This window comes from Notamacropus eugenii, chromosome 2, assembly GCF_028372415.1.
Source record: "Notamacropus eugenii isolate mMacEug1 chromosome 2, mMacEug1.pri_v2, whole genome shotgun sequence".
Classification (NCBI taxonomy): Eukaryota; Metazoa; Chordata; class Mammalia; order Diprotodontia; family Macropodidae; genus Notamacropus; species Notamacropus eugenii.
In genome coordinates, this window is record NC_092873.1 from 478,179,339 (window position 1) to 478,247,968 (window position 68,630).

General features: G+C 39.4%; 1 protein-coding gene across 1 annotated transcript; it reads right to left on the minus strand.

Annotated features, from left to right (window-relative positions):
• Nucleotides 1-14,784: 14,784 nt before the first annotated feature.
• TBX19 (T-box transcription factor 19) lies at nt 14,785-50,485 on the minus strand. Its single transcript, XM_072638186.1, has 8 exons — nt 50,289-50,485; nt 30,689-30,953; nt 27,218-27,352; nt 23,879-23,940; nt 21,684-21,745; nt 19,378-19,566; nt 17,353-17,488; nt 14,785-15,022 (listed from the first exon to the last, which is right to left on the minus strand). Exons 1-8 carry the CDS (start codon nt 50,483-50,485, stop codon nt 14,785-14,787), a joined length of 1,284 nt encoding a protein of 427 aa, XP_072494287.1.
• Nucleotides 50,486-68,630: the final 18,145 nt, after the last annotated feature.

Below are 68,630 nucleotides of genomic sequence, written 5' to 3' on the forward strand. Positions count from 1 at the left end.
TCCCAAGGTAAGAACTACAAAACCGAACAGACCAATACCCACCTGCCCCACCAAGGGATCCACAGCATACTTTGGCAGGGTGGATGACAAACCGATGGCCAGAGCTGGCATCCGGGACTGGCTAGATATATATTTTCCATGTGAGTTTCTGCTCATTTGCTCCCAGCATAGGCCCCAAGGATGGGAGTTCCAAAGTTAAATAGTTTAATTTTCCTGTAGCATGAGTGATCCAGCAACAAAATATGCCTTAAGCCTGGGGGAAGATGAAGCTGACCTGTACTTTGTTGAACTGAATAGATTCTTTTAAACTAAAAGTTTATGTGTGGTTTAAACAGAGCGGCATATCACCCCCTTTCAGGCGGGGCCTGATTCAAGTCAGTATGGTGTTTAAGCTTCAGATTAGAATAAAATGTGACATTCATAGACCTATTATTAAATGGTTTGCTTAACCATATCATCGAAAGAACACTGAGAAAAGATACAGCATTGATTCATTTGGGACCAGCTTTCTTGTCTGTGTTGACCATGCTGATCCACTGGTCGGAAACCCGTGGAAGAAGAGTCACTCCTCATGGAATGGATATTTGTCTCCAAAGTCAATTAAATCTCAAAGATGGCTTCAGTCCTGGATAAGAAGAAACTGGCCCAGCCTACCATAGTCTCATAGTTGCTATGACCAGACTTGGTTTCTATGAAACTCTAAGCAAAATATTATTCACACCCTTAGTTGGCATGGATTCACCCCTAGGATGATGTTTCATGACTTACAAGACTCTAACATCCTTAGACTGCACAAAGGGACCCTTAGTCCATCCCCATGCTCAAGGGTGCAAAGGGTGTCATCATCTTCCTCTTGTTCCACTCTCATCCCATGAATAAACGCACAAAGTTATTCCTTCCACAGTTCTAATAATCTAATAATCAGCCCATGAAGCTGACAAAATAAGTTGTTATTTCAGTCAATGCAATATACCCTTCAGGAAGGCTGAGATCTTTCCAGATGGATACTTTTTATCCTTATGTTTTACTGTATGACTGACTCACTACTTATAATAGTGATATGACATATGGATTTACACCATCTCTGGGCTCTGTCTTCAAGCTCAAAGTATCTGCAACAGCTTTTGGCAAAGAAAAGCCCAGGAATATCCTGTGCTTGATCCAGGTTTTTATCTGAGTTAACATGCATCTGAATGGGAGACAGGAAGGAGGATATCATTTTAAGAAATATAGGAAACCTACAATAGATGGTTCTTCTGTGATCCTTCCAGTTCACCATCTATGCTCCTAAGGTCTCTTCCCTCTGTTGATTATTTCCCGTTTATCCTCCATATAGCTTTTTCCTACAATATTGTTTGCATCTCATCTCTCCCATTGGATTATAAGCTCCTTAAGATCAGGGGTCATCTTCTGCTTTTCTCTGTATGCCCAGCAGTTATCCCCTTTGTCGGCACATAGGAGACACTTAACAAATGTTTACCAATTGCCTGACATGCTAACTTTACTACCCAATAAAGGCACTCCCTGTCTATTTTCCAACACTAGATGCATTTTTCAAGCTCTCCTCCTTTAGCTCTGAGATTTCACGTACCCTTTGGGAACATTAGCTCCAAACATCCTCTGCTGCATTATAGTGGATTCCCTGTCTCCAAAATCTATGACAAATGTAGCAGGCTCTAGGGCAACTGAGAGAGGTCATCCCCTTTGCTTCTCTAGCTTTTCTTTTTTTGCTAGGGAATCAGGATTAAGTGACTTGTCCAGGGTCACACAAATAATAAGTCTAGCTTTTCTTTGATAGGGATGAGGCCAGGACCTGAACCTGTGATATTCTCAGTATAGGTAACTCTCTCCCCTAATGCAGCTTGGTACCTTCTCTGCATCTTAGAGTCTAAAAGAGTTGTCAGGTCACTGGGAAGAAGTGACCTGTCCAAGATGACACAGTTAGTAGGTGACAGAGACAAGACCTGAACCCAGCTCTTCCTGGCTTAGAGGCAGGCTCTGTATTCACCATGCTACTTTCTTTCTTTAAGGAATAACTAATAAAAACAATTACCAAATGCTTGGCAAACAAAAGAAAATGGAAGCTGAGCACAGAGGGAAAAGCAGAAGAGCTAGGTCACAGTCCTGACTCAAGCTCATGTGAGCTGGGGGCCCTGGGCCATGTACCTCAGGTCCCCACTGCTCAACCCCTCCCACTCTCTGCCTTTTGGCACAAGACTTTTTTTAGGTTCTTAATAAATTAAAAATATAAAACTTATGGAAATGATCGTAGAAAACTGAAAACAAATAAGTTAATTTAAAAGAAAGGATTTGGGATCACAGATTGCTCAAGAATAATTGGCAGACACAAGACTTTGCCTTTTGTGGTCTGTTGCTCCATTTTCTGTATAAGACAGGATATCCACTTTCCTAAACTATGCATCCTGGAAGTAGGTAACAATATAGCACATCATCCTTGAAAACTGTGTTATACCAAAAAACGATCACCCTACGTGGACCAAAGGGGGAAAAACCAAGCAATCCATCACTAGCTCCATACTCAAAACCTTTTGTCCTTAAAAGAAAGGATCCTTGGCTTGTGCTCCCTTAACATAGCCCTTGAGAACCCAGGGTCACTTTCGTGACTTTTTTTTTTTTTTTTTTTTTTGCTTCATTTAAAATTTCTACGTTTTAATCACAATTGGAAGAGACCTCAGATGTCATCTAGCCCAACCCACTCTTGGACCAGAATTCCCTTTACAAGATGGCAGTTTTCGCATGAAGATCTCCATTGGGAGTGTCTTAGGTCACTGATGTTAAATTCAAAATGAAATGGGGGGAGTGGGAACACTAATCCACATATAAGAATCCCTGCAGGCTGCGTATTGACTTAGTTTTGAAAGGTAATATCATCCATGCTTTATTTTATTTTCGCTTATTTTGTTAAACATTTCCCAATTATATTTTAATCTGATTCAGGCTGCAGTCAGGAGGCTATGGGCTATAGGTGGTATGTTTAATACTTCTGTCCTAGATCATACTGGCAGCTATGAGGTTTAGGGTTTCCACGCAATGAGGAGGAATACTATCATTGAGTAAAGCAATGGGGCAGCTAGGTAGTACAGTGGATAAAGCACTAGTGCAGGAGTCAGGAGGACCTGAGTTCAAATCTCACCTCAGACACTTAACACTCACTAGCTGTGTGAACTTGGGCAAGTCACTTAACCCCAATTGCCTCATCCTGGGTCATCTCCAGTCATCCTAATGAATGTCTGATCACTGAATTCAGATGGCTCTGGAGGAGAAGTGAGGCTGGTGACCTGCACAGACCTCCCTCACTCAAAACAAAGTCAAGTGCAAGTCATGTCATTATTTCTCTGATGGCATGGTCTTCTTCAGCACTGAAGGACGAACACACACACACACACAGAGACCTCTGTCATAGCATGTTTTCATTCATACAAGTGAAGGCCTAAAATAAAGCTTCCTGGGGGAAAGAATAAGGGTAACAGAGACAAGGATACAGCCACAGAGATCACCCTCAGAACATCAGAAGTGGTCTTCAGAACAGAGCAAGAAGGGGAAGTGAGTTAGCAATGGTCAGCCCTTGGTTTTAGCTTACCTGACTTCACTACGCTTTTGGACATCCTCCTAATTAAGGTGTAGGGAGGCTGGGGAATAATCACCTCCACAGAAGGACAGCTCCTTTTTTTAACTTTTATTTTAAGTTTCATTGCTGAGTTTTATTTTTCCATTATAAGCATTTACAGATTCATTCCACTTCATGGGAGATCTCTTGTAACAAGTAAAACAACTGTAAAACAAGATTAATAATACAGTGATCTTATCTTAAAGTGCATGCAATATTTCACATTTGTAAGATACACACATATACACCCAATTTTTTATTTTTTAACAGAAATCTATTCTGTCTTCCTCCCCTCTCCTCTTCCCCAAGCTCCATCGGGGGAAAAGAAAAAAATAAACCTAATCCCTTTGTAACAAATAACAAGGATCTACTAAACAGAACAAATTCTCCAAATGGCTGTATACAAAAACATCTATGTTTCATTTTGTACCCTAAACTCATCGCCTCTCTGTCACAAATAGCATGTTTCATTGAAGGTCCTCTGGAATCATGAATAGTCACATTGATCATTTTTATCCCAATAATTCTCAAAGTTGTTTGTTTTTATAGTGTTGCTGTCATTGTATAAATCATTTTCTTTGTTCCATTTCCTTTTTTATCCACTCATAAAAAGTTTTTTAAATTGTTTTTTATAATATTGATGTTATAATATAAATTGTTCTTCTGGAATGCTCACCTCCCTCTCCCTCCATTCATCTAAGTCTTCTCATGTCTCTTGAAATCATCTATTTCCTTATTTCTTACAACCCAGTAGTTCTCTATCACATTCATTATATCCCATTTTGGACATGCCCAAATTTTGCAGGGGTGGGGAGGAGGTTGCCACTACAAAAAGCTGCTATTAGTAATTTTGTGCATAAAGGTTGTTTTACTCTTTCTATACTCTCATATACAGCTGTGATATAGCTGGAGAAAAAGGTAGGTATTATTTAATAATTTTTTGTGTATAATTGCAAACTGTTTTCTAGGAGGGTTGCATCAGGGGTGTGCTGAAGCCAGCTCAAACCAGCTCTCTAAGAGAGTCAAGTGTTTAATTTTCAGTGGGAGTATTCACACCTTGGAAATTAGCATATACTACAAATAGACCTGATTTATTCTTTTACTGATCATCTAGACCTAAGAAAGTGATGTAGAACATGTTAATAATGTAGATTTAACACAAAAGTATGTTATATCTACATTCTTTTTTAACTTTTTTTGGTTAAACATTTACCAGTACATCTCTGGTTGAACTCATCCACAGATCCCCCAATAGTATATCAACATGCCTGTTTTCCCATAGTCCTTCCAACATGTATGTTTTTTCTTTTTTGTCATCTTTGATACTCTGATGGGTATGAGGTGATATCTCAAAACTGTTTTAATTTGTATTTCTCTAATTAGTAGTTATTTGGAACCCTGGGTTTCTCCCCTTGATAACTGTCTGTCCCTATCTTTAAACCATTTATCAGTTCAGGAATGTCTCTTTTTCTTCTAAAGTTAATCAGTTTTTTATATATCTTAGAGATAAGGCCTTTATCAGAAAATCATTGCAAAGCTTTATTTTTTTCCCTGTTGCTTCCCTTTTAATCTTAGTTTTCTTAGATTTGTTTGTGCAAAAACCTTTTTAATTTATATGATCAAAATTATCTAGTTTTATCTTCTGTGGTGCTCTGTGGTCCTCTGTGGTCACAAACCTTTCTTCTATCCATAGATTTGGTAGGTAAGCTTTTTTATCTTTCCCTAATTTATTTATGATGGGACATTATCTCACTTGAAGTTAAAAAAACAGCTTGTAAAGTAGACACTACAGGGTTTTGGGGGGTAGGGACCTGTAATTTCATGACTATAAGTAGATTCTAATAATGAAAGACCCTCTACCAATGCAGATTGGCCAGTGTTCTGCAGCTTTCAGGGTTCATAATGTTGCCTGGGGTGTTAGTTAAGTGACTTCTTTATGCCAACAAAATTACTAAGATTGGAGACAAAAGTCATACCCAGGTGTCATGGATTTTATAATGGGGGTGGGGGAGAGGTTCATATTCAGGAGCATCTAGTGGGTTTCCTTCCTCTCCTATCAGAGGCAGGGAGACTCAAGGGACTGGCTGGGGAGGGTTGAGGTTTATTGGTAAAGGACATAGAGGTTTCTTGAAAGGACACAAGTAGGGATACAAAGAAAGAGCAGGCATCAGGTTTAATTCCAGAGGAGGGGCAGCCTACAGTGTGAGCCACCTGCAGATCCCACCCACCCTCAGCTTTGAGGTATCCCTTCTTTGAGACTCCTGTTTTTCTCAATATAATAACAACAAAATCCCTCCCCAGAGAAAGTCACCTTTGATTAACCCTCTGCTTTCTTTGCCAATCTCAGCTCCTTTGGGGCATTAGTTCCTACACTTTTAAGACTGTACCACACTTTGATGTTCATTCCCATCATTTCCCCTTACTTTCATATTCTATACATTTTCTTTAAATTGGATGGGGGGAAGTATGGTGAAGAGACTAGAGAACAGTACTCAAAGTCCAGAGGACCCAAGTTCATATGCTAACGCATACAGGTTGTGTACTCCTGGACAAGCCCCTTACCTCTATCCCTTCACAATCTGGTACCTTCCTGCCTTTTTAATATTCTTAAACCTTGCTCCCTTCCACAAACCTTATAATCCAGTGACATGTCTCCTTGCTCTTCCTCACAAAAGACTCTGTCTCCCAATTCCCCTCAGTGTCACTGGCTATTCCCCATGCCTAGAATTCTCTCCTTCCTCCTCTCTGCCTCTGACTTCACTGACTTCTTTCAAGTCTCAGCCAAAATCCCATCTTTTTCAAGGAGTCCTTGCCCATCTCTCTTAATACTAGTGCTTTCCCTTTATAATTATATCCAATTTATCCTGTTCATATCTTGTCTGTACATAAAAATTGTTAAAGTATTGAATGAAAAGCCATATGCTCAAATAATCCATAGGCTTGGTATGATTAGTGAACTGGGATGGTGAAGGATGGGATGGGATGGAATATGATAAAATGGGGTAAGATGGGATGGGATGGAAAGGGATATGAAGGGATGGTATGGGAAGGGATGGGAAAGGATGGAGGGATGGGATGGGATGTAATGAGATACCTGTCCCAAAGGCAGGGTGTCTAGACCCATATCATAAAATAAGGAATTTTTTTAATCTTAACAATGAAAGTTGCTGTGTCCTTGACTAATGCTTACTTTGAAGTTTTGCATGAAACCAAACTGATGTGATCAATAAAAGTAAGAAAATGCTGTGCTGTGAATTTTTTTTGTGAAGTGTCATGGGCCCAAAAAGTCAGTCCCTCCCAGGCTGGAGGGACTGTAAAAATTAGACTGTCAGGGACTAACTGTATTTGTTAAGCACAATGACTTCCTTAAATGCACCACAGTTGGAGCTCTGATAAATGTTTGATGATAATAATGACTTGATGGGCCCACCATTTCAATATAAGGAAACAATCTATCCTGAAGTCCAAGCAGCCCCTATATAAACAGAATAGCTCTTATAAAAAGTCTACCTTGTATGAACTTGGCACTAATAAGATCTTAATGGTCTCTAATGGTAACACTGAGGAACATTGGTGGAACACTCCTCCTGCCTCAAGGCACTCAAGAAAATCATTAAATTGTAGAGTTAGAGCCAGAAGGAACCTGAGACTTTAACTCCCTTTATTTTACATGTCAAGAGATTTGCCCAGAGGGCGGAGCCAAGATGGTGGAGTAGAAAGACACACATACACTAGCTCTTAATTCACAGACCATAAAATACCTGTAAAGAAGGACTCTCAACAAATTCTAGAGCAACAGAAGCCACAGATCAATGGAGTGAAGGGGATTTCTAACCCAGAGCAACCTGAAAGACTGATGGGAAAGGTCTATCACACTGGACACGGAGCAGAGCCCAGCCCAGCCTTGGCAGCACAGCACCAGGAGGAGCAGGACCAGAGCAGGCTTCGGGGACAGAATTTCCAGTGGCAGCGCAGATCCCTCAACCCACAGGTGCTAAAGGTCAGTGAGAGGGTTTTTTTGGCTGACCAAGAAAGGAATAGGGTGTCCCCAGAACTCAGGCTTCCTCAGGTTGCAGCAGTGGAGACAGCAACAGACCAGGGCTCACAAGACAGGCAGCAGCCTGCATCTATATTGAAGGCCTCATCTCAAAGCCCCTGAGGGAACTGAGCCCTGTGTGGCAGCCCTGCCCCCTCCTGAGCAGCTGATCTTAATCTAATATTGAATAGTGGCCCTGCCCCCACCTAAAGCCCCTAGGGGATTGGAACAGCTCATCTGAATCTCAGCCCCCAGTGCTGGCTTGGCAGAACTGGAGGTGAGGTGGTTATGGAGAGGAAACTCACAAGTCAAGTAACTGTCTGGGAAAATGCCCAAAAGAGGAAAAAAAATAAGACCATAGAAGGTTACTTTCTTGGGGAACAGGTGTCTCCCTCCATCCTTTCAGATGAGGAAGAACAAGGCATACTGTCAGAGGAAGTCAAGGCCTCTGCCTCCAGGGCCTCCAAAGGGAACTTAAATTGGGCTCAGGAAACAGAAGAGCTTGAAAAGAGAGTTAGCAGCTTGCTAAAGGAGAACCAAAAAAATGCTGAGGAAAATAACACCTTTAAAAAGAGGCTAACTCACTTGGAAAAAGAAGTCCAAAAAAACCAATGAGGAGAAGGAGGCTTTAAAAAGCAGAATTAGCCAAATGGAGGAGATGGTTCAAAAGCTCACTGAACAAAATAATTCATTGAAAGAGAGAATTGAGTTCAGAGAAATGAATGACTATGAAATAAACCAAGCAGTTAAAAAACAAAATTAAAAGTTTGAAAAAATAGAAGATAATGTGAAACATCTCATTGGAAAAACAACTGACCTGGAAAATAGATCCAGGAGAGACAATTTAAAAATTGTGGGACTACCTGAAAGCCATGATCAAAAAAGAGCCTAGACATTATCTTCCATGAAATTATCAAGGAAAACTGCCCTGATATTCTAGAACCAGAGGGTAAAACAAATATTGAAAGAATCCACCAATCACCTCCTGAAAGAGACCCAAACAGAGAAACTCCTAGGAATATTGTGGCCAAATTTCAGAGTTCCCAGATCAAGGAGAAAATACTGCAAGCAGCTAGAAAGAAACATTTTGAGCATTGTGGAAATACAATCAGGATAACACAGGATCTGGCAGCTTCAGCATTAAGGGATTGAAGGGCTTGGAATAGGATATTCCAGAAGTCAAAGGAACTGGGATTAAAACCAAGAATCACCTACCCAACAAAACTGAGTATAATACTTCAAGAGAATAAATGATCATTCAAAGATATAGAGGACTATGAAGCATTCATATTGAGGAAAAGACCAGAACTGTGTATAAAATTTGACTTTCCAATACACGACTCAAGAGAAGCATGAAAAGGTAAACAGGAAATAGAAATCATAAAAGACTTTCTAAAGCTGAACCATTTACATTCCTACATGGAAAGAAAATATTTACCACTCTTGAATCTTTTCTCAGTATTTGGGTAGGTGGAGGGATTGTACATACACATACACAAACACACACATACACATATATAGACAGAGAGTACAGGTTGTGTTGAATCAGAAGAGATGATATCCACACAAAAAATAAAATAAAATAAATTAAGGGCTAAGGGAGGAAAATACTGGTAGGAAAAAGGGAGAAATGAAATGGGGCAGGCTATAACTCATAAAAGAGATAAGAAAAATCTTGTTCAATGGAAGAGAAAAGGGAGAAGGGGAGAGGGGAAAAGTGAAGATACTCTCTCCACATATGGCTGAAGGAGGGAATAACATGCTCACTAAATTTGATATAAAAATCTATATCACACCACAGGAAAGTAGGGGAGGAGGTGACAAGTGGGGTGAGGGGAATGATAGAAGGGAGGGCAAATGGAAGAAGGGAGTAAGTAGAAATAAACACTTTTGGGAAGGGACAAGGTCAAATGAGGGAATAAAAAATAAGGGGGGATAGAGTAGGATAGAGGGCAATATAATTAGTATTACACAACATTATTATTATGGAAGTCTTTTGCAAAATGACATATAATTAGTCTGTATTGAATTGCTTGCCTTCTCCGTGGGGATGGGTAGGGAGGGAGGGAGGGAGAGAAGTTGGAATTCAAAGTATTAGTAATGAATGTTGAGAATTTTTATTGCATACAACCAGGAAATAAGAAATACAGGGAATGGGGTATAGAAATTTATCTTGCCCTACAAAAAAGAGAGAAGATGGGAATAAGGGAGGGGTGGGATGGGATAGAAGGGAGGGTACATTGAGGGAAGGAGGAATCAGAATGCAAGGTATTAGGAAGCAGGGGGAGGGGAGTGATGGGGAGAAAAATTGGACATGCTACAAAGTGATATAAAAGCAATTAGTATTAAAACAACTGACTGAATTAATTACTGAGAATAAATCAAAGACATCTTTAGTTTGGGGAAAAGAATTTTAGTCTAAATTCCCTAGAGGCAGGTGGCCTCGGGTAAAATTTGGCATTGATGGAAAAGTTAAGGTTTTAACGGTAAATTTGATTTTATGATTACTATTTAATCAGGAACTAGAACATGTATAGAAAGGCACGTAAGCCACTTAAGACTTGCTTCAAAAGATGTTCCTTAGCCAAAATGAAATTATAGTCATATTTGAAACCTGGTTATTGGAACTTACTATTTTAAGGTGCTATGGGACTACTAAGTGGCTGTTCTTCTGAATCTAACTCCAGATATGGATAGCAAGAAAGGCGGTCTGAGCCTCCAATCCATGATGCCAGTAAGCCTGTGAGATGCTGGTATGAACTGAAAAAGATGATCTCATAGGAAGGTTGGGAGAGCATCTGTTCAGCCTGGGCTTAGGTAGGATTCTCCTGACTCAATTTCCCTACTGACACCAGGCAGACTTTAAGCCTGACTGAATGCAAGGTGACAGTCTACTCCTACCTGGAATTGACATGAAGTTGGGGAGATATTGTTTCCTACTGCAATGTCCCTACTCTTAATGGCAATTTCCTATACTCAAAAGGTTTGTAAGCTTAAACCAGATCTATTAAATTATAGATTATTGGTAGGGGAACATCTGAGGTTAAGTCTAAAATTAAACTATTAGGCTTAGGACTTTAGACCAACAACAATAAGTTAGGGTCCTTTAATTCTTAGTAATACTGTGGAGACAATTAGGTCAAAGGCTTGTGAAGTTAGCATACATAAATATTATTTGTGTCTCAGTTGGTTAATGTTTAAAAAAATTATTTTGTGGTCTATATTGTAAATGCTTTAAAAAGAAGTATCACCTGGGAAAAGCTGGAATTGTTTTATGTGATATGAACTGTGTTAAAAATGAAAAATAAAATAAAATTTAAAAAAAAAGAGAGAGCTCAAAACCACACAGTTAGCAAGTGGCAGAACTGGGAATCCAGCCCAGGTACCTGAGCTCTAAATCTAATAGTCCTTCCCACCATCCCACACTGCATCCCAAAGAAAAATTGCCTGGGTATTCAGCTATTCAGATACGCATTAGCATTCAAAAACAGTGCTGTAAATAGAGTAGGCATTTAATAAATGTTCAATGGAATTTAATTGAAATGAAAAAACAGGACAAGTTTCTACAAGGGACCCAGAGCTGGGTGATACAGCTTAATAAAAACAACAAAAACTTGAAAGAATGGTATTACTTCAAGACTAGTTAAGTTCTTAACAAACAATTCAAAAATAAGAAAAAGTATAAATTGCCAGGCATCCAAGCAGGACTCTCAGGCATCGCTACCCCATCAGAGGACCCAAATGTCCACAAACTAAAGTCTGAATTGAAAAGTAACTTCTTTTTAGTCCCCTTGAAATGGATCACAACCATATTAAGGATGGAGTATTTTGGCCCTACTCATGAACATAGAGGGAACAGGTTTAGCTACTATTGGTATATCTTGGGTGTGTATGCAGCACTAGTAATTCATCACAAAACTATCACTAGGAATCCTAGAACCTGGGGAGCCAATTCAGCTGAAAGAGAAGGAGATGAACCATCCCTCAGAGAGGCTAGTCTGCAGCACAGCAAGGACTAGGGAAGAACATCTGCAGGTCTTGGGATTGTCCAATCACAGGTACATCTGTGGGAATAAAGAGTGTGACCCATCCTTTCCCCCATCCTTCATTAATCAGTGACCCCAATTCATTTCCCTGTCCAAGAGACCACCTCCCCTCAACACCTCCCCCAACACACACACACACACACACACACACACACACTCACACACACACACACACACATCCTTTATGAGGGAAAGGGCTGTGAAACATGAGACACATGGACATTTCCACCAGCAGCAGCACCTGGCAAAAGCCCCAGCTGTCCAGTCTTAGGTATATCTCTACTTCATCAGACATAAGGGTTTATGGGTTTTCTTTTCAGGTATTTATTTTTCAGTACTTGTGAGGGAGAAGACTTGTGTGTTTCCATGCTTAGAGAACATGTGGTAGGGCCATTGATTCCCATTTCAGGAGGAAGGGAAGAACACAGCAACTCCTATTATCGTTGAGGCACCTGGGCAAGTACAACACCATGTGACTAATGAAGGCACAGGTTGACTTTCTTTAGCATGTGATTATATAAGGAAAGTGTATATAAGACTAGGGACTATGGACAGATTTGTACAGGGGACATGTCATATTTTGGACACCAATAATTCTTCAATAAATATGTGTTTGCTGTGGCATACCTGCTATCTTCTTTTGTGCCATGGGACCTTATCCCCCCCAAGAAGTTCTTGGAACCTAGCAGGACCAAGATTCTAAGATAAATTTTTATTATCCTAAATAAAATGAATTATCAATGAATTTTATTAGATAAAGATGGTTTGAAAACTGGTTTCCAGGCCAAAAAGTCAGTCAGTCAGTCAACAAACGTTTATTAAGTGCTTCCTGTGGGCCAGCTACTATGCTAAGTGCTGGATAAAAAAGAAAAGCAATCAGCCTTCTTGTGCAACGTATGGACCAGCTGGTATAAACAATAGAAAAAACGTTGGATTTGGTATCAAGAGACTTGAGTTCAAATCCAATCTTATTTTGTGTGACCTGGAGCAAGTCATTAACTTTTCTAAACCTCCATTTCCTCACCTATAAAATGAAGGAGTTGGACAAATGACTTCTAAAATCCCTTCCTCCTCTGAATCTATGATCCTTCATCATGCGTGGCTCTTACTCATATTCATATGTCCAGCAATTGGGGTGAAGGTGAAGAAAAAAATGAATTTCCAATTCATCAGTTTAGTCAAAGGGCTAGTAAGGAATACAGAGGGAGAGGAGGTTGAAACTATCATGTGAAATGATATACCTCAGTTTCACTCCTCCAGATCAACTTGGGTGCTCCAAGTGATTGTAGAATAAGGACAGAACCCAGGTGGACTTATACCAAAGTAGGAGGCATGTTGAGAGCCTAGAGAAACATGGTTATGCCAGGTCTAGATGATCCTGTCTCTTGCAGATCATTGGCCCCATTCTTGCCCATGTTGTGGGCAAAAAATCATTGTACCCAAGTTCCAGGAACTGAAACTCACACAGCTTTGTTTCTCTGGTGACTCAAATATCTGTCTCTTTTGACTTAAATTCATCTTCCATTGCCTTCCACATCATAATCTGAGGTGTCACAGATAAGAGCACTAACCTCCCTTCTGTGTGCATTAAAAGATGCCCACAAAGACTTCTTATTTTTAAGATTACTGACTACTCCTAACTCCAAGGAAGGGGGTGGTAGTCACAAGGAAGTATTTTCCAATAGGGCCAATGTGTGGATTCGTTTCGCTGATATATAGTTCTTTGTTACAGGGAGAAGTTCTATTGGTGTCAAGAAAGGTGGGGAAGTCACTGAGAAAGGACAGTAAGGTTTTTAAAAAAGAATCAATATTTTTTTAAAAATATCTTAAGTGCCCAAAGTTGCTACAATGGACTGGGACATCAAAATTTTGTTGTACTTCAAATAAGAAATCTAGGCCCAATAGCCAACATTATTTCAGGTTCCAAAATTTACGGTCCCATAGGGATACATGTGACAGAGCTCTCTTCCCCCTCATGGCTAGCCTTTTCTGACTTGATATTCTGACTTGATCCTCCTTCTGGAACACTTGCTGTCAATGATAAATGATTAGGTTTTTTATTTCCTACTGCCAGCTGTAAGTTCATAATAACCATTCTTGGGAGCTTCATCTTCAAAGTCAAATTCAGGTAAGCACCATTGGCCCCAGTATAGTTTATCTATGGACATTCACTTATTCGAGGTGCACAAAGCACTCAAAGAAATTTTATCAAGTGAATGAATAAACAAGTCACAGAGAAAATTTGTAGTTCAGTCATGTCTGAGTCTCCATGGTCCCATTGGGGCTTTTCTTGGCAAAGATACTGGAGTGGTTTGTCATTTCTTTCTACAGATAGAGAAACTGAGGCAAACAAGGTAAAGTGACTTGCCCAGGGTCCCGCAGCCATTAAGTGTCTGAGGCTAGACTTGAACTCAGGAGGATGAACTCAAACAAAATTTGAACTCCTGACTCCAGGCCAATCACTCCATCCACTGTACCACCTAGCCTCCCACAGAGTAAATAAAGCAAAAAGAAAGTGGTATACAATCAGTATTATCTTAACTGATGGAGCGGATCTGAGAAAAACTGAAATGTGGACAACTAGGCTACACCTAAAACGTGTCTTTCCTCACAGTTTCAGAACTACAGTTCTTTATAATTATTCCTCTTGACTCTTGAAAAGGTTGGCCAAAAAATCTAATAATTACTGACAATAATATCTAGTGGCACCCCCACAACCCTCCATATACAAAGATCTGCTTTGTCTTCAAAAGATATTTGAAGTTTAGTCTCCCCTATCTGAGCACAGAGAAGGGAAGTCTAAACTCATTCTAACATTTTAACACATAACCCAACTCAAAAAAAAATGTTATACTAATTTGGGTTCCTCCAATGCATCCCAACACTAGTAGTACTAATTCTTCCTTCTCCCCTCAGGAAGATAATTTGTCTCCTTTAAAAAAAAGACCTGCAAAGTCTAATCCATCTGGATCCAACACATATGGTTTCAACTGGTCTTTTTCAAATGGTCTTAATTTTCAGATCTTATTGGATTGTCCAATGAGGAGAAGAGAAAAAGCTTCCCCCTCCCCCCATCAGAAGGAATGGGATGTTACAGCTGTCCATGTGGACACAGCAATGTTGGAGAGGGAGGACTCTCCCATGGTATCCATGCTGGCACAAGTGGATACTTGGATGGGAGTCAAGGAAGAGGGTGAGGACAGAGCTGCACTGCCTAGGAGAAATGTGCCTGAAGAGCTGGTATGTACAGGTGGACCTGGGTCAGCGGAGCTCCCAGCACTGTTACTGATGGTCCATAGGCAAGGGTAGTGACTGTAGAGGAAAACAGCACCATGAAGATTAAGTGTCAAAGGCACACTAATGAAAGATGAGGGCAACAAGGCTGCCAAAAGCATAGGAGAAACACAAGCAGTATGATGGAAGGCACCAGGCTAGGAATAGAGAGCCTTGGCTTCTATCTCTAGCTTTAGTTCTGTCATAGATTTGCTTTGTCTTTAGAAAAGCCAAAAGGGGTAGCATGGTCCAGTGGAAAGAGCACTGGACTGGGAGTCAGGAGACTTGGGTCATGGAACTGGCTCTGCCATTGATTGGCCATGTTAAACTTGATCAAGTCTCTTAACTCCTCCCAACTTTAATTCCCTCATCTTCAAAATGAGGGGGTTGAACTACATGAGACCTAAAATACAGCTCTAAATATCCTATGGTTCTAAGAAGCCTACCAATGCCTTGTGATAAGCATCCTTCTACTGCATGAAAGAGATGACTGACTCATTTTACCTATGTAGCTGAATTTATGTTTAAGTATATTCCATGGAGGATATACCAAATTGCCTTGACTGCTTCCCATGGTAGATTTGGCCTCTCCTGCCATGACCACTGTCATGGAGCTGGACATCTTGCTTCGTCTTCTTATTTCTAGAGCTATAATGAAGATAAGACTAAAGATAACCTCCAACCAATGGCTCCACTAAATATTCACTGTAGCCACACCTTTCAGAGTTATGGCACTGATGAGCCCCATAGCCATTCCCAGAATTTATGGGCATCATGTTGTGAACATATTTTCTTTTGCTTTGCTTTTCTTTGTCTATAGACTGCTAGCTCTTTCAGTATTGGGTTTCCTTCAAGACTTCACTAGGATTTCCTTCCCACCCCTACTTTCCTGATCCCTTGCAGATGTGAGGCCCTCCCTGAAAAAATTACTTTTTTTTTACTTTGTGCATACTTTTACATTAGTGTTTCTCCTCTAATAGCATATAAGCTCCTGGAGGGCTTGGACTATTTCATTTTTTCCTTCGTATCCTCAGCATCTAACACAGTACCTGGTGCATAGTAAGTGCTTAATAAATATTTGTTAATTGGTTGATTGGTTTATAGGTGTTGTATCAGGAACATTAACATGCTTTATAATATCCCAGCCCAGAAAAGTTTTTTTTATTAAGTCCTAAGACTGGAAAGAAACTCCAGAGGTGATCTAACTCATCCTTTTGCTCTCCTAGCTTATATATTATCTCAAGCAAGTTGAAACTTCTCTTAATATCTAGGGGGAAAAAATTAACTTCCTTTCATTGCCCATCCTAGTGCCTCATAATCCTTCCCTCCAGAGAAATTCATCCTTGTTCTTTATCTCATTTCCTCCCATCACCTAATCCAGTTTCTTCTCCTTTAGTCCTTATCCCCCAAACCAAATCCCACCATATACTCCTAACCTTCTTTTAGTAAATCTACCAATCTCAATTCACATAATTGATCCCTATGGGGAGAAATTATTGGCCATGCTTACTTCATTTTCACTGGCCTTCCTTCCCTCTTCTCTGAGCAATATGATCACTTCCTGTTCTTTCTTACTCTTGATGCAATTTCTTGTGCTTGCCTTGAATTTCAAAATTCCTACTTGTAGCTGTGTTCGTCACTTCACCAGCCATTTAATAAAAGACTATTGAGTGGATGAGTGAGTGGATGAATTGAGTGAGTCCCTGGTGACTTCAGGGAAGTTGGGATGAAATGTACTTTTGCTTGGTTAGTAGTTCATCATGGGTCCTCCCAATCACACATAATGCCTGTGTTGTGAGGGTCTCTCATTAGACACTGCTTTCTTTGGGCACATCCATGGAGGAGGCAAGGGTAAAGAAGTTGGCTTATTGAAAATGCAGAAAAGGACAGAGTCTGGACCAGCAGGTTGCCAAATTTGTAATTCCCCTTCCACTTTTAACCAACTAATCTTTCTCAGTCAATCTCCATCTGGCACCTCAGAGAACTGTAAGCCTTGGATTGACTTGAAGAGAAAGATCTCAGACTTGAGTTTCTCCCCATGCTCCTGCTTAAAGCCCTGACTCAGAATAAAGCAGAATGCAATAGTGACCCCAGGTTTTCCCAATTCTCTGCTTCCCAGGAAGGAAAAAAAAAGGAACTATCCACCTTCCCCTCTGTGATTCTCAATTCTGTCCCTTCCCCCCACCATGGTCAAAACAAGGGTCTAGATCAAGCCAACTTCTGGTACAGAGACAGGAAGCCAAGACAGCACGGTAGCAGGCAGGGGTTTGGGATTGGATTTCTAAGCAATGAATCTGGTTGCACATCTATAGTGCCCATGGAAATCCCCATAATGGCAAGTGCACATGCTCTGCTTGATTTGGCCTTACCTGGGCCGGGAAGAGGCCGCTCCGTTGGTATGGGGGACTGAGAGCACACTGGCATGGGGAGTGGAGGATAAAGGAGTCCAGCTGTTGTTTCCAGAAAAAACTTGCAGGCTATTGCTTGAGCTGTCTATCAAGTTCACTTTGGGGAAATTACAATAATTGGGCTCAGGATGCAGATAGAGGGCTTATAAGACCAATGATATTAACACAAGATAAAATATTATCACGTCATGTTATGGATATGTCAGATTTTTTAACACTTTGGGACTCATTTATGAACAAAGTACATTGGAATTCTTCTAAGCTGTACCCACGAGGCATAAAGAGCTCAGCTAAGACTTCCAGGCATCAAACTCTTTCTCTTTCCACTGATTCTTCCCTTATATTATATTGTCATACTCTCCCCACTGTCTTTATTCTAGGGATGAGCATATCACTGGGGCTCAGTAAAGAATCTGAGAAAGGAAGAAGGAACAGAGGGAGGAAGGGAGGAAGGAAGGAAGGAAGGAAGGAAGGAAGGAAGGAAGGAAGGAAGGAAGGAAGGAAGGAAGGAAGGAAGGAAGGAAAGAAGGAAGGAAGGGAAGGAGGGAGGGAGAGAGGGAGGGAGGAAAGTGAAGAATTTAGTGCCAGTGTAACAGTACCATGTAACCGTTTGGGTTAGGTCATGGTGCTATTATTGCTACACTTTCTCAGTTTTAACTAGTAACCAGCAAAGCAGGGAGCAGTGGACCAGTGCCTAAGAGTTGGGGGTTTTTTCTTTTAAGCAGAAGAGAGCTATTGGAAATCCTGCGTTTGTGAAAGTATAATAGTATCCATCAAGGAAAGCAGGACAAAAGTATTTAAATCTTGGTGTCCTTGTTTGTATTCTCCAGCATTCCAAAGTAGCATAGGGGGAAAATACTGGATTTCAATCCTGAGGTCTTGGGTTAGAACTTTAGCTCTGTCAATTATTTTATCTTGGGCAAATCACTTCACTTCCCTAGAGTTCAGTTGTGAAATGAAATTTGGATTTCATTTCATTCAGATGGATTGGGTGACCTCCAAATCATCTTCAGTTTCTAAGTCTGTGGTCCTAGGTTGGTGTGGAAAGGCCTCTGGTTTGGAAGTCAGAATGCCTGGATGGGAGCCTTAGTTCCACCAATGACTGGCCATTTTACATGGGGATGAGCCTCATTTTCCTTAACTCTGAAATGAGAATAATAACATTTTCACCCTTTATTAACCTTAAAACACTGTATAAATGTGAATTACTAATATCGACACCATGGTCTTACGGATGGAAAGAATATTCAAGGAGATTCTGACTTTCCAGAAAGCTTAAAGCCCAGGATGAAATGCAAAGGATGGGTGCCCATGAATCAAACCAACAGACATTCAATGGGCCCCTTTTCCCCCAGAAACGATTTTGAGTCCACCAATGCTGAAGCCCAAACTTTTAGGTTCCCACTATTCAATGTAACCATAGAGGAGACACATGATGACCTCAATGGGATGGCTCCATGACTCAGCCATGGGCATCCTGAAGACCATCCAAAGCATAGTCCTGGACTTGGATTTAGAAAAGGATGGATCCAAATCTCATCATGGGACTGTGAGCAAATCACTTAAGTTTCTGAACAGCAGTGTCCCCAAATACAAAATAGGAATGATGCCGAAGTGCCCACCTCACAGTTGTGGTGAGGGTTTAAATGAAATAATGCGTGTAAAGTACTTACAAATCTCAAAGAAGTTTTAAATAATTATTAGTTATTATTATTATTGTTATTGACATCAGTCAGCCTGGAGCAAGGCTGTTCACAATCAAAAAAAAGGATAAAACAATAGACATTTCTCCAAATATTGTGAGTAAAATTATAGGTGGGGTTTTTTCAGAATAATCATCTCTGACTAAACACATATGTGTATTTTTTTTTGCTGAAAAAAATATCAGATAGGAGGTGACAGAGAAAGCTGCTAACTTCAATCCTCCTTTATACCACGTTTGTTTCACCCCCATTGCCCTTGGGCATCATCAGCAGAGTCACACACCTGTGGAAGAATGGTTTCTATGCATGTAGGGAGGAGGGTAGGGAGCTGCTCTGTGTCCGTGGAGACCAGAGTAGTGTTCGCAGCCATGGTGGGAGTGGGGAGCGGCCAAAGGCAGGGGTGCAGGGTACTGATAGTTGGAGTTTCCTGATGTGCACACGGCATCTGGATTAGAAATGAGCCAACCTCCCACTGGAAGAAAGAGAGAAAGAAGACAAAAAGTGTTTCAGCCACCAGATTAGATAGCAAGTTATGTAATAACTCAATTCAGCACACACTTATGGGAAGGAGAGAGTGATGGGTGAGCGGGGAGAGTGGGTTATGTACTGCACTCAGAGCGCTGTATCTCTCCCATAGCATCGTTAGGTGAACAGGGTTCCTTGTCTTCAAGTAACATATGTTACAGTTATGATTATATGTGTTTCTTTGTGTCTGCTGCCTAGTTCCACTATTCTCTTTATTTGCTAAAAGTGTCAGCCAGTGTGAGAATGGCCCATTGCTCTTCAACTGCCCTCCCCACCAAGACTGAAGGATTCCCTGGATCAGTCCTAAGCAATCAAAATATCAGTGTCCCTTGCAGTGAGCTCATTGCATTAAAATGGTGAGCCACCTCTGACTTGAGCAAAGCAAATCAGATAAAACATTCAACTCTCTAAGAGAAACTTGGGAGATATACATGTTAAACGCTTTGTTGAGATCAGTGAAACACAATTAGATAAGAGGGGACCTTTTAATGTTTCTTGCACAGTGGATAGGACTTTTATGCAGGTCACAGTTTATACAAGGTTATATGTATGTGTATGCATGAACACATGTGTGTGTGTAAAATATTAATATATTGTCTGTTTAGAAAATATTCATCTCTGGGGATGCCTTTTAGACTGTACTGTCACTTCTGGGGTGATATCACAGATATAATTAAATAGTCACTGCGTTTTAGTACAAGAAATGAAGAAAGTCTCAACTGTGCTCACCCAGTACACCTAGAATGTACTTCCTTCTTCATTTCTGTTGGTGAAATCCTGCTCTTCCTTTAAAACTCTGCCTTGGTGCCACTTTTTCCAGGAAGCCTTCCTTGATGTTACCTATCCCCCAGATGACAATGTCAGCTCTCTCCCCAGTTTTTCCTGGAGCTTTGTCTGGATCTTTCCCTTTTCCCCTAACACATTCCACCTTGTACCATACTCATGTGTGTATTTAATGCATTGTTTCAACAGAGTGCTTTCCCCTTTATTTTTGGAATGACCTGTCACAAAAGACAGGATCTAGAAGGTCTAGGGGAGCAAGTTCGAGTGACAAATAAAAAAAAGAGATGAAGAGGGAATCTGTGAATCTCCTGGGCATCCTCAATCCAGAAATGGTATTGTTAGGGCTAAACAAGGGAAAACCCTCTAGGGGATGCAGCACTGACAAGGAGCTCTAAGTATGAAGTCTTGAGACCCCAGGCTACAAGAAAGGCATCAGAGAGAATTTCCAGTGACCTTGGAACTTAAGAATTCTCCTAGCAATCATCCAGGAAGTGACTGCTGTCATTACAGACTTTGGGACTGGGAATGCCTTCCACTGCCTGGTGAGACTATTGTTTTTTCCTTTTGCATTACTTTGATATTTGATGTGAAGTGGGAACATGTGGAAGGGTGGGATGAGTCAGAATGATAGGAGGCAGAGCTGGAGCAACTTAGGTTACATATTCTGCCCCTCCCCACGGATTGACCAGAAAGCCATATTTTTGGATCCTGGGTTCAGGACTAATGTTGAAATAGCAAAAGCAGAAAAAGCAGAAGGGACCCTCTAGAAATCACTTCAGGGACTCTTAATCCCAACACCATGAAAATCTTTAGAGTTCAGGGGCTCTTACTTAGCCTGGAGTCTATAAGCTTTTTTTTAATACTTTGATAACTACATTCTAAGGTGAATGGTTTCCTTTCTAATGCTATGTATCTGATTTCATGCATTTAAAAATCTTGTTCTGATGAGAGGTTCCCAGGCTTCACTGGACTGTTGTTGAAAGGGTCTATGACATAAAGAAAGTTAAGAATCCCCACTTTAAACAGTCATATTGTCAAGGTCTCCCATGTTAGTCATTTTTGCTCCCAGTCCCTGATCAATATTCAAGATGACAAAACTGTGTATATCACTAGGAGATTTGGATAAGATATAAATTTCCATTGAATTGACAAAACACCAATCTGGACCCTGTGGAAGGTTTCACTTTACCTTAATCAAATCAACTTACTGGAGAATTCCTCTAGAATGCCCTTACCTATGATTTGTAAACATTCTATGTTGGTAAACATTTGTAAACTTACAGTGGGAATACGTAACATGCTGACCCTCTGAGATAACTTCTGGAGCATCTTTTGGATGATTTCTGAAAGAAGAAAGAGAGTGATGTCTGATTTCCTCATTCTTCAGGATACTTCCTAAAAGAACTCATGATTCACCTTGCCCCCTACCCTTTACCAATAAGCCAAACATTCCTTCTCCCAGATACTGTGTTCCCCCTTACCCCAACCAGGGCACTTGCTTAAGATTTTATCACCAAAGTAGAGCACATATAACTCTCAGTTATCCACTGACACTTTCATATAAACTGTTACAATCTCAAGGTTCCACAGTCCTCTGTTGCAAGTGTTCTTAGTAGAATAGGGAGGATCTCAGAAGGTTTTGTCCAGTATGTGCCTGCTACCGACCTTGTAACAAAATGGCATCATTTGTCAAATGATTTGGTGTTTCTGTGCCCAAGACCGCAGGCAGCTTACAGCCCAGTCCAGCACAAAGACATGTAAGGAAAAAATTTTTCAGTAACATATGATTTCCCTGAAGCTTGACCGCCATGCTCACCAAGCTCTCCTGTCATAATAATCCAAACTGCAACCATGGTTAAAAAATGGGGGAGAGAGGAGAGAGGACAGTTAAGGCACACCAGCCCAGAGGTTCTGGATCTCACTGCATTTATCTAGTGCCTATAGGTAGCCACAAAATGAGGAATACCTCACTTTCTTGTTCAAAAACTTTCAAAGACTCCCTATTGATTATAAGATAAAATACAGATTCCTTTTTTCCAACCTGTTTTCACATAATTCCCCATTGCCAAACTCTCCAAGCCAGTCAAAATTAAGTTTCAGCAATGTGCTGGTCAAGTGCCTTCGCCTTCGTGAATGCAATCTTTACTTCTTCAAGCTAAAAATGATCTCTCCATTTTTCTCGGGGTTCTTTGTCCAAATTTCTCCTTTGCCCTTATCAACACTATCTTGCACCATAGGTCACTCCCATGGAACCATGGCATTTTCCATGGTTTTTCTACCCACAGTGCCCTGAGTAGGCCTAGGTAAAAGTTGCAAAGAGAGAGATTTAGATTTGATGCTGGAGGCCCGGGATGGGGTGGTGGGGGTGGGAATCTTACAATCAGAGCTGTCCAAAAGCAGAACCAGTATGTCTCGAGTAGCAGTAGGTTCCCCTTACTGGAGGTCTTTGAGCAGAAGATGGACAGCTACTTACTGAGCATGTTATAGGGAGGAATTCCTCCCCGCTCCAGACATGGTTTGGCTATTGTAAGGTCCTTAAAGGCAGAGATTGCTTCACTTTTGTCCTTGTAGCTCCAGCACCAAACACAGGGACTGGCTCCTCGTAGGAACTTAATGGATGTTTGTTGAGTCATTAAATCCCACCCACCCCCCAAATTCTCCACCCTCACCCCCACCACACACACACACACACACACACACACACACACACACACACACACACACACTGTAGACTCAGGGAAAGCATAATTTTTCTGCATTGTTTTTTGCAAAATGTTAAAGAAGACAGAGGCAGAATGATATATTCACAATGGCAAAATTAGCATTCAAACCAAGAAGTTTATGCAGGCCTTCTGTCTAATTAACATCAGCTTCGGAGAATCATACCATTTTTAGAACAGGAAGAGAAAATCCAACTAATAAACTCCTTTATTTTATAGACTAAGAAACTGAAGCCCAGAGGAAGTTATGTCATTTGCCCAATGTCATGCAGCAGAAGAGGGGCTCAGGGTTCATTTGCAGTTTCAGTGCTTATTCTACTACATTATGCTACCTCCTATTACCCATGTTTTCTAGGCAACTGATGCAAATTAGGACTAATTGAGTTAAAACTGAATTTAAAAATGTGAATTATATAATCTTTTTCATGTATTTTTACCACTGTCAAATACCTACTTGGATGCTCAAATGGGATTAACAACATATTTCCAAGTAGAAGTCTTTGATGGTCTCTCATTAGGGCAAAAACCAAAAACTCTGTGCTTACCACATCAGTAATTTATATATAAATGAGGGCTTTAAAGTGCTTGAAAGAAGGTTGTTCCTCTTAAACTACAGTGACATCTAACTAGCTTAGACCCCTTTCTTCATAGATGGTACAAAAGTAAGCCTTGAGACACCCCCTGTCAAAAATAATCACAGATTTTACATTTAAATCTTAACATGAGATTTCCTTGTAATTACAGACATCTACTCACCGTTCCTTGGCATCCAAGAAGGCTTTGGCAAATGGATTATACTTGATTTTGAGCGCCGTTATCTTGGATTTGCAAAAACAACCAGCATTATTGGAGATGATAATAATATATAATAATAATATATGCTTATATAACATTAATTATATAGCATTACATGCTTTACAATTATTATCTCACTGGATCCTCACAACAACCCTGAAAGGTAGGCACTATTATTTTCACCATTTAACAGTTGAGAAGGCTTCAGAAATTAAGTGACTTGCCCAAGATCACACAGCTAGTAAGTGTCTGAGGTTAATTTTGAACTCAGGTCTTCCTAACTCCAGGCCCTTCACTCTATTCACCAGCTGCCTGTACTGGGCTAAGGCACAAACTAGGTACCATATTCACTCTTCTGAACTACTGTAAAACTAACTTTCAACTTCCTCCCTAATCAAATACCTTCTCTTTAGCCTGCATAGGATCCCACCACATCCATGATGTTTAGGAAAGGATCCTAAAAGATGACAAGTTGAAAATTACAACTTTGCCCAAGAGCTGAATATTAAAGGATAAGGCACAATGAGGGAACAAAGCCTGGGCTCCCAAGCTTAGAAACGCTAATGAAGTAAGACTGTCCTGTAAAAAGTCATTTACCTATTTATTTAGGCAACTGATACCCAATAAAGCAAAGATAATGCCAACTTCATTTTATACTGGAGGGCAAGGGGCTTGTTTGAAAACTTAGAGAAATAAAGATTTTTTTTTAACTGATTTCTACGCCAAGCAACTGAACAACGCATATACCTCCTCCACTGACTTGTTTCACCAACTGAGTGTTTATAGACATGGTAGTCCCATGTCTGTGCCTTTCCAAGGATCCAACTGGCAGGTGTATACTATTCCAGGTACTACCTGCTCTGGAGCTCTGATTGTCAGAGTAAGAAAGAGAGAGGGAAGGGATTCATCTTAATGGGCAGGCCAATCTTGGTCTTGTGTTCAGATGTTCACACCTTATACCCAGAACCACAGATCTGTAATTCTAGGTGGACCCTTAAAGATCAGCCAGTCCAACTTCTTCACTTTCTAGATGATGAGGCCAAGTGAGAAGTCAAATGACATGTCCAAAGGCAGCATGGTGTAGGGCAAAAAGCTCAGAATTTAGAGTCAGAGAACCTGGCTTCTTATCCTGCCTCTGCCCTTTAAAATCTGTATGTCCTTGGGCAGTTCAATTCCCTTTTCTGGCCTCCATTTCCTCATCTATAAAAGCAGAAAGTCAGACCAGACCAGCAGCTCTATATTTTTTGGTCTCTGGACCCCTTTCCACCCTTAAAATATATTGAGAATCCTCCTCCAAATATCTGTTGATGTTTACCATATTAAAAATGAAAACATAATATTTTGAGTAGAGTTTTGACCTCGCAGCCCCCGTGAAAGGGTATTAGAAATCCCTGGACATCTCCAGACTACATTTTAAGAACTGCTAGACTAGATAATTTCTAAGGATCTTCTACCTCTAAATCTATGATCCCATGAGAGTTCACAGAGTCAAGATTAGAAGCCTGTCTCCTGATTCCCAGGCCACTGCTCTTAGTAAGTAGGACCCACAAAATCAGGAAACCCCAAGGTAGGGCTGCTAGGAACATGCATAGGTCCACTTTCAAAGTCCTTCTGCAGAGTGTGCATGAGAAGAGAGAGGGCAGTGTCATGCTACATAGTTCCTGGCTCACCATGCCAGAACAAAGACTTTGTCCCAATGTTGTAAGCCAAAGGGATTGATGATGCTGCTGACCTCATGATTTTTTGTTCTGAAGTGACTCATAACTATGACCCTAATGGTACAAGGAGGGGAAGTACTGGCAGGTATGATTGGCAAATACAACAGAGAATTGAGAATGGCTTGACGTCCTAATGTACTGAATACATTTGAATTCCAGGGAAAAAGAAGGAAGGAAGGAAGTGAAAGAAAGAAAGAAGGAAGGAAGGAAGGAAGGAAGGAAGGAAGGAAGGAAGGAAGGAAGGAAGGAGCAAACTTTGGAATGGCAGGCAGATGGTACAGATAGAGCTAATGTACCCTGCCCTGGGGACTAGATTATCACCTTCCTTATTCACTTATTGAGGTATATGGTTATATAAATTATTTTCAATAATAGTAACCCACTACTTAAAATGCCTCCAGAGTCAGAGAGGTGTGAGCACTGGGCAGATGTCTTGATAGCTCTTCATTTTCCTTTTACCTCTTGATAATTTATATATATTTTTTGGTAGATAAATGTCCCTGCTTCCAGATCAGCAATTGCTTGGGTTTGGCTGACAACACTAGCTGTTGTGCAGACAAGAGATGAGCACTCGTAGGACATCGGACAATGAAGACAGAGACCATGGTGCTTTCAAACCTTGCATGGTGACAGACACAAGCCAGGCCTCTACACCAGGATTTCTTAATCTGGAATCTGTGAACTTGTTCTGTTAAAATATTTTGATGTTTGCATTTCAATAGAATTGGCTTCTTTTGTAATCCCAAATATTTTTATTTTTTTGTATTTAAAGACATTATTCTGAGGAAAAATTAATAGGCTTTACCAATCTGCTTGCCAAGGAATCCAGGACACAAGAAAAGATTACAGACCTCTCCTCTATACTGTGTCTAACAAATGTGCTATGAATATAATTGAAACCAGGCAGATGCCCAGGCTGGGGATAGGTTTAGTTAAGACCCACATCCTCTAGGAAGTGGAGCACTTGGAAGGAACCTAGAGCATGTGTGTTCTCTTGAGAAGCCCAGAAATCAAGGGCCTGTCTTAAAATCAAATAGTCACTGAACTGGAATGAGAAGCACCCACATCTAGATTCCCCATTCATTCATTTCTGCACTTATTTCCTAAGCATCAAGAGTCAAAAAATTGGTATGCAATACGGTTTACAAATATGATCACTAATGAAGGGTGAGTTTGACCAACACATCCTTTATAAAAGGAGAAACTCTGGAGCATGATCTAGCAATACTGTCATTTTAGAAACTTGCTTACGCTGTTGATTCAAGAACCTGTGATTTCCTAGGCATGGGCATTCCCTCCACTGACACAGATCTCAAGCCTTATATAGACAGTCATTGTGAAAAAGTCATCACCTGTGGCCAGGCTTCTGGTAATGAACTTTTCCTCATTTGACTAGGCTGGTCCTCAAGAAAGACACGTAATCTATCAACGGTCTGTGCTCAAATGCTTGTTTGGATCTGCTAGACCTTACCTTTAGCTGCCATAGGCTTTGTGAACATAAGCGTGCTTTTGGCCCCATGATGTAGCATCGCTAGTAGGGGTGAACATGGGAACAAAAGGGATCCAGACTGAATCCACCTACCTCCTCATTCTGATAGGCAGTCACAGCTATGAACTGAGTTTCAGGAAAGGAGCAATTCATCACCATGCGGTGGGTGTTGCCAACTCGAACAACGTGAACCTGGGGTTCATACTTATGCAGAGAGTTCAGCATTATCTGTTGGGGAGAGAGAGAAAAAGAGAGAGTCAAGAAAGATAAACATAAAAGTAAGAAATAAAAAGTGGCCTGACACAGGCAAGGAATCTCCCTTGGATCACTCATACCCTTCACCAGTAGCAGTTTGCCATCGCTGTAGGTTGAGCAGGGAATTTTCATTCAAAATCATTAGAGGTGAAGGTCTCACTTGTGCTCAGCTGTATTTCCTTCACAGTACTTAATAATTAAAATAGCCTTGCAAATAACTGGTCTTTTCAGGCAAGTTAGTAGCATTTTTAGGGAGAGTTATAAGGAAGGTTGGTTTCACTTATTTTACTATACCTGCTTTCCTTACAGAAGGAGAAAGTCAGGCTCTTAATTTCTTTTATTTTTTTAGTTACTGGAAGGCAGCTAAGTGATACAGTGGATAGAGCATTGGGTTTAAAGTGAGGAAGACCTGCTTTCAGATCTGACCTTAAGCAGTTAACTTCTGTCTACCTTAGTTTCCCCAACTATAAAATAGGGATCATAACAGCACCTACCTCACAGGGCTGTTTTAAGGATCAAAACATAATATTTGTAAAGCACTTAGCATAGTGCTTGGCACATAGTAGGTTACACTATATAAATACTATCTATTATTATTACATAATAAATGATTAATAAATGTGTTTCCTTGGTTAAAGGCTCATATTTATTCACTCCATTCATTCATTCATTCACTCATTTATTCAGAAGACCTAAGTTCAAATCTGGCCTCAGCTATTAGCTGTGTGACCCTAGATAAGTAATTTAACCTCTCTTTGCTTCAGCTTTGTCCATGGTAAAATAGCCCTAACCTCCCAGGGTGGTTGTGAGATTCAAATGAGATAACATTAATAAAGCACCTGGCATGCAGTGGGTGCTATATAAATGCTCATCCCCTTTCCTCTGGGTCAGCAATAGTTTCATTTTTAATCTTCTGTTGGCACAATGCCTTGTATGTGGTGGCTGCCTAATTAATGCTTGTTGAGTTGAATAGATGCATCCTTTATTAACACTGAACATTATTATTAAAGCATGGCCCACTATACCTATTCCTTATCCTTATCTGTTATATCCTGGGAAACCAGTGTTTAAGAAAATAGAATCAAAGATTCAGAACTGGCTAATGGGGATAATGTTTTAAATGAATGTATACGTAGAGCCTGTATCAGACTGCACGCCATCTGGGTGAGTGGGGGGAGAAAAGAGAGAGGGAAAAAATGTAGAACTCAAAATCTTTTGGAAGTGAGTGTTGAAAACTAAAAATTAATTAATAAATTTAAAAAAGATTCAAGGCTGGAAGAGACCTTAAAATTTATCTAGTCTATCCCATTTATATTACAAATAAGGAAATAGAGGTGACTTGCTTAAAGTCACAAAGCTCATAAATAACAGATCTGGGATTTGAAGCCAGGGCCCATCATTTCTCTACTGTACCACAAGATCCTCAAAATCACACACACATTCTCTCTCTCTCTCTCTCTCTCTCTCTCTCTCTCTCTCTCTCTCTCTCTCTCACTCTCTCATTCATGCACATGTTTTTGATGGTCAGGAAACTAATGGAGATGGAGGAAAACAGTATACTAGAATGGGAGTCAGGAGACCTACATAAATAAGTCTTACTTCTGCTACTTATTGGCTCAAAAACTTTAGCAAAACAATTTACCCTCCTGAACCTCAGTGTGCCACATTTGTAAAGTGTATGGAGAGGAGGGGAAGAGTTAAACCAGATTGAACTGAATCAAGTTGGATTCAACATAACATTTACTAATCTTTTTTAAAATTTTAAAATATTTTAAATTTTAAATGAATGTAAATATTTTATTTTTCTCAATTACATGTAAAAACAATTTTCACAATCTTTTGCTGTTGCTTTTTTAAGTTTTGAGTTCAAATTCTATCCCTCCCTCCCTGAGATGTTAAGCCATCTGTTATAGGTTATATATTACATAAATCATATAAAAATCATACAAAACATTTCCATATTCATCATTTTGTGCAAGAAAACTCACCAAAAGAAATATTGTTAATCTCTTGGCTATTGATCTCTATGAGTTAGGCACTGGTCAAAATGATGGGGAAATGAACACAAAAAAAATAGTATTTTCTAACAGTAGGAGAGAACTTACTTTCTATTGAAGGTGAGATGGAATAAAAAACGCAGCTAAGTGTAATTTGAGGAAGACAGAGACAGGATACTAACCCCTAGGATGGCTTTTCTCCTGAAAAGGACGAGTCATAACTAGGACAGGGCAACTGGGACTCTGTCCCAGGGTACCAAAATTTAGAAGGTGCTGATAGAACTTGTACTCCTTTTACCAGGTGTACTCCTTTAGCAACTGAGTTTAGCACATGGGAAATAAGAATAATCCACTAAAATATGCAGCTACTAAATGGCATCTTCCTCTCCTTCCTAACATAATAACCATACTCTGCTTCCAGGCAACCTCCATCAGTGGCCTCAAAATACTTCAGGTCTCTGCCCACAAGGTTGTAGCCTATTCCCTGAGATTCTCTCTGTGTCCCCCATACACATATTTACACAAGTGCATGGTTGTGTGAGTACACACACATACCTGCCCACAGCCTTGTGCACTACGGTCTAAGATCTCTCTACTGTCACCAACTTGTCCCCAGGATCTTTGCCCTAGATACTATAATCCCTGGTCAGGACTCTTTTTCAGCAATTGATGACATGACCTCCATTTTGAAAAGTGATTCGACAACCTCAATGGAGCCTCATGTTCCTGATGTTGTTCAGTCACTTTTCAAACGCAGAAACACACAAATCTGTTTCTAGCACTTTGCTAGCCCTAAAGAGAGTATTTCTGATGTAGGGATGTTTTGTTTAGGGTTTGGTTTTTTTTTCTTTTTCTTCTTCTAAAAACCAAAGCTGATTGAATATTCTATTGATAATTATCCAAAGTGGAGGCTGTAATTATTTCATTCAGGGGTGGCTTTTTATTAAGGTACTTACCTATTGCCAACATGCCACTTATAGAAAAAAACAAGAGGAACAGCAAAACTCTAATACTCACAAACAATGTATTCCCTTCATCTGAAGTCCTGTATAAAAGCCTTAGTACACAAGACAAAACTCTGAAAAGGCCCCCGTGATTAAGCAAACTACTGCACTGCACCTCTCTCTCACTCTCTTTTAACATCTGAAAACCCATTAAAATCTGAAAGCACCAATTAAGAGCTGTTTATTCCTGTTTACATTTGGACTCTAGGGAATAATTGGCTTCTGTGGAATAAGAGCCCAGTGAGGGCCCCTCTAATTGCCTAAATGCACCCTTGATATTTCTTGATTGGCGACTCTTGCAGTCCTACCTGCCCACCTCCGCTGAGTTTATTGGTAAGTTTTACTTTGCTGAAGGAGATGGGGGCTTTCATCCAGTGGGCACCAAAGTTGGGAGAATCTGGGTGGATGTAGACGCAGCTTTGGTTGGAGGCTTCCGGTTTGCCTGCTGGCACCCATTCCCCATTGACATATTTCCACCGGTGACTGTCAGTAGAGGTGAAGTCTAAGAGGAAGGAGTACATGGCGTTGGGATCCAACCCAGTTACACTGATCTTCAAGACAGGAAACATGCGTCTTTGAGAGAACAGAGAAGCATCAAATGTTAGAGAAAGTAGGAACTTTATGGATTCATAGATTCAGAGCTGACAAGGACTTTGGAGGAAATCTAGTTCAGTGGTACCAAACCCAAATAGGGACCACAAAACCATACATAAGCATCCCTACAACCCCATATTGACTTGGTTTTAAAATAATATTATCTATGTTTTATTGTGTTTTTATGTTTTTTGTTAACTACTTCCCAATTGTATTTTAATCTGGCTCTGGCCACACTTGTGAAAGGTGTGCTAAATGGGCCATTTGATATCACTGATCTAATTCAACTCATTCATTTTAAATATGGGGAAATGGAGGAGTTCGGAACTTGTTCATAGTCAGACCACTAATTAAGGGCTAAGCTGGGACTAGAATCCAGAGCTGTGATTTATTAAACCGTGCTCATTCCCACATCATGCTGCCCTGAGTCAGGAGTTCTAGCAGCATGATACACTCTGGTATCATGTCTTTGGGGAGGGTCTACAAATGTTTTTTTGTTGTTTTTAAAACCATGGAATTAAGCTAAAAACATATTTTTTAAAACTGCCAACAGTGCTTTTTAAATAAAAAATAGGTTTCTTGTTCTGTCCTTTCACTTACTGGTTATTAAAATTTTAATTTATGTTTTAAGATATAAAAATAAGTCATTTATACTGTTTGTTTATAGGGTAACTAGGTGGTGTAGTGGATAGAGTGAGGACTTGGAATCAGGAAGACTAGAATTCAAATGGGACCTCAGACACCTACTACCTGGGTAAACTCTGGGCAAATCACATAACCCTGTTTGTCTCAGTTTCCTCAGCTGTAAAACGAGCTGGAGAAGGAAATCGCAAACCATTCCAAGAGAGCTGGACACAACTCAGCAACCACTAACACCAACAACTTATTTTGCTTTTAGAAAATAACACAAAAATGTAACATTGTAAACTAAGAACTGAATTCAGGAAACACCAAAGGCATATTGGCTCAAAGCTGAGAAAGTAGCAAATACAGCGGCAAAGAAAGTGAATTTGACAAAAATGAACAATCGTCAAGTTAAATTAAAAAACCTCAGGAAAAAAAGTATTATCCCCAAATAACATGAGAATAACGAGTTCACAGATTAACTACAACTACATAACAAAACATTAAGAAAAGAAAAGTAAGAAAGAAAAGAGAAACAATATGTAAAGTAACTTCTTATGCAGTTCTAACAAATAGTATACATAAGGTCAAGACACACTTGATCAATTTTCTCTTTTTTTTAGATCCAACTTGTGATTTTTTTCAATGCAGAAACCTTCCAGAGTGGAAATTCCTTCCACTCATGCAGAATGGCAATTTGTCTGAACCTTGGACAGCTGCCTAGAGCAAGGAGAAGTTGTCACTTGCCTGGTGTCACACAGCCAAATGCAAGTGGCCCCAGTCTTCATGACTCTCAGGCCAGACCCTCTGCCTAGCTGCCTGTTCTGGCTACATTCAGTGGTCATAATAATATTTATATAGCATTCATTATGTGCCAGGCACTACGCTTAGCGTTTTACAGTTATTATCTCATTTGATCTTCACAACAACCCTGCAAGTTAGGTGCTATTATTATCCTCACTTTACAGAAGAGGAAACTGAGGCAATCAGAGGTTAAGTGACTTGACCAGGTCACACAGCTAGGAAGTGTCTGAGACCAGATTGGATATCAAGTCTTTCTGATTCCAGACCCAGTCTTCTGTGCCCTATGGCGCCACCTAGCAGCCCCTTAAGGATGAAATAATCTAGATCTGATACTTGGCTATACATGAGTAGTTTGAAATTTACTTGGAAAAAATGGAGCTTTTTAAAAGCTAGAGATATTTTTTTTTTGCTGTCTTTTTAATCCTTTGCAATAGCAGAATACCCAAAAGATAAATATCTAGGTTCAGATATTACATGGTCTAAATCAATCCCAACAAGGTGCCAATAGGATGAGTTAGTATGATTCAAGGGGAAAATGTGGTTGTGTCATTGAAAAAAAATGCCATGAAGTAAGTCTTAGTCACAAGCCCTGGAAAAGCTTGCCCAGATAGAAAAGAGAGGTAGGTGGATCATAGGTGGAGAGAATCCTTAGATGTCATCTGATTAAGCCTCTCATTTTTTACAGATGAGGAAACCTGACTCCTAGACAGGGAACTAACTTGCCCAAGGTAGTAACTGATGGAGTTGGAATTCAGACTCAGGTCTTTAATGTCAAATTTAGCATCCCTTCCCCTGCCTCTAGAATTTCACCCAGTGAAGGGGTACTAGGGAATGGAGGCTGCTGTTATAGCTATGGATTTTAGTACTTTTATCTTAAGAGTTGTATCCTACTCATTTTAATATCTTCTCACCCATATTGCACACACAGTGCTTGGCATGTTTTGGTGAAGGGAGCTGAATTGGCCTTATGGCCCTTACTAGAATTCAAGCTCATTCAGGATAGGGAATATGCCATGTTGCTCAGTAGATAGATCACTGGACCTGAAGTCAGGCAGGTTCATCTTTCTAAGTTCAAATCCAGCCTTAGATATTTACTAGCTGTGTGACACTGGGCAAGTCACTTAACCCAGATTGCCTCAGTTTCCTCATCTATAAAATGAGATGGAAAAGAAAATGGTAAACCACTCTTGCATTTTTTGCCCCCAGAAGGGGTTTAGAAGAGTCAGATATGATAGAAAAACAATTAAACAACAACTTCCCCTTTGCCCTCAGTGACTAGTAAAGTTCTTCACACAGAGAGTACTCAATATTCTTTGAACTGAATTTCAGTGCAAATTTTGGAAGCCTATTCTAATGAAATGTATATAAGACCACACTTAAAACCACTGACAACATCCACGGAGATGAGTCTCAATCTTTGACTCACGGGGCGGAGCCAAGATGGCGGAGTAGAAAAACGCATATACACATAGCTCCGAACCCACAACCCATACAACATAGGTAAAAAGGAACTCACGGCGAATTCTGGAGTAGTAGAGGCCACAGCACAGTGGAACAAAGGAGATTTCTGTTCCAGAGGGACCTGCAAACCTCTTGCAAAAGGTCCGTCGTGCTGCGGACGCGGAGCCCAGCCCAGCCCTGCCCCGGGCCCCAGCACTGAGAGGAGAAGATCTGAGCGGACTTCAGGGACGGGATCTCCAACAGCCGTGCGGGTCCCTCTACCCACAGGTGATGGGGGTCGGTGAGAAGGTCTCTTTGGTGGGTCGAGAGGGGAGTGGGGGGCCCCCATACTCAGGCCCCCTTGGGAGGCAACAGCGGAGGTGGGAGCAGACTGGTGCTCCGGATCCATTGTTGAAGGTCTCCGCATAAACCCCCTGAGGGAACTGAGCCCGAGAGTCGGCCCTGCCCCCATCTGAGCACCTGAACATAATCTCACACTGAATAGCAGCCCTGCCCCCACCCAAAGCCCTGAGGCTGGGGAGCAGCATTTGAGCCTCAGACCCCAAGCGCTGGCTGGGAGGATCCGGAGGCGAGGTGGGTGTGAGGAGAATATTCAGAGGTCAAGTCACTGGTTGGGAAAATGCCCAGAAAAGGGAAAAGAAATAAGACTATAGAAGGTTACTTTCTTGGTGAACAGACATCTCCTCCCTTCCCTTCTGATGAGGAAGAACAATGCTTACCATCAGGCAAAGACATAGAAGTCAAGGCCTCGGTATCCCAAACATCCAGACTAAATATTCTGTGGGCTCAGGCCATGAAAGAGCTCAAAAAGGATTTTGAAAATCAACTTAGAGAGGTGGAGGAAAAGCTGGGCAGAGAAATGAGAGATATGCAGTCAAAGCATGAACAGCAGATCAGCACCCTGCTAAAGGAGACCCAAAAAAATGCTGAAGAAAATAACACCTTGAAAAATAGGCTAAATCAATTGGCAAAAGAGGTTCAAAAAGTCAGTGAGGAGAAGAATGCTTTCAAAAGCAGAATTAGCCAAATGGAAAAGGAGATTCAAAAGCTCACTGAAGAAAATAGTTCTTTCAAAATTAGAATGGAACAGATGGAGGCTAATGACTTTATGAGAAACCAAGAAATCACAAAACAAAACCAAAAGAATGAAAAAATGGAAGAGAATGTGAAATATCTCATTGGAAAAACAACTGACCTGGAAAATAGATCCAGGAGAGACAATTTAAAAATTATGGACCTACCTGAAAGCCATGATCAAAAAAAGAGCCTAGACATCATCTTTCATGAAATTATCAAGGAAAACTGCCCTGAGATTCTAGAACCAGAGGGCAAAATAAATATTCAAGGAATCCACAGAACACCGCATGAAAAAGATCCAAAAAGAGAAACTCCTAGGAACATTGTGGCCAAATTCCAGAGTTCCCAGGTCAAGGAGAAAATATTGCAAGCAGCTAGAAAGAAACAATTCAAGTATTGTGGAAATACAATCAGGATAACACAAGATCTAGCAGCTTCTACATTAAGGGATTGAAGGGCATGGAATAGGATATTCCAGAAGTCAAAGGAACTAGGACTAAAACCAAGAATCACCTACCCAGCAAAACTGAGTATAGTACTTCAGGGGAAAAAATGGTCTTTCAATGAAATTGAGGACTTTCAAGCATTCTTGATGAAAAGACCAGAGCTGAAAAGAAAATTTGACTTTCAAACACAAGAATGAAGAGAAGCATGAAAAGGTGAACAGCAAAGAGAAGTCATAAGGGACTTACTAAAGTTGAACTGTTTACATTCCTACATGGAAAGACAATATTTGTAACTCTTGAAACTTTTCAGTATCTGGGTACTGGGTGGGATTACACGCGCACACATGCACACACACACACACACACACACACACACACACACACACATAGAGACAGAGTGCACAGAGTGAATTGAAGAGGATGGGATCATATCTTAAAAAAATGAAATCAAGCAGTGAGAGAGAAATATATTGGGAGGAGAAAGGGAGAAATGGAATGGGGCAAATTATCTCTCATAAAAGAGGCAAGCAAAAGACTTTTTTGTGGAGGGAAAAAGAAGGGAGGTGAGAGAAAAACATGAAGTTTACTCTCATCACATCCCACTAAAGGAAGGAATAAAATGCACGCTCATTTTGGTATCAATCTTTGACTCACTATCTGAAGTTCATTGGAGTGGACTTTGTCAAGTTTCTGGTCTCTCTTTTGGAATCAAAGTCATTGCGTGTTAAATTGGAAAGGACCTAAGGGGCTGAATATTCCAAATTCCCATCTAGTTTACTACTCACTAGCTTCTAAGAGGTAAAGATCAGAACATGGTATATTTCAGGCATGGGGGAACAGCAAAGCCACAGATATGAAAGGTGGAGTGCCCTGCGTGGGAAGCAACAAGAAAAAGGCTTTGGACTTTTTACAAAGTATGTGAAGCGAAGTATTGTACAATAAGGCTAGAAAGAGATACTGGAGCCAGATTGTGAGAGGAGCGATCAGAGGAAGAGAATGGAATGCCATTTGTAATGCCCAGAGAGACCTTCCAGGGAACAAGCTGGCATAGACAAATGAGTCTCGAAGGGTAGGAGGATATGAAAGACTGATCTCCATCTTCTCTCCTTCACCTAGAGTAGTTCATTAAGTTACAAAGTATATACATCTGTAGATGTGAAAATATTCTAATGAGAAGTTCTCAAATCTTTATGGTACAGATTTGAGTCCTTTTTAATAGCAAATAGGAAACATCTTATTGCTTTGAGTTTTATGAACCTGAGTGCTTATAAGGGGAGCTTACAAGTTTCAAATCCAAACATTCTCATGTTCCACCTGCGTAGGGCAATAAACCAGAGAATTGACAAGTCCCCAAAGTGTATTCATATCGGAAAGGAGCCTCTGACACAAGGGTTGGTTATATTTGTTTAAAGCTAAAGGCTTATTACAGCTGATGAGTTCATGTTCTTGTCACAATTTTCTAAATTGTTATAATGCCACCTTGCAATTACATAGTGGCCCAAAATCAAGACAAGTAAAAGCTGGTCTGTGGTATATGATATTGTGGAAATGGAGATGAATGACCTGAGTCATTAAGGGTCACAGTGTATCTACCTGATGGAAAAAGAGGAAAAGTTCCACGGAAGGATCTCATTTATAAGCCTGTGATCCAGGTTGAACTTGAAAGGGTAAGTCCAACATTAGTAATCTACAGTGACCTGAAAGATTCCTCTCCTAATCCCACTTCCCATTATGGCTTAAAAACAACTTTCCATTTAAAAAGTTCTTTTCTGTGAAGACACAAATGAGTCAACATGGATGAAATTAGGTGAGCAGGACTGACCTCACACATATGCAGAATGGGGAACATCATCTATGGTACACATCTACCTCAAGATACTCCCTCCAGAGTTAAGCAGGTTATCAGTTATCATTTCCTTCAAGGAATCTTGAATAATGTTAATAGATACAAGAGAGATACCTTTCTAGAAGGGAGTCTTTTAGGCAGCATTTTGCAGTATAAAATCAAATGCCTTTTTTCAAAAAAACTCAACAAACAATAAGAACTCTAGGACTTTGTATTCTCCAAATCTTTCTATCAATTATGTAATGGTAAAGATGTGGTCTACTGGAGAATACCATTTTCAAAATCATGCCTGTTCCCTTAGTAAAAATGCCCTATATGAGTTTATAGAATATTCTCACAAGAAACATATATATATGTGTATATATATATACACACACACACACACACATGAATGGGAAAGCAGGCAAATAAATCAGTAGTTGATGAAACAGACTTGGTTGCCTTAATTCAACATTAACAAGGCCTAACATGTTTTTCCCACACCTTTAGAATCTATCTCTCATTCAGATACCTCCTTCAACATCCTCACAGCTAAATATTCTGGAAAAGAAAAGTCTAAGGAGGAATGTAATCACTATCTTTAAGTAATGAATGACTCTCCAGTGAAAGATGCTTTTGACTTACTCTATTTAGCTCTAGAGCAGAGGTGTCAAACTCATGGTCAGTATGCCACTTCCTGAATGTGGCTCAAACCAAATTAAAATATAATTGAAAAATGTTTAACAAAATAAATAAAGATGCAATACAGGTAAGGTTGTGGTTTTCTAAGTCAATATGTAGCCCACAGAAGGTCCATTTCTATTTGAGTTTGATAGCACTCTTATAGAGGACAAAATTAGGACCCCTGAATAGAAAATGAAGACAGATTTTTGCTTAATATAAAGAGGAATTTTCCAATAAAATGGAGCTGTCCAATAGTGAAATGGTTACCTCTGTAGGGAGTGAGCCCTACATTATTGCTGTGGTTGTACATCCTTTGCTCTTGAAGAGGACCAGTGACATCAGGAAGGTGATGTCTTGACTTGCAAGTGAATTGGATTTAAGTGAGGCAGAGCTGTGCAAAGTCATCAGCCTCACTCTCCACTCCAGAACCATCAGAATCCAGTGACAAGACATAAGTCAAGATGATTTATACTAGTGATGGCCCCACGCCCCACATCAGGTAAAGACTAAATGATCATTTTTTTCAGGAACGTTATACAAGGGATTCTTAACTGGATAGGAGTCTGAACTATATAATATATAGGTATAGATTATAGGTAGATAGATAGATAGATAGATAGATAGATAGATAGATAGATAGATAGATAGATAGATAGATAGATAGATCTAGATAGATATATGTTTGTATATTCTTTTTAAATTTTGTTTTATTTTCAATATGGTAACATATTATTTTCCCCAATTACATCTAGAAATAATTTTTAACATTCTTTTTTTTAAACTTGGAGTTCGAAATGTTTCCCTCACTCTCTTCTCCCCTCATCGAGAAGGCAAGCAATTTGATATAGTATATTATATACATGCACAGTCATGTAAAACGTATTTCCATTCTCATGTTGTGAAAGAAAACACAGACACAAAAAAACCCAAGCAAAACCCAAGCAAAATGAAGAAAGTTTAAAAAAGTATTCTTCCATCAGTTCTTTTTCTGGAGCTGGATAACATTTTTCATCCTAAGTCCTTCAGAAATGTCTCAGATCACTGTATTGCTAAGAATAGGTAAGTCATTCACAGTTGATTACCATACAATATTGCTGTGACTGTGCACAATTGATCTATATGATTTCCAAGGTCCCTTCCAAACTCTAAGATTCTGTCATTATTTTGCTCAACATGGATCCTCATCTCCAAAGGAGACAACACAGTTCCTACCCTCATAGAGACTATAGCCTAGTAAGAAAGAATAGAGAGCATCTTATACTCCTCCTCCCAACTCCTATGTGGAGATAAGAAGTCCACAGGTGTGGAATAATATATATAATGTCAGATTTTTTTCCAATATTTTTCAAATTAATTTGCTAAATATTTTTTCTTTTCTTTCCCAAAGTCTTTGTCATAAGGGATGGCTCTCTGGGCATGAGAAGAGGAGAGATAGCAGGGAAATAAAGACAAAGTAAAAATTTTAAATACCAGTAAAAATCCATTTTTAAAAGACATCACACATACATGTATGTATTTGGGTAGAAAGAGCATGGAGTAAAGGAAAAGGTTCTAGAAGAAGTCCGAATTCAATTCAAGGCAAACTTTTTTTAAGCATCTGCTTTGTACCAGGGACTGTAGAGCAGGCTCTGATATTTACTAAAATGGATAACTTTTTAAATTCCAATCTCTGTGAGCCTCAGTTTCCTCACCTGTAAAATGGTAAGTCCAATAAGGCATCTACTAGCACAAATGGCGGCTCATCCATGCCTTCTTATCCTGTGAAATTTTTGTCTTTGTCACTTCATCAGTCCTCCAAATAGGATGTACCCCATATGCTGGAAATTTTCCTCTGAATCTCTGACTATTTCACTTTTACCAGTGACTGCTCATGGGTTAACACCCCACTCCTGCAGCATGACCAGGCCACTTTTTTTTCCTGATCATACATGAGGTTCTTCATGCTCCTTCTCCTTCACGCGTCTCAGTTGGTGACATGCTGCCATCTACACATGCTCACCATGCATCTCTGTGTGACACTTTGAGCCCCCTGCAAATAGGATGGCTCTAAAATCCTAATGTTCCATAATAGCTGCACTGGGAAAATACTGAGGTTTTAGGAGTCACCTTAAACAACACCGAAGAAGCTAGGATGAGAGAAAGGATTATATAGCTTCCAAAATTCAATTGAGTTCGCTCTCAGTTCTGCTTCAAGGAATAATTCAATGGGAAGCCCATCCAGTTGCATGTGATAATCTAAGCAATATCCATACTTTATTTGCCTCTTTTATACTGAGTGAAATATCAGGTCAATCTCTTTTTGAAAGACTATGGTTACCATTAAGGAGGCCTTGAGGTATTCTAGAGCTTGATTCAATCATCTACAATGATAATGAGAAAATGTGTATTACATATGCATATATATACATTAAAAATATATAATAAATATATATACATATGTAAAATGTGTATACACGTATATACATATGTAAAAATATCAATAATGGTAATGGAAAATTTATATATGTTTATACATATATACATTATATATAAGTGAACATCATGTATGTATATGTGTACGTGTGTGAGGAGAGACAGAGAGAGAGATGGCACAGTGGATAGAGTAAGGGACTTGGAATCAGAAAGATTCCTCTTCCTGGTTCAAATCTGTATGACACTTATCAGCTGTATGACTCTAGGGAAGTCACTTAACCCTGTTTGCCTCAGTTTCCTCATCTGTAAAATGAGCTAGAGAAGGAAATGGCAAACCATTCCAGTATCTTTGCCAAGAGAAACCCAAATGGGGTCACAAAGAGTTGAACGCAGCTGTAACAACTCAACACAAAAAAATACATGTATTGGTACAAATACAAATATGTATGTGTGTATACACACATACATATATACACATATATACATAAATTTGTGTGCATATGTGTATATTTACATGTGTTTATATACATATACATATATACATTTTTTCTTACTGAACTTGCGAGTTCACGGGTATAGGGACCCCGCAGTGAGGAACTTCCCTTACCAAACAACTTCACACCATTTGTGCAACTTAGACAATTTCATGTAAATACATGGTTTTTATATCTTTAAACTGTGAAATGCTATATAAATTAAAACCACATTCATGAAAAACTATAATAATGGTATTCATAGTAAGATCCAGTATTTAAATAATTGTTCCATGAACAAGGCATTCCGGTTCTTGTCTCTGACCTCTTGTCCCCTACGCTTGAATGCTCTCCCTCCTCATCTCCGCCTCCTGGTTTCCCTGACTTCTTTTAAGTCCCCAGTAAAATCCCATCTTCTCCAGTACCTAGCACAGTGCCTGGTATACAATGGTAAAAGAGCCTGCACCTTGATCGTATGAGCTTCTTCCAAGAGTCTTTCTTCCAAGGGACCTGAAAAGAGTCTCAGCGTGACTTCTCTCTCAAAGCTAGAAGCCAAAGATTTAATAACGTTCTTCTCTCACATTTTTACTGACACTATTCCTCACTCAGACACAGAGAACTGAGGGATTGGTGAACCTATATCAGTGAGGAGAGTCCCATACAGGAGAGTCCCTTTGAGCCAAGGGTCAGAGAGATAGATAGATAGATAGATAGATAGATAGATAGATAGATAGATAGATAGATAGATAGATAGATAGATAGATGATAGATAGATAGATGATAGATAGATAGATAGATAGATAGATGATAGATAGATAGACAGATAGATAGATAGATGATAGATAGATAGATGATAGATAGATAGATGATAGATAGATAGATAGATGATAGATAGATAGATAGATAGACAGATAGATAGACAGACAGACTGACTGACAGACATACAGATAGATAAGTAGATAGAAACAACAAACATACATATACATATATTCATATATATGTACATATTCAAATATGTACCTATATAGAGTTGTAGTAAGTATATATTTATGTATGTCATGTATATACACACATTTTATATATATATAGAACACATATATGTGTCTTTTTTATTGTACTTAGATCACACTATATAGTCTTCTCATATTTCCTTGTATGTGCCATATTTTTACAACACTATATTACCTTTCATTGAATATATCACATTTTATTCTTCCTGTCTCCTCATATGTTAGATGATGAGCTACTTCTATCCCAACTTACACATAGAGCCTCAGCTCTCTAGCTACTCTAAAGAATGCTGGGTTTTAATGTTTGTGAAGCTTGTAGGCTTTTCTGTGCTGGTCTGGTGCCTTTAAGGAACCAACTCTCAGGCTTAGTATGAAACAGAGCTCCTAAAATGTTTGAGGTTATTGAATTTCACCTTCCCTACCATCATTTCTGAGAATTCATCTCAATACCCTGGCCAACCTCCAACTTAAGTACTAAAATCCTGTGCTGCTTCCTCAATGAGGTTTGTACCTTGAAGAGGATGATGCCTGGCCTAACTTGTGGTAGCTTGGTTGGGAAGGTGCCAAAACCCTTGACACTCTCTTTACTGGCAGACATATGATAGGCAGTAAAGCTTCCCAATGAAGGAAGATTAGGAAATTACCAGATGCCAACAGAATCAAGTGTTTGAAATATCCATCTCCAAAAAGTTATCTTTTTTTTCCCCTTGGCAATAGGGTCATTTCAGACCATCTACATAAAATACTGAAGATTGCACAGGAAGGCAAAATATTGATGGAGAAGTGGAATCAAGATTACACAATGAGAAGAAATATTTTTGCCTAGTTCTCCCAGCATACCTCTACAACCTAGAAAATCTGCCAAGTAGAATTCGAGTTGGAAAAACCAAGAAAAAGTCACAGTGAGTAATTTTTCCAGCCCAAGGAAGTTTAAAAAGACAGAGAGGTCTGAAGATACCCAGTGGAGGCTGGTCAGGAGCTTACAGCAGTGGCAGAGGTGGCAGGACAGAAGCATTTCAGCACCTAGAGATGACAGGGGATCAAGATAAGGCACCAAAGAAAGAAACACTGAGGCAAAAAGACATCCGAAGGGATTTCTGAAACAGTGCCATCTTACACATTACCCAGTTCTGAGTCACAGATCCAGGACACAGCCATGACCAAACACAGAGCCCTACCTAGTACTGAGCACAAAACAAATTCCAGAAACTTATCTGAGTGCTAAGCAAAGCAGTAACTCAGTTCTAATCTGTAGCTCGATACATAAGCCTGCAAAGGAAAAAACCAGGGCAGAAGACCAAGACCAAAGGGGAGCCAGCAGTTCAGTCACTCTAAGCCTACAGAACCTCTCCAGTGGGCTGACTGAGTCCGGCAACAGTCTACTGAAATTCAATTACCCACAAGGCAATAAATCAAAATCTGATTCAGGAACTTTCGAAACATAGACCACAGGGGCAAATCACACCACTCTGGATGCACTGAAAACTTGCAGGCCTCCAGACTGAGCTTTGAAAACAGTAGAAGCTCAGATCAGATATCCCAGCCCCTCCCCAACCCACACCAGGAATGAAGAGATCCCCCAAAAAACAAAAAGTCCAAAGTGAAAAAGTAGACTAGAAGAATGAACAAACAAATGAAGAACCTGACCGTAAAGAGCTACTATGGTAGTAACAAAGAAACTCAAGAAACAAACACAGAAAAGTGAATTGAAAATATCTACAAGCAAAGCCTCAAACGGGAAAAAAATACAGATTGGATACAAGCCCAATAAGAATTCCTGGAAGATTTAAAGGAAGAGAGAAAGAAAGAGATTAAAAAGACCCCCAGAAAAGTTTAAAAAAAAAACAAATTAAGAATGGTAGAGAAAAATAGGGGTGGGGAGATGGGAAAAAGAAATAAAAGCTGTCCAGAAAGTTATGAAAAAAGAATTAACAGCTTGAAGATGAAATAAAAAAAAATTAGGATCTATTTTGTTCAACTAGATGCTGATAAAACTGACAGTCTTAATGAAATGAATGAATGAATATTTACAAAATGGATGGATGAATAGTTACAAAAATATAAATTATACAACTTAGCACAACAGGAAATAGAATACTTAAATAACTTTACTTCATAAAAGAAACTAAATAAACCATAAGTTAACCATCTTTTAAAAAAAATACCCAAGACTAGATGGATTTACAGGTGAATTCTGTTAAATATTTAACAGACTAAATAATTCCAATACTACATAACTTGCTTTTAAAAAATAAGTAAAGAAGTAATCCTACCAAATTTCTTCTATGATACAAATGTGGTTTTGATACTTTTACCAGGGAGAGTCAAAGCAAAAAAAAAAGAAGAAAAGGAAACTATATACTATTTTCCTAATATTAGTGCAAAATTTTTAAATAAAATACTAACAAAGAGATTATAGTAATATATCACAAAGATCATATGCTATGATCAGGCTAGATTTATGCCATGAATGCAAGGCTGGTTCAATATTAGGAAAAATATAAGCACAAGGGACAATCCTAAGAACAAAAGCAACAAAAATCATGTGATTATTTCAATCAACATAGAAAAAATTTTTGACAAAATACAACACCCATTCCTATTATAAACACTAGAAAGCAGAGGAATAAAAAGAGCTTTCCTTAAGATGATAAATACCATCTATCTAAAACCAAGAGCAAGCACTATCTGTAATGAGGATGAGATAGAAGCCTTTCTAATAAGATCAGGAGTGAAGCAAAGTCCTCCATTACTACTATTATTATTCAGTATTGTGTTAGAAATGCTAGCTGTAGCATGACTTACAGATGACTTACAGAACTCTAGAGAGTCAATTAAAAAAAGTAATTAACAACTTCAGCAAAGTTTTAGGATAAAAAATAAATCTTTATAAATAGTCAAAAATTCTGCATGTTACCACAAAACTCTGCAAGAAGACATAGAAGCAGAAATTTCATTTAAAATAACCACAGATAACATAAAATACTTGAGTATCTAACTTCCACGATATACATAGGAACTACATAACACAATTACAAAATATTCTTCATGCAAGTGCAGATCTACATAATTGGAGAAATATTTATTACTAGTGGGTACTATTCATTACTAATGCATAAATCAAGACAATATATGAAAAATGACAATGCTACTTAAATTAATTTACTTATTGAATGCCCTATCAATCAAATTACAAAAGAATTACTTTATAGAGCTAGAAAAAATAATACCAAAATTTATCTGGAAAAACAAAAGGTCAAGAATAACAATATAAGCAATGAAAAAAATAGGACGGAGGAAGGTTCAGTAGTGCCAGACCTCAGACTATACTACAAAGCTTCAGTTATTGAAACAATTTGGAACTGGGTAAGAAACAAAGGTTTGTCAGTGGAACCGATTAGGTACACAATACACAGAAGCAGTGAGCACAGTAACATAATGTTTGATAAACCCAAAGATCTCAGCTATTAGTATAAGAACTCATTTGTATTTGTCAAAAGCTATTGGGAAAACTGGAAAGTAGAAACCAGGCATAGATCAACATCTCACACTATATGCCAAGATAAGCTCAAAATGGTTACATTATTTAGACCTAAAGAGTTACTAGTGAAGTCTGGGAGAAATTATACATCAGACCTATGGAGAGGGGAAGAGTCCATGACCAAACAATAGAGAGGTTCACAGTAGGTAAAACGGATAATTTTGATTACATTAAATTAAAAAGGGTTTGCACAAACAAAACCTATGCAGATAAAATTAGAAGAAAAGAAAGAAATGGGAAAATATCCTTGTAACAAGTTTTTTGTTTTTTCTGATAAAGGTCTCATTTCTAAAATATAAAGAACTGAGTCAAATTTGCAAAATTAAGAGGCATTCCTCAATTGATAAATAGTCAAAGGATATGAATAGGCAATTATCGGAGGAAGAAATCAGAATAATCAATAGGTACATGAAAAAAATGCTCTAAATCACTAATGATTAGAGAAGTGCAAATTAAAACAACTCTGAGGTGCCACCTCACACCCATCAGATTGGCTAAGATTACAAAAAAATGAAAATGGCAAATGCTGGGGCAGAATGTGGAAAACAGGAAAACAGAAAAACTAATGCGCTGTTAATAGAACTGTGAATTAGTCCAGACACGCTGCGCAACAATTTAGAACTGTCCCTCAGAAACTATTAGACTTTAAATACCATTTGACCCAGCAATATCACTACTAAGTCTACAACCCGAAGAGATCAAAGAAAGAAAGACAGCAAGGGCCCATATGTACAAAAATAGTTATAGCATGTTTATATTCATTGCTATGAGATGGGTTCAGTGAGAAGCATTTACAAAATACCTTCTATGTGGGAAGAAGGAAGCAGACTATAGAAAGGAGGTCTTGGTGTCAGGAAGACCTAGATTCAAGACAAGTCTCTGAATGGCTGTGTTGCTCTGGGCAAGTCATTCAAACCCTTGGTGCCCACAGAGAGGGGAGGGAAGATGAGAATAAGCATTTCTAGTGCCTCCTGTGTGTCAGGCACCATACAAAGTGCCTTTTACAAATATTCTCATTCGATCCTCAAAACATCCCTGCAAAGCAGGTGCTACTATTATCTCCACTTTGCTATTAAGGAAACTGAGGCTGAGGAAAGTTAAGTGAATTGCACCTGGCTACACAACTAATATAGCATGTGGTAGCAAAGATTTGGAAACTGAGATGTCCATCAATTGGCGAATGGATGAACAAGTTACGGTATATGAATTGTGATGGAATACTATTCTGCTCTAAAAAATAACAAAAGGAGTGGTTTTAGAAAAAACTAGGAGGATTTCTATTAACTAAGGCAAAGTGAAATAAGGACCAAGAGAACAATTTATGCAGCAATGGCAATATTTTAAAGATAAGCAACTTGAAAGAATTAGTAACTCGTTAACATAATGATCAACCACAATTCCAAAAGACTAATGAGAAAACACGCTATCCACCTTCAGAAAGAAAACTAATGGGCTCAGAGTACAAATTGAAGCATATTTTCTTCTGTCTTTTTTTCTTGCATTTTTTTTATACAAGACTATTTATTTCACATGTTACACAGTTTTTGTAATTCATTTCATTTTTCTTGCCTTCTCAAGTAAGTGGGGGAAGAAGAGAAAGAAAAATTTTTAAATAGAAAATGAAATAAAATTGAATTTTTAAAAAAGAATATTGATAGTGAAGAGCACTGGACTTAGGACTCAAAAAAGATCCTTTCTACGTCTTCCTCCATAACCTTAGGGTAGGTAGCAACCTAAGACCACTAGGTGGTGAAGTAGAGAAAGTGATGAGCTGGAAGTGGGAAGCTCAAATCCATCCTTAGACATTTATTGTCTATTACCTGAAAAATCAATCAATTATCCTTTATCTGCATCCTCATCTGTAAAAGGGAGATGATAATAATAGCAACAACCTCTCAATATCAAATGAGATAATATTTGTAAGGTGCTGTATAAACCTTAAAGAACTATATAAGTACTTATCGTATCTTTTATTCTTTCTGTTCCACACTTAAAGGAAAAGCCACAATATTCTTTTTTCAAACTGTCTGTGAGTAATGGGAGACGTGCTCTCACTCTACCAGGTCACAGTTCCCTCTCACATAATAGAGGTTTAATAAATGTTTGTTGAAATGGATCAAATTCACTTAACAGTTTGCCTTGGGAAGCCCACGGAAGGGTGGAACCCTGTTATAAAAGGTCTAATTTTCAGAAAGAGCAATATTGTGACAATGATCAATTGTGATAGACTAAAGTCCTATGATCGAGCAGCCAGGTGGTGCACTGGATAGATCACTTGGCCTGGAGTCAGGAAGATGAGTTCAAATCTGGCCTCGGACACCTACTACCTGTGTGACCCCAGGCAAGTGACTTAACCTTGTTTGCCTCAGTTTCCTCATCTGTAAAATGAGCTAGAGAAGGAAACGGCAAGCCACACCAGTCTCTTCACCAAGAAAAACACAAATGAGATCAAGGAGAATCAGACATAACTGAAACAACTTGACCACAACAAATCTCAAAATGCTAGCTGTATGTAATCAACCACATAAATTCTGATTGATAGAAAAAGCCATCGAAAATCCCATGTAACCCAGGTCCTGGCTGCCAAAACCCTGACCTGAAAGGGGAGAGGGAGAGAGAGAGAGAGAGAGAGAGAGAGAGAGAGAGAGAGAGAGAGAGAGAGAGAGAGAGAGAGGACATAATTGATAGGAAGGAGAAAAAAGGAGCAGAGGCCACACATAGACCAATAGAAAAATTTTATGCCAGCAAAGAATTTAACATTTAAACTATTTTTAGTAGTTTGTGAAATGTTTTTATTCATTCTGTGCTGAAACATATGAACTAACAGTTCTTTCCCTCTGTAAGACCCAGGCAATGGAGGTGCCCCAGAAATATTAGGAATTAAAAGACTAAGATTTGAAATCTTGTATTACCTGTGGGGCTTTGGTCATCATTCAAATGTCTCTAAGTCTCGCTTTCCTCATATGTAAAACTGGACTGATCATGACCAATAAATGAGGATAAAATGAAATATTTGTAAAGTATTTTGCAAACCTTAAAGCACTGTACAAATCCTAGTTCTCATCACCGTCACCATCATCATTAATTGAATGACAACCTCACAGGGACGTTGTGAAGGTCAAAAGATATAATATTTGCAATTTTTGACAGGTTCTATATATAATACTTTGGGGAAGGGGAAGGACAGGGGTCTACACCATTAGAATAAGAACCTCCCAAGTTCAAAAGGAGACTTCCATTTCTTTCCAATAAGGGAAAACAAGTTATATTCATTATCTCACTTGATCTTCATAATCTTGTAGTTTACAGATCAGGAAATTGAGGTTTGAGAGATATTAAGAGATTTCCACAAAGACAATGTCTAAGGCAGTGAACCCAGTGTATGAACACAGATCAACAAAAAGGAAAAGAGGATATTAACATCAACTTAAGTGCAAATGTTTAATATAATCCCATAGGTATGTGAGGAAAGAGGGTCAAGGAAGTTTCTAAGCATGTGCAGAGAGCAAAAAATACAAAATTAAGCCTAACTGTTCTTCCTTCTGCCCAGATTACATTATTCCCCATGGGAAAGGTGGCTCATTACTTTCCCTTAGGAAGCACCTTCATGTCACAAATAATATTTGAGTTCCAAAATTCCACTACAGTACAAGGAAGAAATCATTTTATTTATATTTACACAAGTACTTACATAAATAAACGTACGTATATATACACACAATATAAAGCAAAAGCCAAAAATGTAGGCATCTCACTCAAGGAAAAGCAGCCTATTGGATATTTAGTTGACTTTAATTTTTCTCTGTTAGCCAATACTACCTCTCTCTCTGTTTCTGTCTCTCTCTGTTTCTCTGTGTGTCTCTGTTTCTCTGTCTTGCTGTCTCTCTCTGTCTCTGCCTCTCTCTTTGTCTCTCTCTCTGCCTCTGTCTCTGTCCCTGTATCTGTCTCTGTCTGTCTGTCTGTCTGTCTCTCTGTCTCTCTCTCTCTCCCACTCCCCCCCTCAAGTTCTCACCCCAGGAACTGCCAAAACTACTGCAGATATGGATGTTTCCTAATGTCTGGCTCTTGAGTCCATTGGTACATCCCTGGGTCATCAGCTAAAAAATGGATGTCAATTTTGCTATTTGAACAAACTAATTATTTGTCTTCATGATGCTTTCATCTCCATGGGGTGAAAGCTTCTTATTCTCACTTGAAATCCCTTGTGAGGACTGGTTTTGATAGAATCCAAGAATCAGTGGGTCTTTCTTGGACTACACCATAAAGCATCATTTCCAATTTTATTACCTGATACAATTTGACATTTTAGAATTTGGCCTAATATATAAGAACCATGCCCTCTAGAAGAACACACACCCTCCAAAGTAACTCCAATGAACACTTACCTCAAACACACAGGAGAAGTAGATATAAGGATAACTCCTCTTGTTCTTTGCTTTCTATTCTTAGGAAGTCAGAAAATTCAAACAAACTTGACTTGTTCAGATGATAACATTTGAGGTTCAAAACCAAGTTGACTTTCAACTTACACCAAGTCAACTCTCTCTCTCAACCAGAACACTATAGGTTTCTGAGAATGTATTGTAAATGAATAGGGATTTTCCCCCCTAAGATTCCCAGAAATTTGCCCAGGGCTGTAAATAATAGTCTTTCTAATATAGATAGCCCTGTCCAATATCCCCAAACTTACCCAACCCAGCTCAAACAGATGACTAACTGTTCAGACTACTGTCTTCTCCCAGATTTCTACAATGCTGCCTGAGAAATTAATTATGTTAGCCTGGGGCTGAAGAGGGAGAAGGCAAGGGTGAAGAGGGACACTTTGACACAGTCCTCATGACCGTGTTTAATCAGCTTGCATGCTGTTTGTATTTGAAAGGCTGCATGCACCCTGTTCAATATTCAAGGTATATTATCATTTCCAGCCCAGCCGGGACAAGGGAGAGGATCAACTCACCTGCCATTCTTGGTCACGATCATTTCATTAGTGACTTCCTTGAATCTCTGCCAAAGGGCTGCATCCTCCAGGATTATCTGAAGCTGCTTTTCTGTGGGGTCCCCTTTCTCCCTCCCTGCCTGGAGCTCACTTTCCACCACATTGAGCAGGCGGGAAACTGTGCAGTCACTGGTATTCTTACAACCCTGGTCGCTCATGGTGGTGTTGCTCCTCACCAACTTATTTGGGCAATCTAAAACCTCTCCTCCTTCCTCACCTTCCCCTACTAATCAAGCCCAAGCTGAAGGAGCTGGCCAGCTGGTCAGGTTGTGCCCCTTGTTCTTGCCTTGATTTCCTTGTCCCTTAAAGTCTGCACGATACACCACTAGCATGTTAAGGGTTCTGTGGTTGTTGTTTTTTTTTTTTAACTCTCTTAATTACTCATTGGATCAGGTGGGAGAGAGCTTGACTTTCCCATTGGCTGCCACAGATAGAGTAGACATTTAAGAAGAGTACTCCATTCAAATTATCAGGCTTTTATCTTCTTGTACCTGAAGAGGGCTAATCGGTGTATTTGAGGACCATTTTTCCATTAATGAAAATTGTTCCCGGCCCAGATTGAAACAATACAGGGAAATCATGTTTGTGTAAGCCTACTGGCATGTGGCACCCATGTGTAATAAAGTTTAAAGAAGTCGGGCCCTTGGAGGAACAGATGCCAAAATAATCTTCCTAAAGCATAGAACTGACCATGTCCCTCTCCTCCTTAAAAATCTTCAATTATTCCCTATTGCTCCTAATATGAAATGCCATCTTTTCAGCCTGGCATTTGCAACCCTTTACTGTCTGAAAGCAGCCTACCTTTCCAGATTTATTTTACATTAGTCCTTTTCATGGACTTTATGTGCCAGCCAAGCTGGTGTCCTTACAATCCCCTGTACTTAACGTTCCATCTCCTACCTTTATGCCTTAGCACAGGCTTTTTACCATGTATGTCTGCAGACCCTCCCACCCTCCTCATGTTCATTTCTTAGCTTTCTTCCAGGCTCAAGGCAGTTACCACCTCCTACTGCAAATCCTTCCTGATCTCTATAGTTATTAATGCTTTCTCCTTCCCAAAAGTATTTTTCCACACTTATCTCCTTACTTGTACTAGTTCCCCCAGTAGAATATAAACTCTTTGAAGACAAGGACCATTTAAAATGTTTGTCTTTGCATCCCCAGCACCTAACACAATTCCTTGCACATAATGAACCCTTCATAAGTATTACTTGAATTTAATTGAAATGAAAGGGATTTTCTCATGGAGATGTTGGGGAGTAACCTATTGATTATTATTGATACAGAATTATTGAGCTTGTTCTTGATATTTTACTAATATTAAGGAATATTAATTTATTCACATAAAAATCATTTATTTTTTCTATCCCCTTGTCAATATTGGGGGAAGGAAAGGAAACTATCTAATAAATTAAGTAATCACAAAATAAGCAGAACACCCGTACCCCTGACATGAAGAATGCAATGTTTTTTGACTGACTGAAAGTGAGCTGGGAATGAACGCACTGAATCAATAAGACCCTAGTGGCCAAGACTCAGATTCGGCTTGTGATGACAAGTAAGCAAGATGGCTGTGGAGACAAGAGAAAGTAACCCAGCCAAGCTGTCATGCTGAGCCAGTCAATGAGAAGGGCTAGGGAAGAATTTCACTCTCCTGAAGATTCTCTTTGAAAAAAACAAAATAAAACAATTTCCTGATTTTCACATTGGAAAATGTCTTCCGTGAAGGACAAAATTCCCCAAGTACCCTGGCCTCAAAGAGCCCCAGTTAACATTCAGCTCTGGTGCAGGGTGCCAGCCTCCTCTAAGAGGCTGATAAGCAGGGGGGGAAACTTCTTAGTTATCTGACTGATATTTCATTGACCTTACTCCTTGCTGACTGTCCTCACCATCTAACTTAAGAGCAAATTTTGCTCCTGAGTATGATGTCTTCTCAAATAAATGGACCAAAACGAAGGCTGCCACTGTGAGAAAATGACTTTCTGTTAGATTTAAGATCTTCTTGTCTGAACTTGAGTAAGAGGACTCACAATTTATGAACCCTGGCATAGTTCATTAGAACTGACCAAACTTCCAAGACCTTACCAAATAACCCAAATAATCCCTGTTCAAGTTTCAATCAAACACAAGGCTTCCCAGATCATTAGAACCAAACCTAGGACATTCATGTACCATAACTTGTTCAGCCATTCTCCAAGCAATAGACATCTACTTAGTTTACAATTCTTTACTACTTCAAAGAGTACCCCTAAATATTTTGGTGTATATGAGCTTTTCTTTTTATCATTGACTTTCTTGGGGGTAAAAGGATAGCACTAAGAACTCAGAGTCAAAGGATATAATAGACAATTGACATTTACCAAACATTTGATTAATATATTAATGATTAATAATAATAATTGACTTTTTCATCTTTATTTTATTGGAACAAAATGAGACCTTCATAAGTCATTTAACAGTTAACAAAAGGTGATTTACTTGGCCATGGCATGAGAAAGATATCCAACTAAGCTAGAGACTAAGGACATTCAGAGTTGATTCAGCTAAGCCAAGGTTCCCTTGCCTGAGCTGCACAAGATAGTCCACTAGCCAAGCATCAGAGTGGACCTAGAGTTCTCCTTGGTTCTTTGTACTCACACCACCTGGAAGTGATGTCAGTAACCTGAACCTTTAGTTCCTTAGGCCAATCAAGTCTCAAAGATGGTTTCCATACCTTTTAAGAAAAAACTAACCTAAGTCACATGAGAGTAGGAGCTAAAATATTGTTCCCACCACATCCTCCCAGAGAAGCATCCCTTATAACAAAATAAAAGGAAGAAAAAAAGCAGGTCAATAAAACTAACAAAGACATCAACCAAGTTCCACATGATATGGAACATTTTATATCCATCCCTTCTATAAAGCTGTGTCCCAGGTTCTGTCTCTCTCCTGCAACTGAATTTGTCTTTCAAAGTTAATTTGTGGTCATATTTTGTCTTTCTTGTCCCGGTTACATTTTTGGTCTTTTTTTGAAGTTTCTCTGAGGTATGAGAAAGGTTAGTTTCAACTCTGCTAAGGAGACATTCTAAATCCTAGCCAAAAGAAATACAATTTTTTTTCTTTAAAGAGAATTTTATTTTTTCCCAATTACATGTAAAGATAGTTTTTAGGATTCATTTTTATAAGATTTTGAGTTCCAAATTTTTCTTCCATTCTCCTTTCCCCCTCCCCAAGATAACACACAATCTGATATACAGATTATACATGTGCAATCATGTTAAATATATTACCATATTATTCATGTTGTGAAAGAAGAAACAGAACAAAAGGGAAAAACCATGAAGTAAAAAAAAAAATGAAAATAGTATGCTTTCAGACTATCAGACTCCATAGTTCTTTCTCTGGATCTGGATAGCATTTTCCATCTTTAGTCTTTTGGAATTGTCTGAGAAGAACTAAGTCTATCACATTTGGTCATCACATAATGTTACTATTAATGTGTACAAAGTTCTCCTGGTGCTGCTCACTTCACTCAGCATCAGTTCATTCGAGTCTTTCCAGGTTTTTCTGAAATCTTCCTGCTCATCATTTCTTATAGCACAATAGTATTCCATTTCATTCATATACAACAACTTGTTCGGCCATTCTGCAGCTGATGGGTATCCCCTCAATATCCATTTCTTTGCCACCACAAAAAGAGCTACTATAAATATTTTTGTATATGTGGGTCCTTTTTCCTTTTTTGCAATCACTTTGGGATTCAGACCTAGTAGCGATATTGCTGGATCAAAGGGTATGCATAGCTTGATTGTCCTTTGGGCATAGATCCAAATTGCTTTCCAGAATGCTTGGATCAATTCACACCAACAACAATAATAATTCATTAGTGTCCTAATTTTTCCACATTTTCTCCAACATTCATTATTTTTCATTTCTGTCATATTAACCAATCTGTTAGATGTGAGAAGGTACCAACTACGATCCAGTTATTAGGAATTTCATGACACCAGCTGGGTCTTTCTGCCCAATCAGAAGGGGAATGTGCACCTGACATTCCTCCAAACAGGTGGGTCTTGAAAATAATCACCTGGAATATAGTCAGCATGAAGCTCATATATGGCTCATCAAGAGAGGCTAATTTCTACTGACTTTCCATTTAGAGAGCTTATGTATGCCAAGTTTTTCATTTCCTCTTGGTTTACAGAGAATTTGAGTGAGGGATCTCTCACCCTTTAGACTCCTGGGCATGGGTAAATGTCTTTGCTTTCTAGTAATACATGATTTATATTCTATTTTAAGTAACCTCATAGATGATTCCCCAGATTGGCTGAAAAGATACATTCTACTTATTAAACAGAACAATTTTTTTTTGTTTTATAAAAGAATTTATACTAGAACATCTTTAAATGGCAGAATCGATCAATAGTCAATAAACATTTGTTGCGTGCCTACTATGTGCCAGTGACCATGTTAAGTGCTGGGGATACAAAGAAAGGCATAATAGACTCTGCCCTCAGGGAGCTCAAAAATCCAATGAGGGGAGAGAACACATAAAAAGAAACTTGTAGGAAGGAGGAGGTTGGACATGGGGGCCCGATGAAGTCCTGTATGCAGAGAGAGAAAATGATCTGGGAAGGTATGTGAGTTATAGAGTTGAATTCATCTTTCAGAATGATGAGTTTTTGAAGATCATGAAATTTAGGAGATTACCTGGGTGGGAAATCATGATAACACATTCCTTTAATACATTTTAAGTAATTCCATTTACTAGAATTCAATTAGCATGCAACTTTTCCAAATACATCCATGATGTATTTGCACCCATATTCCTTTGTGATGGGTGCCAGAAAAAGCTCAGTCCTTAGTGGACCCTCTTTGAGAAGATTAGTCAAAAGTAAGTACCTCCTTTTATTGAGCTTTGCTTTATTGCACTTTGCAGATACTGTGTTTTTTACACATTGAAGGTTTGTGTCAACCTTATATCAAGCAAGTCTACTGACAATATTTTCCCAACAGCATGAGATCACATAATACCTCTGTGGCACATTTTGGTAATCCTCAAAATATTTCAAACTTGCTCATTACTATTGTTATGGTGATCTATCACCCTGCCCATGTAAGATAAAGAACTTACTAGATGTTGTGTGTATTATGACTTTTCCACCTACACTGAGGCAGCACCTTCCATCAGCAAAGAAGATTATGATTCTCTGAAGGCTCAGATGATGATTAGCATTTTTTTAACTATAGAGCATTTTTAATTAAAGTATATACATATTTAGACATAATGCTATTGCACATTTAATAGACTACAGTACAATGTAAACATAACTTTTATATATATTGGGAAACCAAAAAATTCATGTGATTTGCTTTATTGTGATACTTGCTTTATTGTTGCAGTCTAGATATAGGTATGCCTATAATTATTCTTGCTAAGTAGATCCTAAGTTCATTTGTTACTGCCCTGAAACAGAATGTAAAGGTTGACAATCTCCCTAAACTTCAGCACCCTGGAGAAAAGCCCCATTCATTCATTCCATCCTAGTTACAATTCTGTTTCTAGAAATTCCTAATGGAAAGTAGCCTGCATGTGTACCTTCAGGGTTTCATTTTGTCAGTGTCATTTTGAAAGATGAATTTGAATGTCTCTTCCTCTCTGCTGGCACTTCTAGATTTACATTCCGCCATCATCACTCAACACCTTCTCGTTCTATGAGATATCTGCCACCCAATGAGGTCACTCTTCTAATTCTTATGACTGCCATATACCTAGCTCCAGGACATGCTTCCACCTTTCTCAAAGACTTCAGTCTTCTTCTCCATCCCCTGCCACCATCCTTCTTATTTTTGCTTTTCAGTTGTGTCCAACTTCATGACTCCATTTGGAGTTTCCTTGGCAAAGATACTGGATTGGATGAATCTTCTGATGCCAGGCCCATTGCTCTATGTCCACTGAGCCACCTAGCTGCCCTGTCATCATCCTTACTGATTTTGATATTTACATCAATGATCCTTCTAACACCAGGGCCTCTGATTTCTTCAGTTTTCCTGGAACTTGTGACCTTTGCCACTCTTCCAGTCATCCATAGGGCTGGTCACAATTTAGACCTCACTATCAACTGAAATGCCTCTACTGTCAATGTGCTAAACTCCAAAATGCCTCTTTTTAATAATCATCTCTCCTTCTACCTCTTTGATCCTCTCTTTCTTTTTCCTTCATGCTCACCATAATTCTCATTCCCTTGATCCCTCTCTATTCTCCTAGTCCAGCATCCCTATTCTGACTTCATCATCAACACCATTATCAAATCAACAAGCATTTATTAAGCACTGACTATATGCCAAACATTGTGCAAGCACTGAGGATACAAAGAAAGGTGCGGAAAATAAGTCCGTGCCTTCAAGGAGCTCACATGCTAATAAGGAAAATAATAATCACATACATAATAGAGCAACACAGAAGGTACGGTTAGAAATTCCCTTCTAGAAAGTGAGCCAAGTTTTTTACTTTAAGGAAGCCAGGGAATCCAGGAGGTAGAGAAGAGGCAGGAAAGTGTGGCACAGAGGGGAACAACCAGTGAAAAGGCAAAGAGAAGACGGAGTGGTGCATGCAAGGAACAGGCAAAAAGGTCAGTGTTACTGACTCCTCGAGCATGGGGAAGAAATTAAGTGTAAGAATACTGAGAAAGTAGAAAGAGGCCAGGTGGAGAAGGGCTTAGAAGTGAAACACAGGATTCTACACTGGATCCTGGAAATAATGGGAAGCCAGTAAAATTTATTAAGGGGATGGCATGGTCAGACTTGTGCTATAGGGAAGTCACTTCCAGGATAGAATGGAATGGGAAGAGAGTTGAGTCAAAGAGACCAATGAGAAGGCCATTGTGTCACTAGGAATGAGGTGATGAGTCTGCACCAGAGTGGCAGCCATGTGAGTGGAGAGAAGATAGATACAATCAGTTACTCAGCCAATAAACACTTATTAAGTGCCAGATGTTGATGGGAGAAGGAGAAGAAGAAGGAGGAGGAGAAGGAGGAAGATAGTCTCTGCCCTCAAGGAATCTACAATCTAATCATCTATAGAGAACTAAGTAGCATAGTAGATAGAGCACTGGACCTGCAGTCAGGAAGATCTGAATTCAAATCTGGCTTCAGATACTTACTGTGTAACCCAGGGCAAGTCACTTGACCTCTGTCTGTCTCAGTTTCCTCAATTGTAAAATGAAGATAATAATTCCTACCTCACACTATTATTGGAAATATCAAATGAGACATATGTAAAGCACTTAGCATAGCATTTGGCATATAGTAGGTGCTTTATGAATGCTAGCTGTTACTATTAATAAGGAAAGACAATACACAAAAGGAATCTGAAAGAAGTAAGGATGGGGGAAAGATTCTCAGCTAGAGTATATGATGGCAAAATCTGGAGGAGTACAACCCAGAGGAGTATTGTCTGGTGGGAAATGAAGAAATGGCTGAACTAGGTACCTTCCTTAAATGGATGAAACAAATGTAAACCCCAAGAGACAGAGTTTCTGGGTAATTAATAATCAGTTTATTAATTGGACTAGCTAGCAATCAATAAATGGGTGGTCAGTGGTTTTTCTCTGTAACCAAAGTTATGACCCATAACTTGAAAGCTTTAAATAACCCTTGAAAGGAAATTCCCTTGACAATTGAAAACCAACCCTAATTGGTGGATATTTAATGAGGATGTAGGTTGAAAGTCTTCAGCTCCTCCTGCTAAGAATGTGGCTTGATGATGAAACTCACCCACCTCCAGCAGTCTGGACAAGGGAATCCACCTCCATCCAGACCACTCTGGTTGGTTTTCTCCTTCATGAGTTGGTCACCCTAAACTCTAATGGAGGGGATCAAGGACAGGGGCTCCTTTGCCCAGGGTAAGAAGTTGTCCAGACTGGATTATCTTTATACTCTAGATCCAAGTTAAGTGTCCTAGATGAGTGAGGTCCCACCCAAGATTGAAGAGCATGTTCCTTGAGGACTAGGGGTTATCTTCTCAGTCAGTCATGTCCTTCAGAGAATGACTTCAGAGCCTTAATGAGGAAATTAAGGAGAAAGCCCTGGAATATAATAGTAAAATAATAATTTCTCTCAGGAGGTTCTAGAAGGAGCCCTCCATCTTTACCTTCTCCAAAAACAGGGAGGGAGGAGACCCAGGGCAATGGGGTGCTGATATGATATGAGTCCTAGGGCTGAAGTGATCTTGCAGGTTTCTTGAGGCTTTATGGTAAAGTCTGAGTAGAAAATGAAGACTAACCTGGACTCTTTTCTTTAATAATGGTTCTGGAAAGATACAAGAGATATTGTGAAGGTAAAAATGACAGGTTGGATATGTACAGTGAAGAAACTGAACCCCAGAAGGACAAAATAATTTGACCCCAATCATACATCTAGGAAATTTAAGAGCTAGAATTCAAACCCAGGTCTCTGAGGAACAGGTCTAGCAGACCAGAGATGTCAAATATGCTTCAGCAAACCCCCAAGATTAAAATATAATTGTGAAACATTTAACAAAATAAATGCAAATACAACAGAACACAGGTAATGTTAATATGTGGTTTTCTAAGTCAACATGTGACAGCAGGAATCTTTATGTAGAGTTTCCTGGCCCCTTTTCTACCTACAGCTATCACTGCAACTGTTGCCTCTCAGTAAAAATGGTCTGCCTCCAATCATAGAAAAAAATAAAATAGTAAATTTAGACTCAACAAAATGTTCACACTCATTAATAATTTTAAAAATTTAATTTAAAACAATGGGGCAAAAATAAATGCTCCAAGGAATTGTGATTCCATCCTTGAGGGTACCCTCTTATTCCACACCAGTGCAGCTTTAAGTCCTTTGTGCCTTGGAAAATGTTATGAGTTGTTATGGCTGAAAAAGTTCATTATCCACAAAAGTCAGTGGAAGTAACATTTTGCAAGATACTAACTCAACTTCATGTCATGGACTAGCCAATGGGTATTTTTCTTCCAGTTGTTGTCAGGGTTTTAGGGGGGAGGGGTTTCAGTATGGCTTGGCAGTTTCTCTCTTCTGAATCTATTTCCTTCCCACCCACCCCTGCCATTCACAAGTAGATTCTAACACTGAAGAAACAACACATGCAACTGGTTTATTAGCACATATGTCTTGGATTGATGATGCCTTTGGACAATGAATTGGGCCTGGAATTGAATAGTGGGAGAGTGACCAGAGCTGCTTTTCAAAAATTACAGTGACTCTGAATTGCTCCCTGAAACAAAGGCCTACATAATTTTAATGTTAATATTCTTCCAGTGATGATAAGAAGAGCTGAACTTGTGGGTTACGCAAAGGCCCAAAGAGTGGTAAATGGCACATGTGAGGTGGCAGCAACATATTATCAAAAGAATTGTACAAATGGGGGAAGTGGGGTGAAGGATATCTTCAGAGATATGTATGGGGGTGAGAGAGGAGGGAGAGTCATGTGGAGTGACAGGGATAACTGAGATACCCTCTAGAAGGCCAATGAAAGATATGCCCATGGCCATATAAAATAGGTATGTCTATATGGGTTGTTTAAAGGTAACAATATGGCTCACGGTGGCTCATCTAGGAAGTGCCCAGTCGTTAAATATCTGAGGCAGAATTTAAACCCAGGTCTTCCTGACTTTATTCACCCTCCACTCTCTGACCCTGCCACCTAGTTTTCCACACTTCCATGATGAATGACCATGAACCAAAAATTCATCACCTGGTGGCCAATCATCTGCTGCAGAGCCTCTCTTAGTTTACCATTAGTGGTCCTTAGGTGGAAGCTGTGACAGGAGGGGCAAAGGTGGGGGGATTTTGATGCTTGCCTCATGCCAGTAATAACCCTCTCAACTTGTTAGAACTTGCCAGAAGGTGTCTCGTTATCATGGTTCTAGTGACTTTGGACAAGCCTTAATGTCTCTCAGTCTCAGTTTATCTCTAAAATAGAGATGGTAATAACAACCTCAGCTTCACAGTGTTGCTGTAAGGATCAGATAAGGTAACATTTGTGAAGCACTTTACAAACATTGAAGTATTGTGTAAAGTTAGGCTATCATGTCATCATTAATATTACAGTGTCGCCAACAACACTGGTGGAGGGATTACCCATAACGATAAAATTATAGACACTTTAAAGTATTATAGACATACAATATGTAATAGAAATGTAATGTGTAATAGGAAAAAATCACCAGAAACCACCTAAATACTCAATGATTTGAAATAGACCGTCATGTTGCCAATAAATTGTCATCCATCAACTCAGTGAAGTACCATATTGCCATAAAGGACAACAAATATAAAAAATAAATAGAAGTTTGGGGAAGAGGACTGATAGGGAATAATGCAAAATTTAAGAAAGATCTAGGAATGATACATTTAGACACTGGCTACAATGATGTAAAAACCTATTACGTCTTCGAATATGTAATTTGTTATATGAGGATTGGAAGAAGTCATAATATTAGGAAGAAGCCAGATGCTTTATATATGTTTATACGTATAAATTTACTTCCTGTTGTAAAATTGATTAAAAAATATAATTTTTTAAAAGAAGGAAAAAAAAGGTTTCCCTGATATCTGATAGCTGTGTTTTGTCCTCTGACATATAGCAGCCCACACCTCAGAGTTAAAGGGCAGAAATTGAAATGGGTTCAACCTGTCTCATCTGCCCTGAGCTGAGCCTGCATGGGCAGGAGCATTCAGCACAAACCTGCTGTGCACAGTCAGTCCCTGCAGTTCTAGGAAACCCAACACCTTTCTCCACCACCCCCAAACACCCCACCAGGTAATCAACCTGAGCCCAAGGACTTGTTCATAATCAGACTGAACAAAAAGACAGCTGCTCGCACCCTCTTTCTTTTAATCACCAGCATGCCGCCTTGGGAGATTATTGGATTTGGGATGATTTAGGGGAGATTAATCTTTCATTACTGTCAGAGGTCAGTTCCAACATAATGTCATAAAAACCTTGTAAGGCAGCACTCCCCCCATCTGCCTCCTTCACTGGTGACAGACTAGGTTTTATGAAGCCAGTGGCTATGCACTGTGTGTTCCTGGTAACCAAATTCCTGGAACCTATGAAATAAGAAACACTAAATGCTAACTCAGCATAATATTGAGATATAATGTAACAGTGATGACAATAATAATACCTAATAGCCCTTTAAAGTTTGCAAAGTACTTTCATAGATCTCATTTCATCTGGGAGATGAGTGCTATTATCATCCTTATCATGCAGTTGGAGAAAATGAGGCAGAGGTTAAGTGACTTACCCAGAGATACACAACTGAAGCCAGATTTGAACTAAGGTCTTCCTGACTCCAGGAAGCTGGGGGAGAAGTGGATAGAGGGCCACAACTGGAGTAAGAAGACTTATTTTCCTGAGTTCAAATCTGGCCTCAGACACTTACTGTGTAACTCTGGGCAAATCATTTAACCCTGTTTGCCTCAATTTCCTCATCTGTGAAATGAGCTGGAGAAGGAAATGGCAAATTCCTCTAGTATCTTTGCCAAGAAAACCCCAAATGGGGTCATGAAGAGTTAGACATAACTGAAAAGTGACTGAACAACAACTTCCTGACTCCTGGTCCAATGTTCGAGCCATCATGACACCTAATTGCATCATCAAATTTATTTTAAATCCCCTTTTCTAACCTATTCATGTTTTTGGCATATACAACCAAGTTCCCAAAGTCAGGAGTCCTCTACATTGTAGTTACCATGTTGTATCACTGAATTTCATCTTAAAATTAACTCCTTTAAGGATCAGAGAGCATCTCTAGTTCACTGTGTTTTGATTTGGTAAACAAATCTGCATTATCTTGAACTCCAAAAATCCCTGTCAGTCAATGCATAATTCAGAGTTTACCTTGTAGCAGGACTGTATGAACTAAGCACAGGGAAACCAAAGAAAGGCAAAAAGCATGGTGCCTGCCTTCAAGGAGCTCACATTTTAATGGGTGAGACAACATGCAAAAAATTGTATATACAAAATATAGACAAAGATAGTGTAAATGGAAAGTAATCTGAGAGGGCACTTAATTAGAAGGAAAACTAGGAAGGGCCTCTGCAGGATGTGGGCTTTGAGCTGAGTCTTGAAGAAAGCCAGGAAAACTAGAAGGTGGAGGTGAGAAGGAAGAGCATTCCAGGCATGGGAAATAGCTAGGAATGGTATTAAGTGGTGACTAGGAACATTAAGCATGAGAAACAGCCACACCAGTATCGCCAGATCTAAGTGCTTGGGGGGAAGTTAATAGTAAGAAGATTGGAAAGGTAGGAAATGCAGGAAGGGGTCAAGTCATGAAGGGCTTTAAAAACCCAACAGAAGAGTTTGTATTTGATTCTAAAGGTAACAGGAAGCTAAATGGTGCAGTACATGGAGTGCCAGACCTGGAGTCAGGAAGACTTGAGTTCAAATCTGGCCTCAGACGCTTTCTAGTTTTGTGTCCCTGGGCAAGTCACTTAACCCTGTTGGCCTCAGTTTCCTCACCTATAAAATGATTTGGAGAAGGATTTGCCATTGCATTATCTTTGCCAAGAAAACCTCGAATGGAATCACAAAGAGTCTGATATGACTGAAAAATTACTAAACAACAGAATTTATTGAATGAGGAGGAGTGAGAAAAGTGATATGGTCAGACATGAGCTTTGGGAAAATGACTAGCAATTAAGTGGAAGGAGAAATTAAAGTATTATACGTGCTACTTTAGCAGTTAACTTTAACTGCTAACTTTAGCAGCTTTAATTCTGAAAACGTATTGATAATCATTTAATATCATTTGAACCTCAATAAGGGACAGAGTCTAACCTCATCCACCAGAAGAACCATTCCAGCCTAACAGATATTCCCTCTTTGTTCTCTGAGTAAACTCCCAAGTAAATGCCTTTTCCTGTGTCCAGGCCAGAGGGAGCTGACCAGAGTATTCAGTGAATGACTACCAAGGACAAGGTACCTCAAGCAGAGGTTAATGGGACTTGAATAATGGGACTTTTTCTTTTCTTAATATTTTATGGATATATGCTATGTTATGTCATGAATTAAGATGTCATGAGTTCTGCAACGCCAATGGCAACTCTTTCGCATCTGTTCATGTATTCAACTCTCACTGTTCCAACCAAATGAAAAGGAGAGAGGTTTTTATTAACCTACCAGAGCCCTGGAGCATAAAGCCCAACTTCTAAGAGGCTCCTGCCCCAGAGTGAGGATGATCAAAGAGAGACAGAACGTGGGGAATTTCCCAATGATATTCATGCAGCTGCTGTATTGGAAGCTCAGTCTACAGTGACCTCATCACTGCCTTGAGGGGCTGATGCACAGAGCAAAGAGAAGGTTGGGGGGTTTTCATAGCAAGAAGGGGCAGAAAGGAGGAGAGTTTGGTTATGAAGAGTGAAGGGAAGGTGTGGTTATGTTAGAAAATACCCCCATGGGGGAAGGTGGAATGCAACCTGTCATGCCCCCTTTGATGGGGGATCACATACCCCTTGGGGTCACAACTCTCACCTTGGAGATCTCTGTCCTAGATGACTTTAGAAACTCCATCAACCTGTATTCATTCATTCAACAAATGTTTACTGAGTACAGGGAAAATTGCAATCTTCATTACTGCTAGAAAGTGAAACAAATGTCACCAGCTCCAGGTGTGGCCCTTTCCAGTCTTGCTCCACTGTTGATCTGCATGGCAACCTGAGCATTGTCAAGGGGTTAAAAGGAAATCAGTCCACCCCTGCTCCTTTGCAGTTTTGCTCAACACAGTCCCCAGGGTCTGTTTTGAAGGGATGCCAAACCCTGGACTGAAATGAGAAAATTTGAATCTAGACAGCAACTGTGTGGCCATGGGTGAGTCTGTTCACTCATTTGCACAAGAGTTTCCTCATCTGTAAGGTGGGGGTGAAACTGATTGTATTCCCCACCTCCCTAAATTGCTGAGAAGCTTAAGCAAGGTCATGTATATAACGCAGTTCATAAATCATAAGGCACCAAATGAATGCCCATTAATACTATTTCTCCATATGCTACTCAAGGATAGAGTGGTTGATAGTCACCAAGCACCACATGCACTTTGGGCAAGTGACTTCAGGGAACAGTTAAAAGAAAATCTGAGGTCCATTTCATTCCCTGGCTTTCAGCTGGTGGTTCAAACTCATTATCTTAGAAACAAGTCCAGGTTATTTTGTCTTAACCTTAAACTTAATCATTTGTACCTCTGCAGCAATTCACACAGCTGTGATATGTTACAGTTTATTTTCATCGGCTTAGCAACTAATTACCCAAAAGAGCCTTAGTATCATCTGTAAGCTTGAAAATGTCCTGTGGTTCCCCCTTTGAAAAGACGATAAAGACAGTGATAGAGTGCTGGACTTAAGAAGCAGGAATACCTGGGTCCTCATTTCTTACCTGAATGTACTACTCTAGGATTCCTCCGACTACCCCATCCTGCCTCTGAGAGCTCATTATTGGCAAAACCTCATCATCCTGCCTTGGCACTCTACGTTATCACTACCCTCAGCCTTTCTGATTGGAGGATGGGGCCAAACCTCCATTTAAGGAGAGAGCTCCGCCTCATGTCTCACCTAGCTCTAATACTCTGCCATTTCCATGACTTCCCCATCATGCTTATTACTGGAACAACTTTTTTCCTCCTCTATTGACCATGAACATTTCCTGAGACAGTAATTAATTGTATGATGCTGAGAACATCCTCTAAATCCTCTGAGCCTCAGTTTCCTCAGTTGTAAAATAGGAATAATAATATTTGTAGTTAGGATTATTATAAGAATTAAATGAGATAATGTATGTAGAGAATTTTGCAAAACTTAAACTGTTTACAAATATCGTGTCATTTAAAACTTTACAATCCTTGCCTTCAAGCTCTTTCGGACTACTTGGGAGGATACTGTATGTACCCTAAAGAATATAAAACAAGGTAGAATGTGGTGGGGCAAAGGAGGGATCCAACGTGTTCTGGGGAAATTTCAAGAAAAGAATACTTTCAGTTAGGCAGGGTAGGGAATCAAGGAAGGCGATGTTTGTCCTTCATTCTCAAAGAGGACCATGACATCAGGAAGGTGATGTCTTGACTTGCAAGTGGATTGGAGCTAAGTGAGGCAGGGCTGTGCAAAGTCACCAGCCTCAGTCTCTCCTCCAAAGCCATCTGGGTCCAGTGGCAATTCAGATCAGGATGTATAGAGATAGCTCCTGGAGGAAGCATCTAGGATAGGCTTTGTAGGAAGAGAAAGATTTCAGCAAATGGTTAAAGAAAGGTTGCATCTCAAACATAAGGAATGACCCATGTGAATACACTGAATGAGAAATGGCTGGGTGAGTTTGCTAATGTTTTGTCCAGTTTAGCTGAAACATGAAGAGAAGTAGGGCCTTAAATTTCAGATTAAATAGAATCTTAAATGTCAAGTTGAAGAGTTAGTATTTTATCTTTGTAGACCTCCAACTGCCAACCTCTTCAAGCATCAAGACTCCTCCCCTTTTAACATAAAGGAATTTCACAAACACCCACCCACACAGACTTCAGCAAGCAAGTTGCTAACCTTGATGGGACCATCTCCAGTTGTCCTGACCTACATCTGGCCACTGGACCCAGGTGGCTCCAGACGAGAAAGTGAGGATGGCAACTTTGCACAGCCCTGCCTCACTTAAATCCAATTCACTTGCAAGTCAAGACATCACCTTCCTGATGTCATTCATGGTTCTCTTTGAGAATGAAGAACAAACAACAGCTAAATTTGATATCAGGAAAACCTGGGTTCAATTTCTGTCTTTGATACTTACTGTGTGACCCTGGGCAAGTTATAAAATTTCTCTGGACCTCAGTTTCCTCATCTGCAAAATGAGACGGCTGGACATGTTGGCCTCTGAAATCCTTCAGACTCTAAATCGATGACCCTATAATGTCCATGGGGACCTTAAAACTATGACCTTAAACTCTTGGAATTTTTATTTCTTTTCTGTAACATGAAGATGATACTCCTGTAGGAGTTCCCTTACAGAAACTGTTGTGAGGTTCAAATGAAGCAATGTGATAAAATCACTTTGCAAATTCTGAAGTAAAGCAGAGAAGCCAGTTCAGTAATTGTACTATTAGAATTACAATAATGTGGTCAAGAGATAAATGGGATTTAAACTGAGGAGGCAGAGATGTATGAGCAGGGGAGAGGACACATAGAAGAAAAGTCATTGGGGCAAAATCAGTAAGATTTAGCAACTGATTGGATGTGGATGAGAGAGAGGGAAAAGCTAAAGATGCCAGCCAATATTTCACACCTGGCAGAAACAGGGAAATTGAGCCTCTGCTTGAGAGTCAGATGAAAAAATCAATTTGGGATATGTTGTTTGAATTTATTTATTTTTATTTTTTGATATTTTTATTTTATTAAATATACCCCAACTACATATATTATTTTATTATTATTAATATAATTATATAATTATTGTAATTATATATTATGCATAATATATAATTATATAACATAGCTATATATTTAATATATGTTTCAATATAATTTTTATTTTATTTTTTATATTAAATATTCCCCAACTACATATACACATTTCATTTTTCAAAACTTTGATTTCCAAATTCTCTCCCTCCAATCCGATCCTCCCACATTCCCTTGAGAAAGCAAGAAATATTATATCAGTGATACATATGCAATGATACAAAACATACTTCCATATTAGTCATGCTGCCATAAATAAATAAGCAAACGAATAAGTAAATAAATAAATAAGCAAGAGACATAGAGGGAAAACATTTTGCTTCACTCTGAATTCAGACTCCATCAGTTCTCCCTCTGGAAGTGGACAGCATATTTCATTATGAGTCCTTTGGAATTGTCTCGTATCGTTGTCTTGATCAGAGTCTCTAAGTCTTTCATGTCCTTACGGTGTTGCTGTTACTTTGTACAATGTTTCCCTGGTTCCGCTCACTTCATTTTGCATCAGTTCATATACGTCCAGGTTTCTCTGAAAATATCCTGCTTGTCATTTCTTATAGCACAATAGTATCCATTACATTCGTATACCACAAGTTGTTCAGCCATTCCCCAATTGCTGGGCATCCCCTCAGTTTCCAGTTCTTGGTCATCACAAAAAGAGTGGCTATAAATGTTTTTGTTCATGTGGATTCTTTTCCCTTTTCTTTGATCTCTTTGGGATACAGCCCTAGCAGCGGTATTGAGGGGTCAAAGGGTAGGCACAGTTTTATAGCCCTTTGGGTGTGGCTCCAAATAGCTCTCCAGAGTGGTTGGACTACACATTGAGTTTGACTTTAGAAGTAGAAGAGACCTCAGAGGTCATCTAATCCAACTCCTTCACTTTGCAGGTGAGGAAACTGAGACCCAGAAACATTAAGTGATTTGTCCAAATTCACCGAGGTAGTAAGTGGCAGAGCAAGGATTCGTATGTAGCAACCCTGACTCCAAATCCAGCATTCTGTATAGACCTTGTTTGCATTTTGTCTTCCATTCCCCACCCTACTCCGTTACACTGTAAGCTCTTTTAGTTCTTTCCTATTTGTTCCTGAATATAGGTTTTATATTTGTCTTTATTTTGTCTCCCCCATTAGATTGTAAAACTTCTTGAGGACAGGGACTGTCTTTTGTCTTTCTTTGTATCCCCAGTGCTCAGTACAGTACTTGGCATATAGTAGGAGCTTAAAAAAACGTTTACTGCCTGCCTACCTGAACTACGCTACCTCCCTAGTAATATCTGGTCATTGAGAAAATGCATGACAGAAAACAACTATAAATTCAGTAGCACCTTTGCATGAATTTGACTTAAGAGCTTCTACAAACATCTAGAAAATAATATCTACTCAGGATGTTTCTTGGCAGGAAGCAAAGGCTAGAAAAGAAACTGCCCATTTATTATCCTGAGTCATTGAATGGGATAACAGTTATAAGCCCTCTGCAGGTAACAAGGACTGGAAATCTGAGGGACAAAAGGTGACAAAAGTTTCACTCTTTAGTGTGCTTTCACATCTTGTTTTAGTATTTAGCAACAAGTGCAGAAAATCCACTTTCACAAATGTATGTTGTGGGGAAAGGTTTCAGGAACTTCACAGCTTTCTGATGCAGTTCCAGATACTCTACATAAACCTACGGCCAAAAGTCAGCTTGGAAGTCTTAACGTGAACATTGCTTCCAAAGAATTAGCAAATCATAATAGTACTGACTTAGTGCTTTAAGGGTAGCTAGATGATGCAGTGGTTAAATGGGCCTGGAGTTAGGAAGACTCATTTTTGTAAGTTCAAATCCAAGCTCAGATACTTACTAGCTATGTGGCCATGG

Coding starts and splice junctions, on each gene's coding strand:
- TBX19 (XM_072638186.1), bottom strand. CDS start 50,485: ATGAGCGACCAGGGTTGTAAGAATACCAGTGACTGCACAGTTTCCCGC. Junction 30,954..50,288: donor ATCGTGACCAAGAATGGCAG/GTGAGTTGATCC, acceptor GTTCTCTCAAAG/ACGCATGTTTCCTGTCTTGA. Junction 23,941..27,217: donor CTGCCTATCAGAATGAGGAG/GTAGGTGGATTC, acceptor TGCAAATCCAAG/ATAACGGCGCTCAAAATCAA.